This window comes from Homo sapiens, chromosome 1 (genome assembly GCF_000001405.40).
Source record: "Homo sapiens chromosome 1, GRCh38.p14 Primary Assembly".
Taxonomy (NCBI): Eukaryota; Metazoa; Chordata; class Mammalia; order Primates; family Hominidae; genus Homo; species Homo sapiens.
In genome coordinates this window covers 101,213,848-101,276,428 of record NC_000001.11, presented here as the reverse complement: position 1 = coordinate 101,276,428, position 62,581 = coordinate 101,213,848, and the positions used below count along the sequence as shown (strand labels likewise).

Here is a 62,581-nt window from a genome sequence, read left to right as displayed (position 1 = left end):
AACCAGTATAACTCCATTTCATCATTTAAATGAGTGTATTCCGGTCCATGGAGGCAGATGTACCATAATTTATTCAGCTGTCCTCAACCGATGGACATTCATTGGTCCCCACTTCTTTTGCTGTTACTAACACTGTCTCAGTAAACATTATTGTTTAAATGACCTTGCAGTCTAGTGGTTTCACCTCTATGAAGTAGATTTCTAGGAGTGAGTAGATTTTTAGGAGATTGCTAGACTAGATGACATAATTATTATTTTTTAAATAGATATAGATGAAAGATCGCTTGTTTAAAAGACTAATACTGTTTTCATTTCCTGCAGGAAGATATGTGAATGCTCATTTGCCTACATCCTTGCCACAGCAGGTCATTTTTGGATGGGTGCAAACTTATGTTACTTTTTTTATAAAAATGTTTGTATTCAGTGAAAATGTACATGTAGTAAAAATACACAGATTATAAGTATACAGTTTGAGGAGTTTTCACACGTGTTTATACCACGTTATACCATGTCACCAATACCACGATCAAGATATAGATATTTCCAGCACCCCAGATAATCTCCCTTGCAGCCAAACCCCACCCTCTGTAGGCAACCACTGTTTTGATTTCTATCAACGTAGATCAGTTTTGTGTGTAATTAAACCTCCTATAAATAAAGTCATGTAATGTTCTTTTTGGTGTCTGGCTTCTTTTGCTCAACGTAATATTTTTGAGATACATCCATGTTGTTGCACATATCAATAAGTAAACAGTAGATAATCAGGGCTGGGCATGGTGGCTTGCACCTATAATCCCAGCTACTCGAGAGGATCACTTGAGCCCAGGAGTTCGAGGTCAAAATTTAAATAGAACAAAATGTACTATTCCATATGTTCCATTGAGTTTTGACAATTGTATACACCCATTTAACCACCATGCCAAACATTTCCATAATCTCAGGTTCTCTTGGCCCTTCATGGTTAATTTCCATGCCACCTTACTCCATCCACAGTCTGTTCTAGAGCTTTATGCAAATGGAATCATAGAGTATGTACTCTCTATATCTGGTTTCTGTCACTAAACATAATACTTTTTAAAATTCATTTGTGTTGTTTCAGTTAATGGTAGTTCATTCCTTTTTATTACTGATTAGTATTTCATATAGCACAATTTGTTTCTCCATTTTCCTGTTGCTGGACATTGGTGTTGATTCTCATTTTTTAGATTTTCTGTATAAGACTGCCATAAACTTTCTTGTGCAAGTCTTTTTGTTGACATGTATTTTTATTTCTTTTGTATAAATACCTGGGATTATAATTGTTAGATTACAGCCGGATGTATAAATTTGTAAGAAAATGACAAGCAGATTTCCAAATGTAACATTTTGCACTCCTACCACAAATGTATGAGTTTTAGTTGCTCCACATCTTCCTCAACATCTGGTGAGTTATAGGATCTTTTTATATATTCTAGAAATAAGTCCTCATATTCATATATATATTCATATTAATATACATGTACATATAGAGAAAGAGAAAGAGAGAGAATTATGAGTATTTTCTCCTGGTCAGGGCTTGCTCTTCCATTTTCTTATTCACGTCTTTTAACGAAGAGAGGTTTTTCCTTTTATGCAGTGCTTTTTTCCTAAATATTTGTCTGCCCCAAGTTCACAAAGATATGCTTATTTCTATGCTTGCTATGTTTACTTATAGAAGTGTTCTACTTTTAGTTCTACATTTAGGATTTTATTCATCCTGAATTAATGTTTGTGTATGGTATAAGGTAGGAATCAAAGGTAATTTTCTCCACATTTATAGAGTTTTTACAAAATGATTTGGTGAAAACTTTTCTTTCCCAGTTAAAACTGCTGCAGTGTCTTTTATTAAAATTGAATTGAACATATATGTATGCAAATATTGCTGGATTCTCTAGTGTATTGATCCTGTTTGCCTATCCTTATGCCAGCACAATGCCACATTTATTACTGTAGCTGTGTAGTCGGTCTTAAAATCAGATAGTGTATTTGTTTTTTTTATTCTAATGAAGATTTGTTTTGGTTATCCAATATGCATTATGCATTTCCATGTAAATTTTAAAGTAAACATGTCAATTTCTACAAATAAAATCTGTTTTCATTTTGACTGGAATGACATTGAATCTATTAATCAATCTAGGTAGACTTGACATCTTGACAATATTTAGTATTCTGACCCAGTTATTTAAGTCACCTTTAATAGCTCTCAGAAATATGTAGTTTTACTGCAGAGGTTTGGCATATCTTTTGTTAAATTTATTCTCTAGTATTTTATGCTTTTTGGTACTATTGAAAATCTTTCATTTAGCAGGGTAGAAAATTAAAAAAGAAAGAAAAATGAATTTGAGTTGTTCTCTTCTGTATGCTTTCCAATTGTTTGCCGCAAGTATATAGAAATAAAGACAACATTCAAATTGTCCCTGTTTGCAGATGACATGATTGTATATCTAGAAAACCCCATCGTCTCAGCCCAAAATCTCCTTAAGCTGACAAGCAACTTCAGCAAAGTCTCAGGATACAAAATCAATGTGCAAAAATCACAAGCATTCTTATACATCAATAACAGACAAACAGAGAGCCAAATCATGAGTGAACTCTCATTCACAATTGCTTCAAAGAGAATAAAATACCTAGGAATCCAACTTACAAGGGACGTGAAGGACCTCTTGAAGGAGAACTACAAACCACTGCTCAATGAAATAAAAGAGGACACAAACAAATGGAAGAATATTCCATGCTTATGGGTAGGAAGAATCAATTTCGTGAAAATGGCCATACTGCCCAAGGTAATTTATAGATTCAATGCCATCCCCACCAAGCTACCAATGACTTTCTTCACAGAATTGGAAAAAACCACTTTAAAGTTCATATGGAACCAAAAAAGAGCCCGCATCGCCAAGTCAATCCTAAGCCAAAAGAACAAAGCTGGAGGCATCACGCTACCTGATATACTACAAGGCTACAGTAACCAAAACAGCATGGTACTGGTGCCAAAACAGAGATATAGACCAACAGAACAGAACAGAGCCCTCAGAAATAATACCACACATCTACAACCATCTGATCTTTGACAAACCTGACAAAAACAAGAAATGGGGAAAGGGTTCCCTATTTAATAAATGGTGCTGGGAAAACTGGCTAGCTATATGTAGAAAGCTGAAACTGGATCCTTTCCTTACACCTTATATAAAAATTAATTCAAGATGGATTAAAGACTTAAATGTTAGACCTAAAACCATAAACCCCCTAGAAGAAAACCTAGGCAATACCATTCAGGACATAGGCATGAGCAAGGACTTCATGTCTAAAACACCAAAAGCAATGGCAACAAAAGCCAAAATTGACAAATGGGATCTAATTAAACTAAAGAGCTTCTGCACAGCAAAAGAAACTACTATCAGAGTGAACAGGCAACCTACAGAATGGGAGAAAATTTTTGCAATCTATTCATCTGACAAAGGGCTAATATCTAGAATCTACAAAGAACTCAAACAAATTTACAAGAAAAAAACAAACAACCCCATCAACAAGTGGGTGAAAGATATGAACAGACACTCCTCAAAAGAAGACATTTATGCAGCCAACAGACACATGAAAAAATGCTCATCATCACTCGCCATCAGAGAAATGCAAATCAAAACCACAATGAGATACCATCTCACACCAGTTAGAATGGCGATCATTAAAAAGTCAGGAAACAACAGGTGCTGGAGAGGATGTGGAGAAATAGGAACACTTTACACTGTTGGTGGGACTGTAAACTAGTTCAACCATTGTGGAAGACAGTGTGGCGATTCCTCAGCGATCTAGAACTAGAAATACCATTTGACCCAGCCATCCCATTACTGGGTATATACCCAAAGGATTATAAATCATGCTGCTGTAAAGACACATGCACACATATGTTTATTGCAGCACTATTCACAATAGCAAAGGCTTGGAACCAACCTAAATGTTCAGCAATGATAGACTGGATTAAGAAAACGTGGCACATATACACCATGGAATACTATGCAGCCATAAAAAATGATGAGTTCATGTCCTTTGTAGGGACATGGATGAAGCTGGAAACCATCATTCTCAGCAAACTATCGCAAGGACAAAAAACCAAACACCACATGTTCTCACTCACAGGTGGGAATTGAACAATGAGAACACTTGGACACATGAAGGGAAACATCACACACTGGGGCCTTTTGTGGGGTAGGGGGGAGGGGGGAGGGATAACATTAGGAGATATACCTAATGTAAATGACGAATTAATGGGTGCAGGACACCAACATGGCACATGTATACACATGTAACAAACCTGCACGTTGTGCACATGTACCCTAGAACTTAAAGTATAATAAAAATATATATATATATATAAAATTTCAAAAAAAGAAATAGGGTTAATTTGTGTATTTTGACCTTGTATCCTACAATCTAACTATTCACATAGACTTTGTAGGTTTTTATAAACAAGTTTTTTTAAGGTAACAAATCATGTTGTCTCCAAGTAAATACAGTTTCATTTCTCCCTTTGCAATCACATGTATTTTATTTCTTTTTCTTGCCATATGTTATTGGCTAGTGTCTCCAGTGCAGTGTAAAATAATAAGTAATAAACACAAACTTTCTTGCATTGTTTCAAGACTTACAGTGAAAGAATTTAATATTTCTTTATTATCATTATTTCTTAAGACAGGATCTTGCTCTGTTGCCCAGGCTGGAGTGTAGTGGCACAGTCATATCTCATTGTAACATCAAACTCCTAGGCTCAAGTGATCCTCCTGCCTCAGCCTCCTGAGTAGCTTGGACTACAGGCATATGTCACCACACTTAGCTAATTTTTGCATTTTTTTGTAGAGATAGGAGTCTCCGCATGTTGCCCAGGCTGGTCTTGAATCCCTGGCCTTAAGGGATCCTCCTGTGTTGGCCTCCCAAAGTGTTGAGTTTACAAGTATTAGCCACTGTGCCCAGTTTACATTCAATATTTCATCAATAAGTATAATGTTAGCTTTGCAGACACCACCACCACCGGGAGCCCAGTACTACCCACCATGGTCAATTCCACTGTGTTCTTTGACATCGCCATCAACAGCCAGTCCTTGGGCCTCATCTTTTTCAAGCTGTTTGCAGACAAATTTCCAAAAACAACGAAAACTTTCATGCTCTGAGCACTGTAGAGAAAGGATTTGGTTATAAGGGTTCCTGCTTTCACAGAATTATTTCAGAGTTTATGTGTCAGGGTGGTGACTTCCCATGCCATAATGGCACTGATGGCAAGTTCATCTACGGGGAGAAATTTGATGATGAGAACTTCATTCTGAAGCATACAGGTCCTGGCATCTTGTCCATAGCAAATGCTAGACCCAACTCAAACGGTTCTCAGTTTTTCATCTGCACTGCCAAGACTGAGTGGTTGGATGGCAAGCATGTGGTCTTTGGCAAGGTGAAAGAAGGCATGAATATTGTGGAGGCCATGGACCGCTCTGGGTCCAGGAATGGCAAGACCAACAAGAAGATTATCATTGCTGACTGTGGGCAACTCTAATAAGCTTGACTTGTGTTTTAACTTAACCACCAGACCAATCCTTCTGTAGCTCAGGAGAGCACCCCTCCACCCCATATGCTTCAGTATCCTATAATCTTTGTACTCTCATTGCAGTTCCCTTTGTGTTCTCTCTTTTCCTTATTCCCTTTCTATGCCTAGCTGGATTGCAGAGTTAAGTTTATAACTATGAAATAAAAACTACATAACAATAAAGAGCATAACATTATCTGTAAGTTTCTCATAGATGCCCTTTATGAAATTAAAGCATTTTCTTTCTATTCTATTCTTCCTTTAGTGAAGGTTTCTAATCATGAATTGATGTTTTATTTTGTCAAATGCTTTTTCTGCATATATTGAATATAACTATCATAGTTTTCTCTTTTTCTCCTTGATGTGTGAGTTTCATTGATTGGTTTGAAGAAGACCTTGAACTAAGCTTGCATTCCTAAGATAAGCTCTACTTGGTAATAATATATTATCCGTTTTAGGCATTGCTCAATTTGATGTACTAATGTTTTGTACAGAATTTTTGCATCTGTGTTCATGAGGAATACTCATCTGTAATTTTTTATTTCTTTGTTTTATTATCTGTTTTTAAAATTTATTTGACAGGCTTTGATGTCAATATAATTCTGGCCTTGTGAAGGAAATTTGGGGCAGTTCCCTTCTCATATATTTTTTAAGAAGTTTGCAGGCTGGGCATGGTGGCTCATGCCTGTAATCCCAGTCTGAGGGAGTCTGAGGCAGGAGGATCACTTGAGTCCGGGAGCTTGAGACCAGCCTGGTCAACACAGGCAGACTGTCCCTACAAAAAAATTTGAAAATTAGCCAGACATGGTGGCATGCACCTGTAGTCCCAGCTACTCAAGAGGCTGAGGTGGAAGGATTCCTTGAGCCCAGGAGTTTGAGGGTGCAGCGAGCTATGATTGTGCCACTGCACTCCAGCCTGGGCAACAAAGCAATAACCTGTCTCAAAAGAAAGAAAAAAGTTTGTGTTAGATTTGTATTATTTCAGCTGGGCATGGTGGCTCACACCTATAATACCAGCACTTTGGGAGGCTGAGGTGGGAGGATCACTTGAGATCATGAGTTTGAGACCAGCCTGAGGAACATAGTGAGACCCTGTCTATACAAAATATTTTTTAAGGCTGGGTGTGGTGGCTTACACCTGTAATCCCAGCACTTTGGGAGGCCAAGGCAGGTGATCACTTGAGGCCAGGAGTTCAAGACCAGCCTGGCCAACATGGCAAAACCCCATATCTACAAATACAAAAATACACACAAAAAAATTAGTGAGGCATGGTGGTGCACATGTGTAATCTCAACTACTTGGGAGGCTGAGGCATGAGAATTGCTTGAACCCGGTAGGCGGGGTTGAAGTGAGCCGAGATCTCACCACTGCATCCCAACCTGGGCAACAGAGCAAGACTCTGTCTCCAAAATAATAATAATAATAATTTTTAAAAAGTTAGCATGGTGTGGTAGCACACGTCTATAGTACCAGGTACTTAGGAGGCTGAGACGGGGGATCCCTTAAGCTCAGGAGTTTGAGGCTGCAGTGAGCTATGATCAGTGCCACTGCACTCCAGCCTGGGCAACAGAGTGAGAAGTCATCTCCACTAAAAAAAAAAAAAAAAAAAAAAAAAATTTATACTATTTCTACCTTAAATATTTGATAGAATTCATCATTGAAACTATCTGGGTCTATGAGATCAGCTACTTCTGGATGATGCGGTATGAGAGAAAAAAACATATTCATGGGCTCACTCCTGTGCCTCCTTCTTTGAAGTGGGTTCCCTGCTCAAATGCTGTGTTTGTGAGAGTCCAGGCCTAGATGTCAGTAATTCTGTAAGCCCCCTAGAGAGTGGTACTAGCTGAGATTTTGCATTCCTGGAACCAGTATTTATCTCTGTGAGAATGAAATTCTGACCGTTCCAGAATTTAATAGTTGATTTGGTGGCAAATCAACTACTTGGATAGAAGGGGCCCAAAGTAGCTGACTTGCCACCAAGTTACGGGTTGTCTTCCTGGAGGATCAGTGCCATATATTGCCATATTAGTGGTAGGCACATTGGTCTACGCCACTGAAAGTTTGAATATTCAAAAGAGGCAATAGCTATATCGAACCTGGTAAAAAGTCCATGCTGTTGACCTATACGTAGCTTCCATATCTGCCACTATAGCATTTCTTGTGCTGGTTGCAGGGTGGCCAATGACAAAGACTAGCTAACATCAACTGTCCAAATAATGTTAAATAATTGGTTGCTCAGTGCCTCTTTGCTGGTGGATGTGTGCAAGTGAGGGTTAACGTGTGATACAAAAATCTTTACACTTTATGCCCACTTTCATATTTCCTCTGCCTCCATATATCTACCTGAGACTTCCTTGTCTTCAGTCTTCTAGTCCTTTTCCTTCCAGCCCCCTTAACAGACAGTTAGGCCATTTTCCACTATCTAGGATTTTTCATATATTTTTGTTTCAGGCGACTTCTTTCACAAAAAGTGGATGACTCAGTATACTTACAACAGGTCTGCCCATTGGAAATTTCACTCTCCACTTTCAAGGCCAACTCGGATTGTACCTATAATACAGTCACTGTTTATAGTCAGCTTGCACACACATACTGAGACCAATCATTGACAAACCAAGATCATGCTTTTTCCTCCTCTATCAGCTGGTCGTATGAGACCCCTTATGTGGCCATAGGTGTAAGCTGGGAAATAAACACTTGTGCAACTACGGAGAGTGATGTACTGTATACTCATGCCCTCTGGTCATACTTGGGCTTAACCTCGGAAAAACTATTATGATGAACAGCAGCTGGGCCTGCTCTAATTTGTGATTTGGTAAGTCCCACCTCTGACATTTCCAGCAAATTTGGGGTCAGTCATGGGCCCGAATGACAGAACTGCTTGCACCACAGCCTTGCTTTAGTGGACAGCTTTTTCCTGCTCTGGGCCTCACTCAAAGCTAGTGGTACTTCTAGGTGTATAGTGTGTTATCTTATACACCCACAAATGAAAGATGCCTGTCACACACTGAGCTTCCTTCTTTGTGATAAGGGATGCAAGATGTGCCTCTTAATTTGAAGGGGATAGTCCAATGTTCCCCAGACTACTAGATCCATACAAACTACATCAAAGTGAGAGGTCAATAAATCTTCATAGTGTTTATCTTGCAAGTGTCTTATGAAGTCTTCTAGAGTATTATCCAGTCGGCATAATGTCATTGATGGAATGAATCAATATGACTTGTAGCGAAATTTCAAGAAGATCCAAATATCTTCAGATTATATTGTGGTAAAAGGAAGAGGGTCAGCATAGCCCTGGATCAAAGCTGCAGTTGAATATTACTCACATCACATGAATGCAAATTATCTCTAATCTTCTTTCTAATTGGAATAGAAAAGAATCCATTTCCCAAATCAATGACCACACACCACGTACCTGAAATCTCATTAACCTATTTTATCTCATTTATCTAGCAATAAAACCACATCCAGCACAGTAGCTACAACTGGGGCTATCACTTGTTTGAGCTGTGGTTTTCTGCTGTTATTCTCCAGAATCACCCAGTTTCTGCAGGATCCAGACTGGTGCTGCTAAATGAGGATATGAGAGTGAGTAGTGACCACCATCCCTGCATTTTTAGATCTTTAATAGTAGCATTAATCTCTGCTATTCCTCTACTCCAGGGTGCAATTTTTCTCCATTTGCTGCCTTGGCTGGGGGAAGGGGTGTATGGACGGTTTCAAGAGGTTTCCACTTGGCCTTCTCCACTATGATATGGCCTTCCCCACAGGTCAATGATACAAAGTGGGGTTCCTCTGACTGCCAGTATGTCAATCCTAGTTATGCACTTAGAGATTTGAGAAAGGATCACTGGGGGTGTCTATGGACCCACCGTAGCTAGAATTTACACAGGCATTTATTTGTTACCTGGCCTCATCAAACTCCAATCTCACGGGGGCAGAAGGAGGACCATGATGACACTGTGTCTCTGGAGATGAATCAAATTAGACAATGTGTCCTTTTTTTGGGGCAGGGACTTCTGAATTAAGATGATCCTTCAGTGCTATCCCAAGTTGAGGTGAGAGAGTGGTGCCTTTGTACCCCTACTGGATCAGTCATTAGGTGTTAGCTGCCCTGAAGAGGCCTTATCTCTGAATATGTTTGCCCAAGATTCCCAGCACCATAGCTATTAACTCCTTGTTCCTGAAGGGACATTTGGGCAATGGATCACAGTATCTACTACAGGAATGTCCTTAGAAACAATGTCTGTAAGAGAGTAAAAAAGCATGATTGGGCGGAGGGAGAAGTTGAAGTGTGATGCAGTTGTAACAGAGTCCTCAGCAAATCCAGGGAGCTCTGGAACTGGCATGACCCTTCAGAGTTGTCCTGAACTCTTGTACTCTTTGTACCAGAGTTTGTACTCTTGCTTCAACCAGCATTGAATGCAGGCTGCCCATCAAAAAGGGATATAAAGCCGGTTGCCGTGGCTCATGCCTGTAATCCCAGAACATCAGGAGGCTGAAGAGAGCAGAGATCATTTAAGGCCAGGAGTTCGAGACCAGCCTGGCCAACATGGTGAAACCCCATCTCTACTAAAAATACAAAAATAATCTGGGCATGGTGACACATGCCTGTAGTCCCAGCTACTCAAAAGGCTGAGGCACCAGAATCAGTCGAACCCTGGAGGCAGAGTTTGCACAGAGCTGAGATGGCACCGCTGCACTCCAGCCTGGGTGACCCTGTCTAAAAAAGAGTGAGACCCTGTTTAAAAAAAAAAAAAAAAGGAAAGAAAGAGAGAAGTAGAAAAAGAAAAAGGGATATATAATCTTAAACCGAGGACAATGCTCAAGGAGGGAATCCTTGTGAGCTGCCAACAGTCAATACTCTCAACAGTTGGGAAAATGAATGCCTTAGTCTTAGAGGGAGTCTCTGGGTGGTGTACCACAATCTCCATAACAGGAATCAGCAGCATATAGACACTAACTCATGCCATGAATACGGATGAGATCATTAGGGAGAAAATATGGAGAGTAAAGAGAAGAGCATCCAGAACCTAGCCCTAAATCAAACCAAACCAGTAGAAGTCAGTTAGAGGACAGCTGGCAAAAAGAGATGGAGAAAGAGCAATCAGCATGCTAGGAGAAAATCCAGGAGAACAAAGTGTAACTGAAGTCAGAAAAGATAGAATTATCTACCAAGTGGAATAATACTGAAGGGCTAACAAATAAAAGACAAAAAACATGTCCATTGTTTTGTCAATATGAAGTCCACTGGTAATTTTGAGCAAAAATTATTTTAGCAAATGCAATACACAGAAGCCAGATTACAGTGTGTTGAAGGATGAAATGGAGTTCAGGCAGTGAAGACAGCATACATATTTATACAACTTTTTTAGTTTTACTGTACAAGGGAACATAAAAATGGGGGGAGGTGGTAGCTGAAGGGAAATAAGGGTTTACAGAGGATTCTAGGTCTTTTTGTTTATTTATGCTTGCTTCTTAATTTGGTATCTATTAGAGTGTGTTTGTAGTTGGGGAAAGAGACGAATGATGGTGGAGAAAAAATAAGAGAAGAAATAGGGACAATATTTGGTTGATAGAACAACTCAGTCCCAGGACAGAATTGGAGAGGATAGCCTTTGGTAAGCACAAAACTATGACAAAAGAAGATGGGGAGAGATGCAGGCAAGATTGTTGATTTGATGGTGGAGAATGAAGAAATTCCCAACTGATGCCTTTTATTTTCTCAAAGAAATATAGTAGTCTTGGGTAGGCTCTGTTTTATGCATTGCAGATCTGTCTCCATCCTAAACTATGATGGCTCAAGGCTCTGGTTCTCATCATTACACAGGAAGAGAGAAACAAGGTGTGGCTCTGAAGAGCTGACAGCCACTTGGCACATGTCACTTCAGTTTTTTGCCTTCTTTCTTTTTACTTCCATTTACAGTCATGTGTGCCAGCTTTCAGACTGGTAAACAAAGGGTGGGGCTGAAGGTCAAAAGGTGATGAGATCTCAATCTGAACTTACTGGCGTGATCAGCTGTGCTTCCTCATTATAATCAGGAAATCCTGGAATGACCCATCCAGCAAGAGCGCATCTGGAGAGAGGGGGCAGGGTGTATGGTAAGGAAGGGAGGGGCTCATCTCCCTTTTCTAGGCTCAAAATGGATGGTCATTTCTTTCATTCATATCTGTGCATATATTCCTATAAATACATGCACATTCAATCTCTGCAATATTTTGTTTGCCCTTTAAGGCTCTGTTGTTTTTATGATCTCCTTCCCCACTAGAGGAGATTTCACTGAATTTATAGATGAGGTCTGTTGATTTACAGATAGAGCAAAGATAGTCAATATTCTGTCTTATGTCATAAAAGCATACAGATATTAGTGGTAAAACAAAGAAAATAAAGCAAAATATATTTCTTTTTTGTTTTCTGTTTGTTTCTTGAGAAAGGGTCTTGCTCTGTCACCCAGGCTGGAGTACAATGGTGTGAACATGGCTTACTGCAGCCTAGGCTTCCTACGCTCAAGACAGCCTCCTGCCTCAGCCTCCTATGTACCTGGGACTACCATTCAGGCTAATTTTTTTCTTTTTTATCTTTTTTTTTTTAATTAGAGACACGATCTTACTGTGTTGCCCAGGCTGGTATTGAACCCCTGGCCTCAAGTAATTCTCTTGCATTGGCCTCCTAAAGTGCTGGGATTATAGGTGTGAACCACAGTACCCAGACACAAGATACATTTCTTGACATGAAAAAATATTCCCAATATATTGCTCAGCAAGGAAAGTAGATTTTTTAAGTGGATATAGGCTGGGTGTGGTGGTTTACACCTGTAATCCCAACACTTTAGGAGGCTGAGGGGGGAGGATAGCTTGAGGCTAGGAGTTTGTGACCAGCCTGGGTAACATAGCAAGATCCCTTCTCTACAAAAAATTTAAAAAGTATTCAGTCTTGGTGGCATGCACCTGTAGCCCCAGCTACTCAGGAGACTGAGGCAGGAAGATCATTTGAACCCAGGAGTTCAAGATTGCTATGAGCTATGATTGTGCCACCACACTCCAGCCTGGGCAACAGAGAGAGACCCTGCCTCTCAAAAAAAAAAAAACAAAAGAGGGCCTGGCACGGTGGCCCACACCTGTAATCCCAGCACTTTGGGAGGCCAAGGTGAGTGGATCACTTGAGGTCAGGAGATCAAGAACATCCTGGCCAACATGGTGAAACCTCTCTCTACTAAAAATACAAAAATTAGCTGGGTGTGGTGGCGCACACCTGTAGTCCCAGCTACTTGGGAGGCTGAGGCAGGAGAATCGCTTGAACCTGGGAGGCGGAGGTTTCAGTGAGCTGAGATCACACCACTGCACTCCAGCCTGGCAACAGATCGAGATTCTGTCTCAAAACAAACAAACAAACAAACAAAAACAGATATACATATATATACAAATATACACTTTTAAATGGCTAACATCTCTTAAGTGATTATTATGTGCCAGTTATAATGTTAACTCTGGATATTGAAAATGAAGGTTACATTTTTTAGATTTTAGCAGTAGTTATTCATTTTTCTATATGCATTGCTTATGTAAATAAAAGTTAATTTTAGAGCCAATATCAGGTTGCTGGTAGACTTTGCCATTTACATGCAGATTCCATGGTTCCTCCTCCCCATTTGCAGCCTATAATTGTATCAGACATGAGGTTTGGGAGTTCTTTGCTCTAGCCTGACTGAAGCTTTTCTCTGCTCTTTAACACTTGCCATGGTTTTGGGGCTAAGTTTGGAATGCCCTGTAGAAGCTGATAATTTCCTGAGCTCCGTAATTTGCTAACAACAAATTTCATGTGTTCAGCAACATTAGCTTAATCTAATTCCTGTTCTCTTCTAAAAGAAGCTCCCGGGCTTCAGAGAGCATATGCATGGCTTCCCATTACTTCAGGGTTTGTGGCTTTGACCTCAGAAGTCTCTTAACTGCTTGAATGCCAGAAGCAGTTCCATCCTGTGACTGCTTGCTGTCAGAAAGAAGGCAATAAATGCCTCCTCCACACTCTTAATGGTCTCGTTTTCCACTCTACAACGTCTCTGTGTACAAGAAATAAAACTTCACCTTTTCTCTCTTATCAAGTCTGAGCCCAAGAGAGATTGTAAAAGTGTGCTCAGAGGAACCAAGTATGTTTTCACAACTTGTCTATCTTATTCCAATCAGGAAGTTACCCGACAACCGAATAACTGCTTTTTTTTTTTAACCCTACCCTTTGTCTTCTATAAACTGAGTTTCTTCTTAGGGAGTTAGCCTGCCTGCTAAACTCTGAAAACCATATGATTCGTTTTTAAGCCTGCTGACAATAACAGGCATATTGTTAAAATTGTTGGAAATCTTTGTCCTGATTTCCCTCTCTTGAAGTTGAAAATGATCTGAATGTTGGCATCCCACAGTTCCTATTAAACCTCCCTGTTTCCTTTGGAGATCACAGCTGAAGGAAGAGGGCTGGCAACACATCCCTAAAGGTGATGTTTTAAAAAGAGTAATCCAGGTGAACAAAAAAGGGACAGAAACCCACTATTATCATGTTTCCTGATTCGTCAAGGAGGCTTTCTGACTACCCTATTGGCTGATCTTTTGGATATTGTGCTATTTCGCCATAGTTTCCTAGGGAGTATTTTCCTGAACAACTAGTTACGCTTGTTTTACGTAACAGGAAAAGAATACTCTTTTTAATTCTAAACTTTTTTTTAATAATTCTAAACTTTTCTTTCTGAAAGCTACTTAAACTCTTAAAATAAGACCCTAATTTGAATTAAAAAGAAAAAAAAGTAAAAGTACAAGAAGACTCAATCAGAAACTAAATTGTTGTCTTTTATTTCCTAGCTTTTTTATCTGCTCCGCATCCCTGTTCCTGATTACTGATTTTCCCTGCAGTTATTTGGATCCAATTACCTCCACCAGTTAGTTGATTTTCCTCTATTTTAATCCAAAGGGCCATTATTGACCAAGGGCAGGGCTGGACCTCAGGAATGGGAGGCACAATGGTTAAAGCTAGGCCTTGATCACAACTAGAAAAATGACTCAGAATGCACGTCCTTTTCCAAGTGGGTTGGTGACCGCTTCTTTGTCTACAAAGGTCGGCATATTCACTGCATTCTTTTTCCTTTTCTCTTTTTTTTTCTTTTTCTAGGCAACTGTGGCAGGGGGAAATGGTATTTCTTCCAAAGAGTATAAAGCAGAATACTTGGGGAAAGGACCAGAAGCAGATTTGCCTGGACATCTCACTTTTCTGCTTGGTGGATCTTGAGAGTGAATAGTCTCAGCCACCATCTGAGATCTGTGCACCACCGCCTGTCACCTCAGGCTGATATCGTGATTGCTTTAAACGCTTAAGGATCACCTGCACACGTTGTTCTTCATGGGACCCATGAGTCAAATGACATGTACAGAGATACAGAGGCTATGTGAGTCAAGGATATCCCTATGTTTATACAAACAATTTCTTAAAATTTAACAGTTAATAAATATGACATATAGAAATTGATTATTATTAATACCTTATGCCCATCAATAGCTGCAGTATTGCACACTAATCAAATGGATTAGCAAGGATCATTTCTTCAAAGTGCCTCTGATATCACCAGTGAAAAGTTTCCTGAAAGTCACAGCAGCACAAGGGCAAAAAAAAAAAAAAAAAAAAAAAAAAAAACTCTATTTCAAAATGATAGAAACTCTAGGAACTAACATTGTTCTCTTTTAAGATAAAAGGATGTATCCCCATCCTCTGAAACAGGAACCTGTGAAATCTTTCTTTATTATGAGATAGGAAGCTCTAAAAGAATCCTCTTCATTTTCCCTTAGAGACAAACCAATCAAGGAAATCACAAGGAAGAAGGATATGTCAGTGTGAGATGAAAGAGATTAAATAAGCTTTAGTTTAGTTTATATAATTCTTTGAAGACACTCCTTCTTTTATTCCTTTCTCCTCTCTAATTCTTAAAATGCCAGCCCCATAACCACTCTGAATCATCATTTTAATCTGAGAGAAAGTTCACTTTGATTCCAGAGGATGCTGAGGAGTACTTCATATCAAATACCTATACATTCTTTAGGGAGAATTCATCTCTCTACATTCTCGAAGATACCCCCCACCATACACACACAGGAAAACACACATACATGTTCATGCCCACACACTCAGTCACTCACATTTTTTTTTCTTTAGTGAGTGCTTAATCAGGTTTTTCCTTGACCCACCCATTATCATTTAGCAAAACCTCAGAGAATAAAAAAAAAACAGCAGGGCTCTGTACACCACCTCCAAATGCCACAATGGCACAACTGTGACTGATGAATGAATTGTCCATCCTTGCACAGAAGTTGAAAGCAAACTCCAAAGAATCCTAGTTGTGATGGCCAGGATTTTAGAGATTAGAATTCCAGTACATTTTATTTTCGGTAACCTAATGGGGCAGAGCACTATGAGCAAGAATGCACAAAACAAAGCCAGAGACAGAGAAAAAATATGAACAAGAAAAGGGAGAAAATAAGGATAGATGGTAGCAGATGCTTTAAAATGGAAAATTAAATATGATATTTTAAATTAAGAATAATCTAAACAGAACAGGGGAAAATAATTTAGCCTGCAAGAACAAAACAGAGGCCAGGCATAGCTCATGCCTGTAATCCCAGTGCTTTGGGAGGCTGATGCTGGAGGATCACTGGAGCCAGGAGTTTGAGACCTGCCTAGCCAACACAGCAAGACTCTGTCTCTCAAAAGACATTTTTAAAACTCAAGAATGGAGGAGGAAGTGGTGAAATTAGCCTAGGGGGAAAAAAAAGAAGCTGGAACCAAAATAATATGGAGACCTTCACTGTTAGCAATTTTAAGTGGTTAAAATCTGTATTTTTTTTTCCATTTCCTGGCATGTAAAGTTCTCTTTACCAACACCAAGATCAAAATAAGTAGTCATCAGACCATTAGTCAGCACTTCTAATAGAATTGCATCAAGCATTAATCATCTCTGAAAAGGAGTTCCCCATTCTTCCCTTCAAAGTGATAGCTTTTAGACCAGTCATCATAAACTAAGTTTTGAATTTCATGTTCAAGGTTATTATAGGATAATTCAATTTACATAAAATCTTTACTCAAAAACCTACATTTCTGTTCATAATGATTTTCTTTTGTGGAATGGTCTTTAGGGCCAATGAAACCTAGATTCAAGTCCCTGTTCTGCCAATTACTAGTTCTGTATCCTTGAACACAGTTTTTAAAAACTTCCTTGAGCCTCGGTTTCTTGCTACACACAATGGTGATTCTAAGGATTAAATGAAAGAGGCAATATAAAAGGACCTTTCTCATCACTAGTATATAACAGGTGTTCAATAAATTACAGCAATGATTATCATCATAGTAAAGAATCAATATTCACATATATAATAAATGGATGAAAGAGAAAATCCTGGAAAAAGAGCTAAAGCCACAGGGGACTGTAAATGTACATATACGAACAAAGAGGAGGTGATGATGTATGTTTTCGTGTGTATGCGTATGCCTGTATGTGTGTCCAGTGTGGGAGCAAACTGCAAGTGCAGGATAAAGAAAGAGAGAGAGAGATCTGACAGCAAAGATGGAGAAGAGGATAAGGAAAAATAAGAGGAAGGGAGAACCTTTTAGAGAAAGCGAAGGGCACATTGGGATCAAGAGGAAAGGTTTGACTTAAAGGTCTGCAACCACTGTCAATTCCAAATCAACAGACAGACAGACAAGTTCCAGGGCCGCCAACACCTGGGTGCAGTCCAGTCACCTGGATAGTCAGAGAACCATAAAGCTAATAAACAATGAGTTCCTTAAGGCACCAGCCATGCTTCTGTAACAAGTAAAATTTTGAATATTAAAATGCATTTTTTTTGCCTCCTTGAGTAGAAACCTTCACATTAGTCTGCCCTAGCCAATGACTTGCCCAGATGGAGAGTCTGAATTTATTATAGAAGAAGAACAAGAGAATGAGTAACATTCTGCTTCTGTCTTTCAGAAAGTAGGTTTATACAAGCCTCTTGAAAAGGGATTTGCTGAACTCCCTTGTGAGGCATTAGTATTTTAACAACCAAGCATGGAGATTTCAGATCAATGTGGTTTAAAAACAAAAATAAAAAGAAGGTAACCTGCTTGTCATTAAGATTAAGCTAGGAAGAGTCAGGAAGAAGATAGAATAGAAAGAAAGAAAGAAAGAAAGAAAAAGAAAGAAAGAAAGAAAGAAAGAAAGAAAGAAAGAAAGAAAGAAAGAAAGAAAGAAAGAAAGACAGACAGACTAGCCCTTTGTTAGTGTGGAGAACTGTGGAAAGCAGAGAGAGAGGGAAATGAACTGGTGAAGGTTGTCCTAATCTCCCCTCCCCCAGCTCTTCTGAGTTTGGCCCAGGTAGGGAAAGGGGCACAAGGGAAGCAAAGTTAACTCCAAAGGCAGAGTGGGGGCCACTATTAAAAAGACTCCTCATGAACTCAAAAGAGGGGGCTCTGTGTGTGGCATGCTCCCATACAAACCTAGGGACCAAGCCCACCCCTAGGTAGGTCAGACATGGTCAGTCAGAGCGAGGTAGAGAGGACTCAGAAAGAGCAAGCCTCTCTGCTTATCAGAGGCAGGTAAAGCCAGGGCTGGATGAAAGGCCAACCAAACTTCAAAGGGATCTCTAGCACCAGGGGAAACTGAAATGAGGGCAGGTCAGCCAGAGCACACAACAGGACTTTAACCAGACCCAGTGAGACCAACCACAGGTCACACCCACTCAAGCAATCACCCCAGGGCAAGCAGTACCAAATGAGAAGGAGATAATTGGCTGGAGGAGAGCCAAGGCAAGCAGGGAACTGTGGCTGAGGACACCACCTCCTCCCCACCAACATGAGGTTGCATAGACCTCAGCCCTTCCCCAGGACTCTAGGCAAGCAGAAGAGGAAGAGCCTGAGAGCCTCAGTAATTTTTTTTTTTTTTTTCAGACAGAGTTTCACTTTGCCACCCAGGTTGGAGTGCAGTGGTACAATCTAGGTTCACTGCAACCTCGACCTCCCGGATTCAAGCTATCCTCCTGCCTCAGTCCCCACAAGTAGCTGGGACTACAAGTTCACACCACCACTCCCAGCTCATTTTTGTGTTTTTTGTAGTGATGGAGTTTTGCCATGCTGCCCAGGCTGGTCTCCAATTCCTGAGCTCAAGCCATCTGCCCATCTTGGCCTCCCAGAGTGCTGGGATTTCAGGCATGAGCCACCATGCCTGGCCTAGCCTCAGCTTTTTTTTGTTTTTGTATTGTTTGGTTTTAGCCTCACCATTTTTATCCAAAGGAGGCAGAACAAGCATTCAAATGGATTAAATTACTGACTGGGACTACATTTTAAACCAGTCATTTAGTTAACGTTATTCCCCCTTCTAACTAGAACGTAAATGTCTGTGAGGGAAGACGGAATAGGATAGACTAAATAAATTCATTTTTCTGCACATCCAAGTTGCAATGTAGGTCAAATTTTGCAATTTCATCATACATTCTTTTTTTGATCTCATGCAAAAAGAGAATCTGAGCACAAAACATAGTTGTTGACTAGCAGAACTTCCAACGGAATGAATTCTTTGAAAAAGCAGGAATATTCATCTAATGCGGCCTGGCTTTAGTGGGGAGGGTCAGTGTAAAGTAGGAAAAAGAAGAGAGGGAACTGATCGTGGCAAGGGTTTTGTCTATTTTGCTCACTGCTCTAATGGCAGTACATGGAGCATAGTAGATGCTTCATAAATATGCGTTAAATGAATGAGTAAATGAACATTTGTTGACTATCATCTATCTTGGGCCAGACATTAAAAAATATAATTCTATTTATTTATTTATTTATTGAGACAGAGTCTCACTCTGTCACCCAGGCTGGAGTGCAGTGGTGCGATCTCAGCAAACTGCAACCTCCACCTCCCAGGTTCAAGCAATTCTCCTGCCTCAGCCTCCCAAGTAGCTGGGACTACAGGCGCATGCCACCATACCCGGCTAATTTTTTGGTTTTTTTTTAGTAGAGATGGGGTTTCACCGTGTTAGCCAGGATGGTCTCGATCTCCTGACCTCATGAGTCGCCTGCCTAGGCCTCCCAAAGTGCTGGGATTACAGGCATGAGCCACTGCACCTGGCCAAATATAATCCTATTTAAATCACACAACAGTCTTTGAAGTTAGTTATTATCATTATTTTATTTTTTTAACAACTTGTAATCAATTTATTAAAATGGCTTACTTAAGCATCTGCAATGGTGCCTTCCACCTCAACTCCTGGCTCAATACTGATGGAAGTAACCTGCTTAACAATCTCAGAAGGACTGTGCCAGTCAATAAGTCGCTTGTGGATTCTCATCCCGAAACAATCCCATGTCTTAGAACATTCACAAGGGGTTTTTCTTGTAGTGATTCTCAAAGTCTTGGTAGGCATTCGAACTGGTCCTTTCACTTTGAGATTCTTTTCCTTTGCTCCTCTGATCAAGTCAGCACACACCTTCTCCAGGGATTTTACTTTGCGGCTTGTTACAGTGATTCGAATTCGGTGAATTGCCACCTCTGGCTCCACGAGTGTGTTTCCGGAATTCTTTTTTTTTTTTTTTTTTTTTTTTTGAGATGGAGTCTCGCTCTGTCCCCCAGGCTGGAATGCAGTGGCGTGATCTCGGCTCACTGCGAGCTCCGCCCCCCGGGTTCACGCCATTCTCCTGCCTCAGCCTCCTGCGTAGCTGGGACTACAAGAACCTGCCACACCATGCCCGGCTAATTTTTTTTTTTTTTTTTTTTTTTTTTTTTTTTTTTTTTTTAGTAGAGACGGGGTTTCACCGTGTTAGCCAGGATGGTCTCGATCTCCTGACCTTGTGATCCGTCCACCTCGGCCTCCCAAAGTGCCCGGTATTCTTAAAAGCCATGGCTGCTGCGCGGCTTCCTGACCAACTGTTCCTCACAAGAGCGAACAGTGGTGAGTCAGGAGCAGGAGCTGGCAGATCAGCGATTCTTTTTTTTTTTTTTTTTTTGAGACTGAGTCTCACTCTATCACCCAGGCTGGAGTGCAGTGGCGTGATCACGGCTCACTGCAACCTCTGCCTCCCAGGTTCAAGCTATTCTCCTGCCTCAGCCTCCCAAATAGCTGGGATTACAGGCATATGCCACCACACCCGACTAATTTTTTGTATTTTTAGTAGAGACAGAGTTTCACCATGTTGGCCAGGCTGGTCTCGAACTCCTGACCTTAAGGGATCTGCCCGCCTCGGCCTCCCAAAGTGCTAGGATTACAGGTGTGAGCCACCAAGCCAGCCTATCACTATTTTACAAAGAAATGAACTGCATTTCAGCTAGGTTGAATAACTTCTCCAGGGCCACATACCTAGTGTGCGGTAGAGACAGAATTCAAACACAGGCCAAACTGACTACTCTGACTTAATATATTTCCTCGTATGCAGGGAAAAATCTTCATATACTAGAAATTCCATTGATATTTCTCCATTCTGCTTTATATTACAAGAAAGATCCTGATGTTCGTTGGGTGACCAGAGTCCCACTGCAAAAACGATTCTTCCTGGCTGGGTGCTGTGGCTCACACTTGTAATCCTAGCACTTTGGGAGACAGGCAGATCATTTGAGCTCAAAATTTCAAGACCAGCATGGACAACATGGCAAGACCACATCGCTACAAAAAAAAAAAAAAAATTAGCGGGGCATGGTGGTGCCCACTAAGCCCCAGCTACCTGGGAGACTGAGATGGGAAGATCGCTTCAGCCCAGGAGGCAGAGTTGCAGTGAGCCAAGATCACACTACTGCACTCCAGCCTGGGTGACAGAGCCAGACCCGGTCTCAAAAACAACAACAACAACAACAACAACAACAACAACAACAAAAAACTCCATGATTCTTCTTGTGCATCACACCACGAAGGCAGCACTGATATTACAGCATTTGTTATATATCTATGTGGAAATGCTAATAATTTTCTGGCTAGAAAGAAATCACAGGAAAGTAGAAAGAAGTGTGTAGGAGACCACAGTGCAATCCCAGAAAAAGGAAAAGAAATTTTTAAAAGGGAAATTGTAACCCTAATCTGGACTTTAGCTGAAATAAGCATTTTTAATGTCAAAAGAGCCCTTGAGCTTGGTGTAATCAAAATAAACAACAACATGGGCCAAATTGCGCAAAATAAGTTCTTTCTTGGGTTTCCAGTGACGTTACCGACCACACAAAACTCCACCGTCTACTGAAATTATAGCCTGTGATTTTATCCTCTGGTGGGTTGTATTTGGTCAAACACCACCATTTTCATTAACATTTGCTACGCCCTTCTGCTTGGATCTGCCACTCCCCCTAAATTCAACAGACATTCACACTGCTGCAGAAGCAAAATCATTGTAATTTCAAAGACTTGCATTCCATTTATCTCAGTTTATAAAAGTTAGCAAGGGCCAGTAGCCTAAGGGTCTAAAGACAATCTGGCTGGATCTAGGAGAAATAAATCTGGAGACGTAAGAATACAATAAAACCAGCAACACAAACCTTTCACTTTTCAACATTGCCTTACTAGCACAACTATGATTTCAAACTAGACAAGGACAAGAGAAACGAGTAGGAGTCAAGAGCGAGTCACTTATCTCTGAAATGAGACAGTTGGGCAGGTTAATCTCTAAGGTTCCTTCCAACTCAGTGAGTCTATGATCATAAATCTGGGGAAGCCTGAGGAAGTTTTCCAGGCTTTACTGTGTAATGGAAAAGCAAAGCCAACTTCACTGGTGACTCGTTATGTGGGGAATTCGTTAACCTCCCATTTGCCTCAGATGCGCTGCATCCTCTGGGCACTGATAGTAATACACACTTCACAGTATTGTTGTGTATAGCTAATTGAAAAGGACGAAAGTCAGACTTGCCAATACATTTATAAGCTTTTATATATACATATAATCTTTTATATATATAAGCTTTTTTAAAATATATTTATATATATATTTATATATATAGTTATATATATTTATATATATATTTATATATAGTTATATATATTTATATATATAGTTATATATATTTATATATATATTTATATATATAGTTATATATATTTATATATATAGTTATATATATAGTTATATATATTTATATATATATTTATATATAGTTATATATATTTATATATAGTTATATATATTTATATTTATCTATATTTATAGATATTATATATATTTATATTTATCTATATTTATAGATATTATATATATTTATATTTATATATATTTATAGATATTATATATATTTATATATATTTATAGATATTTATATATTTATATAATTATTATTTTATTATATATTATATTAATAAATTTATATAAATAATACAATAAATATATTATATATATTTATTATTTATTATATATTTATTTATATAATAAATAAATATTATATAAATATATATAAATATATGTTTATATATAAATATAAATAAATATATTTATATATGTATCTATAAGCATAAATAAATATATTTATATATATTTATACATAAGCTTTTATATATAAGCTTCTTATATATATAAGCTTTCTATATATATATAAGCTTTCTATATATATATAAGCTTATATATATATATATAAGCTTATATATATATATAAGCTTATATATATATATATATATATATATATATATATATATACACATATATATATACATTAAATAGATACCCCGCTGGGTGGGGGGGGTCTCACTATGTCATCTAAGCTTTTTTTTTTTTTTTTTCAAGACAGGATCTTGCTCTGTTGCTCAGGCTAGAGTGCAGTGGCTCAATCATAGCTCACTGAAGCCTCAAACTTCTGGGCTCAAATGAATCTTCCCGCTTTGACCTCCTGAGTAGCTGGAACTACCACGCCTGGCTAATTTTTTTTTTTTTTTTTTTTTTTTTTGGTAGAGACAAGGTCTCTACCAAACTCTCAAACTCCTGGCCTCAAGTGATCCTCTAGAGTAACCAGGATTACAAGCACATGCCACTGCACCCACCTGAAGCTTTTAATTTTTGAAGAAATTTTAGAATGGGAAGATGAAGATGGAACCAGCATTTGGAAAGGGTCTGGTATGTAGCATATGATGTGCCTGTCTGAATTTCCCATTATGCTACTACAGTGTACAAGATGTCACCTTTTAGAAAGGTTGAAATGTTGGGAGGCCAAGGCGGGTGGATCACGAGGTCAGGAGATGGAGACTATTCTGGCTAACACGGTGAAACCCCGTCTCTACTAAAAATACGAAAAAATTAGCCAGGCATGGTGGCGGGCACCTGTAGTCCCAGCTACTCGGGAGGCTGAGGCAGGAGAACGGCGTGAACCCGGGAGGCGGAGCTTGCAGTGAGCCGAGATAGCGCCACTGCACTCCAGCCTGGGCGACAGAGCCAGACTCCGTCTCAAAAACAAAAAAAGGAAGGTTGAGATGCCACTGTTTCTGTGCCCATCACCATACATTCCATTCACCATACAATGGAAATCAGGAGCTGAAGATGTTTCAGCCAGATATGAAGTAGCCGCAGATGATCAGATATGCCAACTAAGACATCTCCCCATAGTCCTAAAACCTGAGCTAGCCTGTTCCCCATCTCCACCCATGCTTGTCACACTCCAGGCCACCAGACAGAAACTGCTCCAGTGGGGAATTGACTTAGTACCCATAGTGGACCTTCAGGTGAATAAGCTCAGCTCTGAGAGCTCAGTTGTTTCAATTTATATTAGATGCCAAAGAGGAGCCCTGGGGTCAGGTGTGGATACCATTGTGTCATATTTTGCCTGTATAGGAATTGTTTTTAATCAAATTAGCATCATTTAAAAATTGGGAGATTATACATCAAAGCCCATATGTTCCGCACGCTTTGGAACACTGACAACACTGGGCCAACATCTCAGCTAGCAACAAAGAGCTGGAGTGGGATAAAGACTTCTCCACTGAGATGGACATTCACTCTCAAGCTCATCAGTTTCTCCCCAGGCCACTTGACTCCAGTAAGTCCTCTGCCTGGTTCCTGCAGGTATTTGAGAGCAATCACTGATTCAGAATATCTGAATATCTAAGCAGACAAGAAAAACTACATCTGAGTATACCAGGAAAGCTTCTCAAGTCTCCTCAACTGCCTAGATGATGCAATGGCCTCAGGATTTAAGTGGCTACCCTCACCTAGTCTTGAAGCTGAGATCTATCCTAGGGACTCCTGAAAACCAAATGATAGAGGTACACTGGCTAGCTCAGTGCTGTGGCAAACAGGCTGAAGATCATTACAACACTCTAACAAAGAGATCAGGGCCAGGCCAGAAGTTCTGTTTTAATATTACAATTGCTTGTCAACTGCTTTGCCATGCATGGTATATAAAATGCCATTTTATGAGATATGTTAATTAACAAACAATTATATGGAGACATTTCAATCATATAAAGAGCTATTTCAGTCTACTTAAAGCTGAATTCAAATAGTGCTTCACTTAAAGTCAATGCTTTCTAGATCCTATGATTCTCTTCAATAAAAATATACCGTTTCATGGAAAGCACTGTAAATCAAAGATCCTGATCTTAGCAAAGCTAACAGATCCTTATTTTCCCAAAGCCCATAACTTGGCTCATTTTAGGGAAATTACTTTCGTTTCTATTACAGTTTCTTGTATATGGTGGTTGTCAGCCTGAATGCCAGTCCCTGAGTCAGGTCCTACTTGTGGGAAAGAGCTCCAGATACTTAGACTTTTACGTTAGTTCATCCCATTAAGGGGCTTATGCTTTGTTATCCTTTTCTGAACCTTGGCAGGGTCTCTTCATTATCTTACAAGTTAAGTGAAAAGCAAAACTCTGCACTGAGCTGTTAATGATTCCTAGTGAGAGCCATGAAATGTGAATGGTGTCTGTCCTAAGGGATTGTTCAAGTAGGCAGCCACAAATCCCAGGGACACCCTGCCAGTTCAAAACTACGGGAAACAAAGTTGCACCCTCAATTTGTGCTCCTTCTTAAACTTAACCAAAAAAGGAATTCGGGAAGAGGAAATGATGCTGCCAACTTCAATAGCTTTAGCCAGGATGTCACAGCCTCTGATATAGAGTGAATACTATGGATTTCCTCCAAATTAAATAAAAGTTCATGGAGTGACATAAAGAATGGAGATCGTTTATAACACAGAGAAACTATAGTAAGCCCCAATGTCTAAAACTTCTTTTGTATGGAAGACAAAATCCTCTTTTTTCCTTTAGATAGATTTAAATGAAAGTAGGGAAGAAGCAAAAGTACTTTAACAATAAGAAAATGTTCCGATTACTATGCTTCAAATAGAAGTTTCCTGCCAGTTACCAGTGCATTCTTGATAATGAAATGCAAAGACTAATGTGAACTTACTATGGTAACACAGACATTTAATTCCATATAAGTCAAAATTCAGCAAACCACCGGTAACATCAGCTGGCAGTGCCAGAACTCAACCGTGACATGACCAGAGGCAGGTGTGGTAGACTGAAAACTGCCCTCACCAGGGAAGAAATCACACCATTTGATGACAGCATGACTTTACAATAAAAGTCATCCCTTGTGTGCTTTTATATCTTCAATGTTTATTTAATTCCTCCAAATACCCCACAAGTTTTTCTATCCATTAGCAAAAATTATATAGAAAGAACTGTGTTTTACAAGAGACTCTGAGCCCTAGAGAATTAGAAAATCATAGATTGCTTTCCAAAAGCCACCTATCTGAAGAGCGTGTTGTATTTTATTTATTTATTTTTACTTCCATCTCCCTTTCCTGGTACATGTTGTATTTTAAAACACAAAGAAAAATAACTGTCCATTCTTCAAGTAAAAATGTTTAGATTCAAGTGTGTGAAAGGTAAAAAAGGAAAAGAAAAAAATAAAATTATAAAAATACTTTAGATTTTTCAAACAATGTTGAACATTGCATTGAATTAATACATTTATTCTAAACTGTTACTTTGGGGGCAGAACTAGTTCATTAATTGATTCCTTTTTGGAGAAGACAAACAAAAGATTGATGAAAAATCCGATGTATATTTAGGTATCCTAAGTGTTCAGAGCAGCTAACTACTGGCAGCTAACTAGTGACACTAGTAGTTTGTTGCCCCGAACACATAGGTGTTAACACACAAACTTCAAATATATACTCTAGTGCCTTGATTAGCGTTTAACCTAGACTTTGTCAGAATGCCCAACACTGGCCTTTTTATAAATCTAAGAGAAAACCCAGATGAGTGTAGAAAGATGCCAAATAATTCTAGGAATCAAACGCTTCTCCATCTCTGAAGACCACATAAATCTCGGCACAACTCTTGTGCCTACAGTACCCCTTTAAGGAAAGAACACTGCAATCCAGATATTCTTCACGCTGGTATGAAGTTCAGCAACAATACTGGCTTGCATCAAATTTCTTAGAAAATGAACTGAGAGTAGAGGCTGGTCATGGTGGCTCATGCCTGTAATCCTAGCACTTGGGATGCCTAGGCAGGAGTATTGCTTGAGCTCAGGAGTTCGAGACCAGCCTGAAAAACATAGTGAGACCCTGTCTGTATTAAAAATAAAATAATAAAAGTTAAAAAAAAAGAACTGAGAGCAGACTCCATTTGATACAAAATCCCTTACAGATGTTTATATTATTTTAATACATTTCAATTTTCGCTAATTAGGCCCACAATTCAAAATCACTATTTTTTGAAAAAACAACATAAAACACTAAACGAGCATAGTTTTTTTAACAGAAAAATTAATACAGTGGATATATAAAGTGAGATGATGTATATTATGTATATATTATGGTGTATATTATGTATATTATATGGGCCTTTTTGCTTCTTTACAATTAGAAGGTCCAAGGCTGGGCACGGTGGCTCATGCCTGTAATCCCAGCATTTTAGGCGGCGAGGCAGGAGGATCGCTTGAAGCCAGCAGTTCAAGACCAGTCTGGACAACAAGGTGAGACCCCTGTCCCCAAAACCATCTCTACTGGAAAAAAAAAAAAAAAGTAGCCAACATGGCATGCACCTTATAGTCCCAGCTACACAGGAGACTGAGGCCAGAGGATCGCTTAGTTTGAGGCTGCAGTGAGCTAGGATCACGACACTGTACTCCAGACTGGGTGACAGAGCAAGACCCTGTCTCCTTAATAAATACATGAAAGAAAGCTCTTGTGGTTGTGTCTTCTAAATTTCTTTTTTTTTTTTTTTTTTTTGAGATGGAGTCTTGCTCTGTCGCCCAGGCTGGCGTGCAGTGGCACAATCTCGGCTCACTGCAACCTCCACCTCCCGGGTTCAAGTGATTCTCTTGCCTCAGCCTCCCAAGTAGCTGGGATTTCAGGCACATACCACCACCCCTGGCTAATTTTTGTATTTTTAGTAAAGATGAGTTTTCACCAAGTTGGTCAGGCTAGTCTCGAACCGCTGACCTCGTGATCTGCTCATCTCGGCCTCCCAAAGTGCTGGGATTACAGGTGTGAGCCACTGCACCCGGCCCTAAATTTCTTATGATTCTGCAACTCCTACTTTTATAGTATAAATAGTATATATAGTAAAAATAGGTTCCTATTATAGTATAAATATGTAGCTGGAAAAAGTGTTGATATAAAATATTCAGTCAATTGAGGCAAAGCATTTTACAGATTGAATAATCTAGGTAATTCTTTGGTACCCTAATTCACTTTGCACGTGTGAATGGGAATATGAAAATCTGTGTTTTTCTAAACGCTGCCTTGACCAGCATCTAGACAAGGAAGAGAAACCAAGAACTATTTCTGCAGGTGGCCACATGAAGCTCGCTGAAGCAGAACAGCATGTGAGAACTAACCACTATTTCTGGTACCTCAAAAGATCTGCAGAAGCTTGGTGAGAGAAGACTTTTCAGGCAGATGATAGTTAATGTCTTTACAAGTGATTTAGCACAAGTCTTCTCTTATTATAGAACATAACTTTACTGGTGACCTGAATTTGTTTTTCTCTGAAGTGTCTAGACAGGAGCAAGAGAAACTCTGAAATTAGAAATAAATATACTCTCCTTTGTACAAAACACTGAAGCTACTCATCCTCCCACCAGCAGACATTATGCTTTGAGGGGTAGATCTGGTAATGGCGAGCAGGTATCTGAGCTATTGGCATTCTCAAGAGACTTCCTGATAGAAATGGCACACAAATGTGAGCAGGTCAACTTGGATTCAGTAGAGCTGGTGTATAAGATGAGTGCAGAGTTCTTGGGCTGCACAAGGAGTTATCCCCAGCTCCCTGGCCTCAAGCAATCACTGAACATACAGCACACAAACGACCTACCTAGGCTGCTCTCTCAAGTCCTCTACATGACTTTCAATGGCTCACTAGTAGATAAGTCTGCTTATCCTCTTGAGTTGTGAATTTTTCTCTCCTTTCCTTTTCATCCAAGTTGAATAAGGACACCACCTATGACTTATTCAAACGTACACTTCATCTGCACATTATAAACCAAGCAGCTCCACCTAGCACAGTTCACAATAGGGATCTAGGAAGAAAAACACAAACTAAGGAGAGATAGAAACTGAAGACAATGTTGAATGCTTTTATTTTACGGAGTTGCTTCTTGATCACATGGGGACTAGATGCTGAAAAATAGAATACAAATACTGATATTTACAACACCACCCAATAACACAAGGAACTTCTCTCCATTCCAAATATGAGTTTATTCTTCATTATTTAATTTTAAGTAATTTAGAGATATAAATTAAATAAAAGCCAATGATGAAAAGCTGCCAATATTAATTGTATTTGTTAAATGAAATTATTTTAGACTGCTAAAGAACTCAATATATTAGAGGAAGTGTACAACAATGAACAAACTCATGGGAAAAAAAGAACTGTTTCTTGGCTGGGTGCCGTGATGCACGTCTATAATCCCAGCACTTTGAGAGGCCGAGGCAGGTGGGTCGCTTGAGCCCAGGAGTTCGAGACCAGCCTGGCCAACGTGGTGAAACCCCGTCTCTACTAAAAACAGAAAAATTAGCCTGGCGTAGTGGCACACGCCTGTAATCTCAGCTACTCATGAGGCTGAGGCAGGAAAATCGCTTGAACCTGAGAGGCAGAAGTTGCAGTGAGCCGAGATCGCATCACTGCACTCCAGCCTGAGCGACAGAGTGAGACTCCGTCTCAAAAAAGGAAAAAAAAGAAAGAATTTTGTCTTGCCATATCAAGGTCCCTGGACCCCAAAGAGAGGGAGCCACAGGAGTGCCAGAGCTGAAGGAATGAATCCTGTGAGCTCTAGGAAGGCAGAACCTCTGTTTATATTTGCCCCTAGATCCACAGCACAGAGCACAGGGCAAGCATTCTTGTTGAGTGGATGAGTGGGTAAGTTTGCCGACCTATCAAGAGGAATGGGAGTAGGAAGCATGACCCACACCAGTAACTTTTTCCAAGGTTTTTCTTTCTGCCCTGGTATCAACAAAGCAGCAGAAAAGTGGAGTAATAATAGTAGTAGAGCTCTGGGGAAATGGATAAACAATTTCCTACGTCTCCCTGCTCCTTGTTAGCTGAGGTAACCATGCCCCCTCTTCCCTGTTTCTATTTCTGCTTTGTATCTAATCAGTCTGTCCAAGGAGCAGTGCAGCACCTGAGGCATTTCTTCTCTGTCCAGTTACTCCCAGAGATGGCTGAAAGAAAGACCCCTCAGACAGGGGAATGCAGGTAACAATGTGTCTGGCTGCAAGCTTATAAAACTCACAGGATGGGTACACGTGGACATAGAGATGGAAACAGGCTGGTCATGATGGCTCACGCCTGTAATTCTAGCACTTTGGAAAACCAAGGTGGAAAGATTGCTTGAGGTAAGGAGTGTGGCAACAGCCTAGGCAATAAAGTGAGACCCTGTCTCTACAAAAATAAATAATTAGCCAGGTGTGGTGGCACACACCTATAGTCCCAGCTACTCTGGAAGCTGAGACGGGAGGATTGCTTGAGCCTAGAAGTTCCAGGTTGCAGTGAGCTATGGTCACACCACTCCCCTCCAGCATGGGCAACAGAGTGAGACCCTCCAAAATAAATAAATAAGGGAACAATAGACACCGGTGTCTACTAGAAGGGAGAGAGAGGGAGGGGGACAATGGCTAATAAACTAGTTGTTGGGTACTATGCTCACTACCACAGTGATGGGATCATTCACACCCCAAACCTCAACATCACAGCAATATGCCTATGTAACAAACCTGCACATGTTCCCCTTGAATCTAATATAAAAGCTGAAATTATTAAAAAATAGATCCACAGGAACATAAGCTTGTCTTCCATATCCTTTGTGCTCTGCTATCTCTTCTAACAATGCAGTGCTTACACCCAGGGCGAGTGTTATTATCTGAATGAATGCCTTTTATAGGTTTGGTCAGGTGGCCATGATAAGAAATTGGCACACTCCAATTTGTATGTCTCCAGTACTAATATGTTTACATATCCTTGCAATGTATACAAGGTCCATTCTTCATAAGGCTATTTACAACCCATCATATATTCCTAAAACTGAAATCCAAATGTCAATAAACTTTTATTGTGACAGTTTCATTACATCTCTAGACTCTTTCAAGACACAGAAATTCTTCAGGGATTACAAATACCAATACTAAGCCAAATTCTCATCCTATGGAAGCAAAGAGTATCATCATGTCACAATTATTTAGCATTCTAAAGTTTTATTTCTGGGTCATGGGATAATACTTAAAAAGCGTATTTCCCTTTTATGAAACACTTTGGAACCTTTTCCACATTCTTTTTTTTTTTTTTTTTTTTTTTTTTGAGACAGGATCTCACTCTGTCACCCAGGCTGGAGTTGGAATGCAGTGGCCGGATCTCGGCTCACTGCAACCTCCACTTCCTGGACTCAAGTGATTCTCCAGACTTAGCCATCCAAATAGCTGGGGCTACAGGTGTGAGCCATCATGCTCAGCTAATTTTTTTTGTATTTTTTGTAGAAACGGGTGTTGCCATGTTGCCCAGGCTGATCTTGAACTCCTGAGCTCAAAGCTATCCTCCTGCTTCGGCCTCCCAAAGTGCTGGGACTACAGGCGTGAGCCACTGTGCACGGCTGCCACTTTCTACTGAACTTCATGGAACCTTCCCACAATTTCACAGAGAAAGTCTCATATAGTCCTTATACTCAGAAGTGAAAGTCTAGCATATTGATATTTTTAAATTTCACTGGTCTTAAGAATATGATTACATAAGTTTAGACAAATATACACATCTGAGTGAACAAGGTCCTAAAAATTAAGATAAAGAGCTTTGCTAACAACCTAGAAAGTTCCCTCGTGTTCCTTTCCAGTTTATCCTCTTACCCCAGGCAACCACTGTGCAGATTTATACCTCCATATATTAGTTTTGCCTATTCTGGAACTTTTACATAAAGGAAATCATGACGTATGTTCTCTTTTGTGGTTGCATAAGAGGTTTAAAATTCATGAAAACGGTTGCAAGATTAGTAGTAGGTCCTTTTTTGTTGCTGAATAATATTCCATTGTATTAATTTACCATGGTGTATTTATCCATTACTGATATGGAAGCTTCTGGTTGGATATATGAAGATACTTCATATATCAAGGTTGGATTACATAAAATGTAGCAATTCCTGTTCACTCAAGTCCACAGTCCACACTTGGCTCTTGCTAATGACTATAACCAGAGCTAAGTCTAATTTTTTAATCCTTTAGTCCTCAAAGGGATAAAAAAGAGAGCACGGGAAAAACAGAAATTACTTGAGAGTCTGAATCCAAGAAGAAAGTGTAGGGAACAAGAGATCGGATGTATTAGGAGAGATATATTCAACATGAACCCAAACTACTCTGGGTCCTGGTTCTTGTCAAAGATTGTGAAAGACTGAAATAAATGCAGGTCTAACCCCTCACTATGCTCTTCCTCCTATCTCTCCCAGCTTTTTAAACCACCGGTTTAAAATCCTCTTTATAGATAATCCATATAAGGCCTTTAGTTATTCAAGTAAACCTTGCTTGCTTGAATGTTCTGAGAGACAACTCTAGTTCCACTTAGTATTGCAGTGAAGGCAATGGTGTATGTTAAAAAGTATTTTGAGTCCCTTTTCTTGGACCACGTGAAGTACACATCAAAAGAGCAGGAAGGAAGGTTGGAGAAAATGTTGTAGTTTATTATGATTTCTCATCATCATACATTTACTGTGTCCACAAGGAAATAATACTCTGATAGTCTCTACAAAAGTTTCTTTTAGTTATTTGTGATTCCTCCCTCAAGGTATTTATAACCTATTTAGAGAAAACACAGACAAATCTATGGGAGGATCACTTGAGCCCAGGAATTAAAGACCAGCCTGCGCAACATACTGAGATCCTGTCTCTACAAAACATTAAAAAAAAAAAAAAATCAGCCAGGCATGGTGGCACGTGCCTGTGGTCCCAGCTACTTGGGAGGCTTGGGGCAGGAAGATCACTTGAGCCCAAGAATTCAAGGCTGCAGTGAGCTATGATTGTGCCACTGCATACTAGCCTGGGCAAGAAGGCAACACCTCATTTCTGAAAAATAAATAGAACATTTTTAAAACAATTGAATGTTTCTCCTTCTAAGGAGATGTAAAAGCAAGAATAATAATTTGTCTTATATAACATTTTGATTTGAATATTCTGTAAAATTGTAATCACATTTAATATTGTTGGGGATAAAGTATTATATGATGTTACTTCATAACTTTCCTGACTATTTTGAGTCAATTGAACTTTTTACAAGAATATGTCAAGTATTGTCCAGGATCTGTTTCACTCCTCTTGAAAAACACTACAATTTTAAAATCAAAGCCTTATATGTGTATTTTTTAGTACAAACATATAATTACTAAGATTTTTTTCTCATTCTTACTTCTGAGAATACACTGAATTAAAACCAGATATTCATGTTGGGAGACAACCAAGGATTCCTTCTTCTTATGTCTTTGCTTCTTGGTCTGATCTGGGGCTCTACCACACATGTGCCCAGGAAAACCACAGTCCATGACTACCCAGCTTTCTTGGAATGAAATGCACAGTCTGGAGTTTCCAGGAAGAAAGTACATCTAATCACTGGATAATGTGGTCACAGGGGGAAAAGTGTCACCAAAGAGCTCCCCATCTCCCAAAGCCAGCCACCTTATCCCATCTTTCCCCATATCATGAATCACTACTGTGCTTATGAAGATAAGTCGGAGAATATGAACATTTTATCTTCCACAGAAACACAAAATGGACATACTTTTCCATTATGCTTGACTCTGTAATGAAAGTCTAGGAAGTGAATGTAACATGAAATCATTCCTTCCGCCTTAGCAGACAGATGGAGAGAGACATTCCAGTTTGTTTCCAGCCTTTTGTCTTTGGAGCATTTTTGGCATTTCCTTCAGGAAACTGGAGGTTGTGACCTAAGGTTTCCTTAGTGAACACATTTCTGTTTCCCACAGTTAACCTTACCCAGAAATGACATCTACTCTATTAGGTGAGGTTTATCTTCATGTCCCAACTGTGTCCTGTGCATATACAATGACACTTGAAAGCACAAATTCTGAAAGTAGCGAAAAGATTAGAGAGCCCAACATGCCAAAACACTTTAATCCCCCAAAAGATGACAATAATCAAAAACAAGAATTAACTATTACAATAAGTCTGTGATGCTTGCAAAGTGCCTTCATTTTGTAGTTGGAAAAATTAATGACTGAGAATATTAATGCTTTCAGATACTATGAATTGAAGGTTTTCAGATAAAAGTGTTATGCTACTCAGCCCACATTTTACAGCTAGCTGCTTCACTGATACTGTATACTTCTATGTGGTTCAGAAGATAGGCTGGGAGAAGCCAAGACAGTGTCCTGAAAAAAAAAAAAAAAAAACACATGATTTAATACCCATATCCATATCCCCACTTCCCCAACATGTTGGTGAAAGGCCAAGAATGTATGCTTTTTTGATGGGTTTTGAATGATGATTGAGTCTCATCATTTAAACTAGATTTACAACCACATTTTTGTGTATAATTTCTTTAAAAGCCCATATTTGATGACAGAATTATTGCATTTAATTTATTTGGCTTAAATGCAGTTTAAAACTCAAACAATTCTACTTACTAGCCAATGTGGTATTCAGAAGGTTGGTGGTTTTTATCTCATTCTTTACTACTCTTCAGTGTTAACTTATTGAAGTTTCTCTTCCTGAAAAAGATAGAGTGGTTTCTAAACAAACCACACTTTTTTCACACCCTAGTTAAGGTAAAAATCCTTTAAAGAATAATAGAAATTTGTCCTTCACTTTGATTCCAAAGAGCTACACAATCCAGTAGATGACTCAATAATTATTTTTAAGAATGCTCTTCACAAAGGGATCTTTAAAAAAATCAGTTTATTAATGTTTAAAAGTTGATAAAGCTATGTGCAAAATGATCCACAAAAGTCAGAAACCTATTAAATACTATTCTTTTTAAAAAAACAAGACATCTCTCGGTTTAATTGCACTGAAAACCATACTAAAGAGACAGTAATATATTTTTATTCTTTGTAATATTTATACATATCTTCAATTACTATCTAATGAATAGCTGGACTGAAAAGTTTCTGGCGTTCCCTACCAGTTAAAGTAATGCTTTTAAGGGCACAAGAGGGTGGTATTTTCTTAAGAAATACACATTCAATGGTGTTAACACGGGTTAGAAAAATCCAATAAAATGACTTCTGCTGAAACAAATACATTCAAAAATCAAGAAAAGTACTTTTAACACAACAAAATACAACCATGTTGTTGCTTGAAATGAATCACACAACATTCTGAAATAAACATCAACAAAAGTGCCAAAGACAGATGTCATATTTGTTAGACTCATTTGCTAAGAAATCTCCCTTGGTTTGCAAAAGTTAATCCATTCGGTTTTCACTTTGTTTTGCTTGTCTGTTTCTCCTAGGACACCAAGGATCCTGGCTAATATCATTTAGATAAAGTGGGCTTCCTTATGCAGATTTCGGCTTCAATGGATATGAAATGGTAACACATTTCATTGAAAAGATGTTTTTTAAAGAAATCAAAGTGACTTCAACCAAATTCCAAAAAACGGATCCCGCTTACATGGAAACTTTGGCCTCAGCGAAGGACATTGTTTTACACCTCCAAACCATCTTCATCTTCCCACAGCCTACGTACTCAACATAGCCTATTTGCTATAGATGATCGATCATTCCACAACCCCAGCTCTGATAACTCTCAGGTAGTTAAAGTATAAAGTAAAAGAACGTTGAGGAGGGGTATGAAGGGAAGGGAGGGTGGGGTGTGGGATGTACAGGGCATCCCTAAAGAAGCAGAAGTGCACACACTCACTTGGGTTTGAAACTAAAGTGAAGGAAAACATCTCCTCAAAGCTCCAGACAAAGAGACGCTTTCACATGGGGACATTAGTCTTTGAGGAGGGGCCAAATGAACCCTTTAGGAGCTTGACAATGCTAGACCTTTGGCTCAGTGCAAAATCAAAGCTCCAGGGGGGTAGAAAATATATTCCAGGCCGGGACCTGATCTCCACCCTTCCCAGTGCATTGTTCACAGGAACTAACTCTACCCACCAACACCCGACACCACCAGGCTGTTCGTATTCTCCCCCTTCCTCCCTCTGGCTTGCAGCAGCTCCTCCCTGGCAGCAGTCGAAGCCCAGAGATTTTTTTCCAAACACTGGGGTGGCCAGCGACCAAGTAAAGAGCGCTTCCGGTGGGTGGACAGCTTCCAGTTCTAGGAAGAAGAGTTGACGTTTCCAGAAGACATAATGGTCTCTGGGTTGTCCCCTTCGTCTTTCTGGGGGTGGGAGGAATTGTCCGATTTGCTGCGGCTGAATTCCATGCCGGCGATGATGGGTCGCTTGAATTTGCCAGCAGAGTCTCCGCTCGGGCACTTGCAGCAGGACATGATCCGGATGAAGGCCCGACGCATCTCCTTGTTGGTCAGAGTGTAAATGATGGGGTTGGTGCCGGAGTTGAGCACAGCTAACACCAGGAAGTACTCCGCTCTGAAGAGGATGTCACAGGTCTTCACCTTGCAGCCCACATCCAGCAGGAGCAGGATGAAGAGCGGTGCCCAGCAGGCGATGAAGACGCTCAGGACGATAATTACGGTCTTGAGCAGCGCCAGCGACTTCTCAGAGCTGCGGCTGGCCTTGGAAATGTTCTTGCGGAACGTCAGGCGGCGGCTCCGAGTCCTGACCAAGGAGTAGATTCTGCAGTACAGAATGACGATGGAGAGCAGAAGCAGAGTGAAGACCGTGGTGCAGAAGAGGATATAGTGCTTGTGGTAGAGCGGCAGCACGGTGGAGCAGCTGGACAGCGCACTGATGCAGTTCCAGCCCATGATAGGCAGGCCACCCAGGATGAGGGAGATGACCCAGCAGGCGCTGATTAGCAGGAAGAGGCGGAAGTTATTGCTCCCGTTGTGGAGTTTCATTTTCAGCATTGTGATATAGCGCTCAATGGCGATGGCGAGGAGACTGAACACGGAGGCTGACAGGGCCACAAACATACTCCCTTCCCGCAGAAACCACTGGGCGGGAGTGAGCTTGTAGGTGGTGGCCCCAGACAAGAGCAGGTTAGCTGTGTAGGCTACTCCTGCCAACAGGTCTGAGAGGGCCAGATTGCCAATAAAATAGTACATGGGTCGGTGGAATTTCTTGGTTTTCCAAATGGTCAGCAAGACAAAGATGTTCTCCAGGATGATAAAGCAGCAGATGAGAATGAACACCACCGAGGTCAGTTTAATGCTGTTCTCCTTGTCCGCGCTGATATTCAGCTTTCCCGTGTAGTTGTAATGCCGGACGATGATATCATAGTTGACGTAGTCAGAGACCGAGCTGCGGTGGGCCTTGACCAGCGGGACGCTGGTGGGCCCCATGGTGCCAACCCTGTGTCCCCAGGAAGCCGGGGTGGCGCTACTCCAGACGAACGCTAGAGGGCGAGGCGAGAGAGCCTTCACTGGCTTCAGGGGTGGTTCGATGAGTGATCCAGGCTTTTTGTGTAGCTTTTCCTTGGCTGGAGAGGGCCTCGGAAACCGCAGCCTTAAACAAGTCAGAGGAGAGAGTCAGGGAAAGAGCCACAGCATACTGGCATAATTCATTCTAGCTAAGGCACTGCTCCAATTGTGTTGTTGTTGATTTGTTTTAAAGAAACTTGGGGAGAGCTCAGGGAGAGAGATTTTTTTTAAAAATCAAATTATCTTTTTTCTTCCTTTTTTTTCTTTTTTCAAAAAAGGAAGAGGGGGAAGAAAAAGAGAGGGAGAAACTCTATGGCCACATTCACTCAAAGGGAAATGGGAATTACGATGTTGGCTGTGGGTTGACAAAAAAAAAAAGATGATGAAAAGGAAAACAAGGAGTGGGAGGAATGGGAAACCTAGAGAACTACACCCCATTTTAACTCCACTCCTGCCCTCTCACCACCCCACACCCCCTCACCCCCGGATTTCCAGCCATGAGATTCTCTGAAGCAGTCACCAGCTTAGCTGCACGCTCAATACCAGCCCACGTCTCTCCTCGGAAAAGACTCAACTGCCAGTCTGAGGGCGAAGACACACACCTCTGTCCCCCATGCCCACCCCCAGCCCCCCAGTTCAAAGATACTAGCACCACCTCCTAATTGCCATGTGCCATGCAAGAAATCAGATTTGCAGGAAAATCATTTGAAAGCGTAAGCCATTTGGGGGCTCTATTAATAACTCTCTAGGAGCAGGTGTGCTTAGGGTCCGAGGGCGCAGTGAGGTGTGGGCAGCCAGGCCCGCCCCGCCTTGCTGTAAACAGGAAAGCTTAGCGCCTCCGTGAAGCGACTGCCTTTTCTTTCTTCTTCTTATTCTCCCCGCCTCCCCCCGCGCCCCCCCACCCCACCCCCCACCCCAAGCCAGGGCAAGTAAATTTAAAGGTATTCAGTTAAAACCATTCATAACAGATTGCAGCAAATCCCAGAAGTTTCGTACATTAGTTGATTGCATAAATATTTTTTGCTTTGTTTAGTTTAGCCAAAACATACACAAAAGAGAGAAATCAAACTACTCATGACAGCCATAATACATGCTACCACATTTCTAATTTCGATTGCAAAACTACTCTTCAGAAACTCACATTAAACTGCTCCCTGGTGCATTGCTAAATTTGCGTGGGCAGTTTTATTTACTGCAGTCCCCCAACACGTTGACTCCTCTCCTAGGACTAGAAAGTTACAAAGAAACTTTCTAAGACGGCACTGGTCAGCAGAAGTCTACTTCTAAGTTGCTTAAATATTTCAAGGTAATGCAGCAATGCAATAAAATGAGGTAATAGAGATGAGAACAATCCCAGCAACTCCGCGAACAGCAGAGGCTGCTCAAGCCAAGAAGCTCCGCATTTTCCCCCAACTAATTTTATACCCTGCTCCTGGGCAGTACTAATTTAAGCCATTACCCACGCTCCACACCACCCACCATATTCTTTGTCTATAGGATTTCCAAAATTTAACGCCTTCCCTCCTATTCCTCCGACCAACTGCAATTTTCACTGCCCCTACACCCGTAGGTTCCACAGTTGGGAATTAACCTTTTTTCTGAACTCCATAAATCACAAGTGCCCAAGAACAATCTGATCGAGATGGGCTCCTTAGTAGCCCAGAGATGCAAATTTTCAGCGCCCGGAGATGCATGTTTTCTAAGTTTTTGTTTGCCTCGTTCGACTTAAAAATTCGTTTCTGACACCTAAGCCCTACCACAACCGGGCTCCCCGCGCCCGCGACCCCCGCCATTCGCCGCCCCCTACCTCGCTCAAGCAGGGCGAAGTTGCGTTCGGAGAGCCCGGGATCTGTACGGCTCGCTTCGCATCTTGCTGCTGCCCCCGACTGACTGCGTAGTGCTCTCGCAAACTTACTCGAGTCGGGGTCCCCTCCCTCCGCAGCGGAGCACTCCAATGGCCAGTCCCGCTCGCCGCGGCCAGTTCCCTGCCTGCTACGCGAAGTCACCCAGCGCCGCGCCAAGGCTGGGTGGTTTCTTCAGGAAGAGGCTGGGAGGGGTTAATGCCTTAACCCCCCACGCCCTCTGTCAGCTGGGGGCCCCCGGATCTGAACTGCTGAGACGCACTGTCCAGGAAAGATCTGGGGCAGAAGCAAAAAAAAAAAAAAAAAAAAAAAAAAGAACCCCTCCTCCCCAAACAACAAATGAAAGAAAAAAAGAGAGAGAGAGAAGGGGCGGAGCCCGGTAACCCCTGGATTCTACTGTATAAATCACTGCCCTCGCCCAGATAGACGCTGATCCCTGGCTGTGGAGAGGATTCTCCCGAGCCCCTGAAAAAAAAAAAAGGTGGAGAGACTTTGAAAACTTTTCTCTCGAAAAGTCTGAGGAGGCAGAGGACGGCCCGGAGTCTCGTAGCGCACCGCCCTGGTCCCACACCCCCCGCAGCCCTAGGAGGATCGGTGTGCTGAGCTTGTGGCCAGGAGCTCCCCGAGCCACTTTCGCGCGAGCAGCAGAAAACCTGAGCCGCGGCCCGGCGAGTGTCGGCGGCGCTCTGGGGAGGAGAGGCTGGGAAGGGGCTGCGAGAGGTACGGAGGAGACAAGCAGCCCGGGAGGGAGAATGAACCGGGAGGTTCCTGTACTCCCCCCGCCACCCCAGATCCTCGTGCTACTCGCAACTGCGGTCTGAGGGGCAGTGGCTTTCCCAGAGTGCACAGAGAAATGAACCAGCGCCGGTTTTGGTGTTGGGCGAGGGGTTTCCCTCAGCTGAGCACAAAGTCAGGCTGTGTGTCCCAGATTCTGGCCAATGGAGAGGTCGTTGAGGGGGTGGGCTGCTGCTGAGTCCTGAGAGATTCAAAACGCCTGGGCAGCTCAGGAATTTCCAAAGGGGGAGATTCTCGGCCAGGAGCTGCGGAGCAACTGCAGCTGCCCAGCAGGAGCCGGCACCCTTCTCTCACATTCTGCTTGGGAGTCGACTCAGAGGCCTCAAATCTCATTACTAGCACTTTGCCCACCCTTTTCTTTTGCTTAGATGCTACTTAAGAACGTGAGGCTGAGAGGCGGACTTGGTCAGATCTGCCTGCGTGACAAGCTCAGGACAGGACGCTTCTGCCCTTGCATTACTGTTGTAAAAGTTTCCACCCAGTCCCTGGTCGCACTGCGTTCCCATCCCGGCAGATGTGAACTCAAAAACTTCCTCCGCTGTGCAGTTTCAATTGGCAGACACACCCTGTACCTGAATGACTCAGAAGGAGGCAGAATGAACAAACAACAGACCCCTGACTTCTGGGATTTTGTGAGTTTGCCAAAAAAAAAAAAAAAAGAAGTGACAGTTAATTCACAGCTGTTTTAAAGCATTCATCGACAGCGACGCACCCAATACATACCCACAGCTTCAACAACAGTACAGTGCATATAATGTGGAAACCAAGATAACGGTCCTCTAAGACTCCAGAGTAGATCCTAATTGGATTTGAAGACTTATTTCACTTAAAGGGGAAGAGGTATATTGTGTCTACCCAGCACAACAAAACGGGGGACTTGGCATTCCCCCCCTTCTCCCGCCTCCACCCACACTAATTTATGCATTCTTTAAAGCCAAAGGAATCAAAGTGAAATTTCACACCTAGTCTGTATCAAGCATGTGCTAGGTTAATTTAACCTTACTGCTCTGTGAAGTAAGTAAGCATTGCTGGCCATTTTATTGTTGAGAGAAGTGTCATTCAGACAACTAAGGTGACTTGTAGATTTCCCAGCTAGTGAGTGGCAGAGCTGGGTTCCAAAACCTAAATATTGCAAATGCCTTGCCTTGTGGCTCAAACGCTATCAGTCAATAAATAGTTAAGGAATTGAAATATATGTTCCTAGAGGGAAACAGACTTCTAGATTTAAAGTTTTACATTTGCTGCATTTCTGACTGTACAAGTCTACAAAATGCATATAAAAGTATGCTAATGAATGTCCTTTTAAAACCACTCATTTTCTACGTAAGCATACAAAGTGTATACATATGCATATTAATGAATGTTTTCTGAAACTTCTCATTGTCTGCCTATGATATCTCATGTAACATTGTACTTTTAGTATTTGCACATAGTGTTACACATATTAATCCATTTAATCTGACAAGTTAGGCACTATAATTATTCTAATTTTACAAACAAGGAAATTGACTCCCAGACATATTAAGCAGCTTGCTTAATGTGGGACAGGCTGCAGACTCTTAACCACTACTCCAGACCACCATGATAAACCTCAAACAGGTTCAAGAATTTCCTTGGGGATATCAGTTGTTTTCTTGTGAATACCACTGGTTTTTAACATTCAATATTGATAAAGTGTTTTACAGAGTCCAAAAACCTTTCAGATTGTTATTTAATAATATTCATCTTTAGTACACACCTATGAGATGTAATTGTAGATGATCAACTTAGGTAAAATTAGATAGTAGGCAAATGTTTCCAGCAATGGCGTCCTGGCCAATTCCAAGTCTCTAGTTCCCATATAAGTCTCTTCCCATTGCTCTCCAAGGAGGCCCTAAAAATTGCATTCTCAAGCTATCTCCTGACTGCCAGTACAACTCCCTGTCTGCTGCTGCCTAGAAGTCAAGCCCAACATTCCTACCTTAAGTTTGCTCCATTTCCAATTTTTGATTTCAAAGTGGCTTTGTTGTTCTTTACACATGCTTTAGTGTTTCTCTTTAAAAGTTTACAGATAAAATACCACACAATCTTTGGAGCATACACTAAACAAAAATTTGTCATAAATGTGCCATTCAAATGTAACTGTGTGAGCTATCTTTTTTTTTTTTTTTTTTTTTTGAGACAGAATCTCACTCTATTGCCCAGGCTGGAGTCCAGTGGCGTGATCTCAGCTCACCGCAACCTCCGCCTCCCAGGTTCAAGCAATTCTCCTACCTCAGCCTCCTGAATAGCTGGGATTACAGGCATGCACCACCACACCCAGCTAGTTTTGTATTTTTAGTAGAGATGGGGTTTCACCATGTTGTCCAGGCTGGTCTCGAACTCCTGACTTCAGGCGATCCACCTGCCTTGGCCTCCCAAGGTGCTGGGATTACAAGCATGAGCCACCGAGCCCAGCCATGAGCTATATTTTTTATCTGCTAAATATTGCAACTCTACTCTTTTCCCTTTCCTTTTTTTTTTTCTTTTTTTCAACTGAGACAGGGTCTGGCTCTGCTCTGTCATCCAGGCTGGAGTGCAGTGGCGAAATCATAGCTCACTGCAGCCTTGATCTCCCGCCCTCAAAGGATCCGCCTACTTCAGCCTCCCAAGCAGCTGGGACTACAGGCACCAGTCACCATGTCCTGATAATTATTATTTTTATTTTTTGTATAGACAGGAGTCTCACTTTGTTGCCCAGGGTGATCTTGAACTCCTGCGCTCAAGCAGTCCTCCCACCTTGGACTCTCAAAGTGCTGGGATTACAAGCCTGAGCCTTACTCTCTTTCCTAATTGCTCCAGTCACTTTCCAACTCCCTTTTCTCCCCTCTTCCCTCCCCTGACCCAGTCACTGGTAAAAATCCAGGCTTTCCCTTACTTGTCTATTCACAGGAGAATAACTAGCCTCTTATTTCAAGGAGGAAATAGTATGACCATCTCAATTTCCCTCCTCTCCAAGCTCCAGCTTAATAGCAACTTTACCCACCCTTACCTCCTTCCCACCTGTTTCAGAAATAAAAGCAACTTTACTCCTTTCCAAGGCAAACTCTTGCCCAGGTCAGCATGCTGCTTCCTCCAAACTTTCTGAGACTTGGCTCAATTATTCTTATTCTCCCTTGTACTTTCAGTTCTTAGCTTCTGAGGACTCTTTACTTTCAACTTACATAAATGTTTATGTGTTTTCTCTACCAAAAACTCTTTCTTCCCTTCATCCTAGGTCCCAATATCTCTCTCTCCTCGTTTGCCAACATTCAAAATTAGTGGAACATGACTGAGCCTTGGAACAGACACTTAGGTTCAGCCTTGATATTGCCAGTTCTAAGCTATGTGACTTTAGGCAAGTTCTTTTAACTTCCTTGAACCTCAGTGTCCTCATCTGTAAAATGAAATAATGATATTTGCCTCTTTCATTGTGAGGATTAAGGAGCTACATACCTGTGAGAATTCCCTACACTACAGAGAAAATGCTTCACCCATCCACCACCTCCATCTTTTATTATTATTATTATTATTATTATTATTATTTTACTTTAAGTTCTGGGGCACATGTGCAGAATGTGCAGGTTTGTTACATAGGTATACACGTGCCATGGTGGTTTGCTGCACCCGTCAATCCGTCACCTACATTAGGTATTTCTCCTAATGCTATCTCTCCCCTAGCCCCCCACCCCCAACAGGCTCCAGTGTGTGATGTTCCCCTCCCTGTGTCCATGTGTTCTCATTGTTCAATACCCACTTATGAGTGAGAACATGCAGTGTTTGGTTTTCTGTTGTTGTGTTAGTTTGCTGAGAATGATGATTTCCAGCTTCATCCATGTCCCTGCAAAGGACATGAACTCATCCTTTATTATGCCTGCATAGTATTCCATGGTGTATATGTGCCACAGTTTCCTTTTCCAGTCCATCATTGGTGGACATTTGGGTTGGTTCCAAGTCTTTGCTATTGTGAATAGTGCCACAATAAACATATGTGTGCATGTGTCTTTATAGTAGAATGATTTATAATCCTTTGGGTATATACCCAGTAAGGGAATTGCTGGGTCAAATGGTATTTCTAGTTCTAGATCCTTGAGGAATCGCCACACTGTCTTCCACAATGTTGAACTAATTTATACTCCCACCAACAGTGTAAAAGCGTTCCTATTTCTCCACATCCTCTTCAGCATCTGTTGTTTCCTGACTTTTTAATGATCACCATTCTAACTGGCATGAGATGGTATCTCATTGCGGTTTTGATTTGCATTTCTCTAATGACCAGTGATTATGAGGTTTTTTCATATGTTTGTTGGCTGCATGAATGTTGTCTTTTGAGAAGTGTCTGTTCATATCCTTTGCCCACTTTTTGATAGGGTTGTTTGGTTTTTTCTTGTAAATTTGTTTAAGTTCTTTATAGATTCTGGATATTAACCCTTTGTCAGATGCATAGATTGCAAAATTTTTCTCCCCTTATATAGGTTGCCTGTTCACTCTGATGATAGTTTCTTTTGCTATGCAGAAGCTCTTTAGTTTAATTAGATCCCATTTGTCAATTTTGGCTTTTGTTGCCATTGCTTTTGGTGTTTTAGACATGAAGCATTTGCCCATGACTATGTCCTGAATGGTATTGCCTAGGTTTTCTTCTAGGATTTTTCTTGTTTTAGGTCTTACGTTTAGGTCTTTAATCCATCTTGAGTTAATTTTTGTATAAGGTGTAAGGAAGGGGTCCAGTTTCAGTGTTCTGCATATGGCTAGCCAGTTTTCCCAGCACCATTTATTAAATAGGGAATCCTTTCTCCCTTTCTTGTTTTTATCAGGTTTGTCAAAGATCAGATGGCTGTAGATGTGTGGTGTTATTTCTGAGGCCTCTGTTCTGTTGCGTTGGTCTATATATCTGTTTTGGTACCAGTACTATACTGTTTTGGTTACTGTAGCCTTGTAGTATAGTTTGAAGTCAGGTAGCATGATGCCTCCAGCTTTGTTCTTTTTGCTTAGGATTGTCTTGGCTATGTGGGCTCTTTTTTGATTCCATATGAAATTTAAAGTAGTTTTTCGCAATTCTGTGAAGAAAGTCAATGATAGCTTGATGGGGATAGCATTGAATCTACAAATTACTTTGGGCAGTATGGCTATTTTCATGATATTGATTCTTCCTATCCATGAGCATGGAATGCTTTTCCATTTGTTTGTGTCTTCTTTTATTTCCTTGAGCAGTGGTTTGTAGTTCTCCTTGAAGAGGTCCTTCACATCCCTTGTAAGCTGTATTCCTATATATTTTATTCTCTTTGTAGCAATTGTGAATGGGAGTTCACTCATGATTTGTCTCTCTGTCTGTTATTGGTGTATAGGAATGCTTGTGATTTTTGCACATTGATTTTGTATCCTGAGACTTTGCTGAAGTTGCTTATCAGCTTAAGGAGATTTTGGGCTGAGATGGTGGGATTTTCTAAATATACAATCATGTTATCTGCAAACAGAGACAATTTGATTTCCTCTTTTCCTGTTTGAATACCCTTTATTTCTTTCTCTTGCCTGACTGCCCTGGCCAGAACTTCTAATACTATGTTGAATAGGAGTGGTGAGAGAGGGCATCCTTGTCTTGTGCTGGTTTTCAAAGGGAATGCTTCCAGCTTTTGCCCATTTAGTATGATATTGGCTGTGGGTTTGTCACAAATATCTCTTATTAGTTTGAGATACATTCCATCAAAACCTAGTTTATTGAGAGTTTTCAGCATGAAGAGGTGTTGAATTTTGTTGAAGGCCTTCTCTGCATCAATTGAGATAATCATGTGGTTTTTGTCATTGGTTCTGTCTATGTGATGGATTACGTTTATCTATTTGCATATGCTGAACCAGCCTTGCATCCCAGGTATGAAGCTGACTTGACCGCACCACATTTGTCTTTAACTGTCTTTAAGTGCAATCATTGCTTTCACCATCCCACTTTCCATTTTTTTATTCACTTTGCTTTTTAATTTTCCAATAAAATTTTAAAGTCAAAATAATATGTGCATATCATTTTAAAGAGATCAAATGGTACAAAACTTGAAAAGAAGAGCATTAGTCCTCCGAGGTTCCCTGGTTCACCAATTTTTCCAGTCACTGTGAAGTCTTGTTGATTTTCTTCTGGTAGCCATTTGCAAATCTTGAAATCCCATGTTTTATACCTCCATTTCTTCATTATCAATCTTATAACAATATCTATAGGTTTTCTGCCATGTTGAAGGAGTATTAATTAACTTGAAGAAGGATGCTTATATTATAAACTTTCTGAATTCTTGCATGTCTGACATTTTAAATATTCTATTATTTACTTGAATAATATTTTGACTAGGTATCAAGTTAAAAGTTGTAAGTCATTTCCCCTGAGAATTTTGAAAGCATTACTCTTTTGTCTTTTAATTTCTAGGGCTACTGATAAAGAGCATAAAGCTATTCTGATTTCAAAACTTCACAGCTGACTATTTTTTGTCTCTGGATGTTTTTAGAAACTTCTCTGTCTCTTCAGTATTCCAGAGTGACATGATGATATACCTTGATTTTCTAAGTCCTTTGCAGTTCTGAAAATTATCTGAAATTATTTCTTTAATGACTTCATCTTCTCTCCAGTTTTTCTATTTTCCCTTTTTGCAAATCCCACTATTCAGATTGTGGACCATCTATCTAGCCTGATTTTTAAATTTCCTCCTATTTTATTTTCCTTTTTGTACTTTCAATCCTTCAGTTAATAGCTCTCTTTTCACTCTCATACTTTAATTTCCAAGGGCTCTCTTTTTCTTTTCTGAATGTTACATTTTTACAGAACTCTGTTCTTATGTTAGGGATACCACATCTTTACTTATCTCTGAGGATATCAGAGTGTTGTTGTTGTTTTTGTTGTTGACATTTTCTCCTATTTTCTTTGTTGTCACACTTTCCTATTTGTTTTGCTCTCAGTTCTTTGTGCCATTGGCTTTCCCAATTGTCAGATGATCTCTGGCCGTCCATTTATATTTCAAACAGAGGCTAAAATAGAGGCAAATCAGAAAGCTAATTTAAAACTTTGTGTGGGGGCTTGTCAATGGAGGGGTGGTAAATGATCAGGATAAACACTTTCGTTGAGTATGCCAAATGTCAATATCTGGAGTTCTCAAGTTTTGGGCAGGTCAGTTTTGCCAGACAGAAATTCTAAAATCTCTTGTCTGACTTCTAGCATTTTCCGGAGTGAACCAAGAAAGAAAAGTGGGAGAGTGAAGGAGGGAACACCTCACCATTTGATATTTAGATTTGAACTGAATCACCATGATGGGAACCCCCTCTACACACTCAGCTCCATCAGGTGTCTCTGACTCCAGTGACCCTCTGATTTAACCCATTCAGAGAAGAAACCTCCAGTCTTCTCCTGGAATGAGCGTACCGACACTTATCCTATTGTACAGGTTGGAGATGAAGGGCTGGATATTTGGCAGCTTATTTTAATTAAAACAATTTTATTTAAAAATCAAAAAGGAATCCTTTTGTAGTTCATAAGCGTGATCACTGGGTGTTTACGCACGTGTGAGATATGCCATCCTTGAACCTTGTTATGATGTCAGCACATTACCCATCTGACATAAAGAAAAAAAATCAAACAGGAAAATAAACAGAAAGTAAAATAATGAAGGCAATGACTACAACAGGGCTAGAGAGAAGTGGTTGGGTGAGTGTGAAATATTTTCTCACTGCTATAGTGGATACCCTATAATCAGGCTTCTTGTTTTCAGATAAGCATTTATTGCCATTTTCATAAATACCTGGAGCTTCTAAGTCCTCTTATTTGAGGATCTGTAGTGGGAATTTGGTTTGCTTCTACAATCCTCCTGCTATGGGCTTAGGTCTCAACTTTCTCTGGTTTGTCAAGCCACTTACACACAGTTTGTTTTCTAAAACTTTATTGCTATTGTTAGAGGCAAAATTAACTTTGAAACCAATGTAGCTTAAACTTGAGTCCTACACTTCCAAATCCTGGAAGGAACCCAGCAATATGTCCCCAAGATTATATGTTTTTGTAAAATATTAAAAGCATGGTATTTTAACCAAAATTGGCTATGACTGACACAGATCACTGTCTTCTTCCATTAGGACGTTCCCTCTGTCTCATTTTCTCTTGTGTAGGAGTGATTTTGGAGTTGTTGAAGGTATTTTTGGTTTATAGGACTATTTCAACTACCCTCTATGGCTGCCATGATACAAAAGTACAGGGCTGGTGTCACGTGACTGAGCCAGGAGCTAGTCTGGGGGAAATTCATCCAAAATACCATATGCAAATTATAATTTGAGGATTTGATTCTCATTGACACCTAATTAAAACAAAAGTTCTATTCTTCTCAGAATATATTTACTAACTCAGTATATATAATTATAAACACATCACACTTGTTTTTCCATCTTCTTCTTTTTTTTTTTTTTGACACAGAGTCTCACTCTGTTGCCCAGGCTGGAGTGCAGTGGCATGATCTCGGCTCACTGCAACCTCCGCCTCCCAGGTTTAAGCAATTCTCCTGCCTCAGCCTCCCAAGTAGCTGGGACTACAGGTGCACATCATCACACCTGGTTAATTTTTATATTTTTAGTAGAGACGGGGTTTCATCATGTTGCCCAGGCTGGTCTCAAAATCCTGACCTCAAGTGATTCACCCGCCTCAGCCTCCCAAAGTGCTGGGATTACAGGCACTCACTACCAGCTGGAATTTTTGTATTTTCAGTAGAGACAAGGTTTTACTATGTTGGTCAGGCTGGTCTCAAACTCCTGACGTCAAGTGATTTGCCCACCTCAGCCTCCCAAAGTGTTGGAATTACAGGCGTGAGCCACCACACTTGGCCTTTTTTTCCATTTTTAATAAGAATCACATAAAAAAAGATTAATCAAAATTTTCATATATTCGTATGCTATAGCTATTATAATTTGGTTATAAATTTAGGATTATTTCAATGAAATATATGAGAAATTACAGACTGGCCTTATATAAAGAATATTTTGTTATCTATAAATTTATTAAAGGATTGAGAGAAAATTTATATTAAAAATGCATAAAATATGAAACAAAAACAATAAAAATGAGCAATTGAATAAATAAAAATCATTCTGACTTTAGATCATATTGAGAGCATGTTACATTATTAAAAGGAAGATGCATGTTTTGAACAGAAACAGCAAACATATGTTATTTGATTGTTCATAACCTATATAATGAAGAACAATTAATCATGAGAACTAGAAAAAGGTAAATTTCCTGCTGATTTGACACACAAAAAAAATCCCTGACATGAACAAAGACACTGTAAAGGTCAAAATATGTCAGTATGACATAAAGACATCAATAACAGATAGGTTAATAATTATCTCAATCTAAGTGTATTTATGATTAGAGCACAAGAAAACTTGAAATGCTTTGAAATTTCACTATTTATCCATGAAAAACAAGTTATAGGCATTTTCCAAAATTCAGCAACAGTCCTAAAAACTTACCATGATGCTATCAATAATGAATTTTGAAGCTGAAAGAAACTTTTCTAAGCCATCAATTTAAAAAAAATTTTTAATCAAACCTGACAGAAAGAAGACTAAATTACCTTTCATTTCTCTCTAAAGAAAATTATATTTTAACATTTTATTTTCTGAACGGAAGACTGAAGGATATGTAGCCAAGGATGTAAGGAAAAAAAGTCATAAAATGTTTAAGGCAGTTAGTTAATTAAAATATTGTTATTTGTATGATTCATGATGTTTGTTCACTTTTTTTTTTTTTTTTTTTTTTTTTGAGATGGAGTCTCACTCTGTCACCCAGGCTGGAATGCAGTGGCACGATCTCAGCTCACTGCAACCTCCGCCTACCCAGGTTCAAGCGATTCGTCTGCCTCAGCCTCCCGAGTAGCTGGGACTACAGGCGCACACCACCATGCCCAGCTAATCTTTGTATTTTTAGTGGAGACGGGGTTTCACCATATTGGCCAGGCTGGTCTTGAACTCCTGACCTCGTGATTCGCCCGCCTCAGCCTCCCAAAGTGTTGGGATTACAGGCATGAGCCACCGCACCCGGCCACTTTTTTAAATTAGTAATTTGTTGTGATATCTTTTCTTATTCTAACTATATTTACTTTCATACCTAATTTTGTAGTCTTTTTCTAAACAAAGGTTCTCTATCACTAACAGTATAAACTTCTCCCTAGCTCTTGTTTCTTCTTTCATTCTCTTTGTCCTTTTAAGTTTATTTGCTGTAACCAGTAGGACCGAGAAGGGGAAAAGACATGGGTGCAAACCTCCATATTTTAGCAGAAATATCCATTCATAATTTCCTAAAATAGTAATAATTTTTATTTTAATCAAATGTATACACGATTTTAAATGAGATATTTTTGTAAAACTTATTAAAGAATGATTCCTGCCCCACGGTTTTTGCTCCCCAATGGTAACTACTTTTACCTCTTTCACTTTTCCTTTGTGTATTTTCCTCTTATTTCCTAATTATGTTGACACTTTTTTTTTTTTTTGAGATGGAGTCTCGCTCTGTCGCCCAGGCTAGAGTGCATTGGCAAGATCTCAGCTCACTGCAAGCTCCACCTCCAGGGTTCACGCCATTCTCCTGCCTCAGCCTCCCGAGTAGCTGGGACTGCAGGCGCCCGCCACCACACTCGGCTAATTTTTTGTCTTTTTAGTAGAGATGGGGTTTCACCGTGTTAGCCAGGATGGTCTCCATCTCCTGACCTCGTGATCCGCCCACCTCGGCCTCCCAAAGTGTTGGGATTACGGGCGTGAGCCACTGCGCCCAGCTGACACTTTTTTTATTTTTTCAGTTTTAGATATTATGTGTTGACTTTGTCCTGTGAATATTAGGATTTAGCTCTCTTAAACACACTGCTTCTTTCCTGTAGGAGATAAAGAAAAAACCAACCAAACAAACAAAAAACAAAAAAAAACACACTTCTGCCCCTTCCCCCCCACATACATAATTTTCCACTCTTTATAGGTTAAATATTAACATATATTCTTATGACTATGCAGATTTTACTTACAGTTTGGCCATGCATGTACTATGATATATTTGTGTATATATAATGTATGTACATGTATATCACATGTATATATTACATGTATGTACATGTATATTACATATATTACATGTATATACATGTATATTACATATATTACATGTATATACATGTATATTACATATATTATACATAATATTCATGTATATACATGTATATTACATATATTACAAATATTCATGTATACTTTTTGGTTTTTTTTTTTCTTTACTCAGTTTTCTATGTACTTACTGCAATTTATCCACACATTCTTGGAGCATTAAAACACATGAGAAAATATATCAAATTCATGGATACATCACTCCTGAGTTTTCTGTCTTCCTCTCCAGTCCTAGGTGCTGCATAATTTTCATCCTGGGGGTTGCTTTCACCAGTCTCCTGGTTGGAGTTTCATTTCCTGAATCTCCTTCATTCTTTGGTTAAGCCTTTCTATTGATGGAGCTCAGCTTCCAGAAATTTCCTGGTTGATATAATATGGAAAATAAATTCCCTGAGAAGTTGAATGTATAAAAATGTATTTATTCTGCCTTCATTCTTTACTCATAGTTTGACTGAATACAGAATTTTAGGTTAGAAGTTATTTCCCTTGAGGATTTAAAAGGCATTTTTCCATTGTCTTCTGGTATCCAGTGTTGCTATTAAGAACTTTGATGCCATTCTGATTCCCTGTTCTTTCATGTAGGCTGTTTTAATTGCTTTTTTCCCTTTCTACATGCTCTTCTTACAATATAACATTTATACTCCTCCATCAAAGCTGGAATGTATGTTGCCTCTACTTGAACCTGGTGGACCTTTGTAACCAGAATGAGATATTAATGATGCTACCTGACTTCCAAGGCTAGATAATAATAATAATAATAATAAATGGCTAATGTGGTCTCTCTCTCTCTCTCTCTCATGCCTGTGCATGTGTGAGCACCTTGTGAGCTCACATCATGATTGTCTTAGTCCATTCCTGCTGCTACAATAAAATATCTCAGACTGGTTATTTATAAACAACAGAAATGTATTGCTTACAGTTCTGGAGACTGAGAAATCCAAGATCAAGGTGTTGGCAGATTTAGTGTCTGGCGAAGGCTGCTCTCTGCTTCCAAGATGGGTATCTCAATCTAAGTGTATTTACAAGATGGTATCTTTTTGCTATGTCTTCACATGGTGGAAGGGGAGAACACTGTGTCCTCACATGGCAGGAGAGATGGAAAGGCCAGGCAGTTCTCTGGGGCCTCTTTTATAAGGATGCTAATCCCTTCTTGAGGACTCCATCCTCAATCACTTCCCAAAGACCTCACCTCTTAATACCATCAGCTTGGGGTTTAAATTCCAATATACAACATATGAACTTTAAATGAACACATACATTCAAACCATAACAATGATATAGATACCACATGAGAGGAGGAGGAGGAGGAGGAGGAGGAGAGGAGAGAGAGAGAGAGAGAGAGAGAGAGAGAGAGAGAGGGAGAGGGAGAGAGAGAGAGAGAGAGAGAGAGAGAGAGAGAGAGAGAGAGAGAGAGAGAAATGTGAATGGTACCTCAGCTATCTCAGCCCTAGCTGGTCAAGTCTTCCCAGATATATGAGGGAAGGCTTTGAAATGTTCAAGCCCAAGCCACAGACTAAAACCTCTTGAGACACTGAGCCAGAACAACCCAGCTGAGCCACTCTGCATTCTTGTCTCTCAGGAATCGTGAGAGATAGTAAGTATGTTATGGTTTTAAGCCACTAAATTTTAGAGCAATTTGTTGTTACACAGCCACAGTAAATAGGACAATTTATCACTCCACTTCCCACTTCCATCTACGCTTTTAAGATTCTCTCTTTGTCTTGAGTTTTCTGAAAGTTCACAGTGATCTGTCCGAGCATGGCTCTTTGACTCTTTTTCCATACATTTTCTTAGGCACCCATTGAAAAATTCAACTTAGAAACTGCCTTCAGTTAAGATGAGTTATTTAAATTAATTAAATCTTCAAATTATTTTTTGTTAATTTCACTTTCCCTATTTTCTTTATTCTTTTACTAAAAAATTTATATTATTTTGATGATAAAACTCCTGAATCAATCACATAGGTCACTTTTCTAACTTCATGTGGGAGTTTCTTGACTGCACTTCGCAAGCCTTTATCTCTCACTCAACAAATATTTACTAAGACCCTACTCTGTGCTAAGATGCAGCAATACAAAATAAGTTAACTGAGATTTTAATTTCTACTATCAAATATTTAATTTTAAGAACTTATTTTTGTTTTCTGAGTGTTACATGTTGTTTTCTCCTTTTTTGTTCTAGGTTTTCTTCATCCTCATTATCGCATTTTTTGTTTTTTTTTTAGTCTCTAACTTTCATGTTAGCAGCTTAGCTAACATCACTGATGATTCTTGGATGTCATTTGTTAATATTTTAGACGCACACACAACTATGGGAGCACTATATGTTGTTAACAGGTAGACATTGCTGCAAGATTATCTGGCTGAGCCATTTTACTGGGAGACTCCTGATTCTGGGATATTCATTTATTTAAAGAAAAATCTTTCACTCTTCTTTCTAGAAGATATAAACCGATTCCAGCATTCCTGGAAGAGTGGGTGAATGTAGCTGGGCTATCTCATCACTCAGCATATAGACTTCAGCTTAACCCTCCCGTTTCTACTGTGGCCTTCCACAGAGTCATTCCGTTCACTCTCTCTATCCCGTCTTCTGCCCCAATATGGAAAAAACAGTCCTGGCTCTGCTGGGTTGGGGATGAATCTTGGTGGGACAGGATGAAGGAGAGAGGACGGTCTAACTACTTCTTAAGCAGACTTTCAGTTTTCATCTTAAGTCTCACCCCTACTTTCAGAGGTACCTACAACCCCTAATTTGGAGGTACCTACAACCCCTAATTTGGAGGCCTTCCTTGGGTTCTATTGAGCAACTCAGCTTCCTTCTGTGCTTCCTTCATTACAGCTCTAGTTTTCTATTTTCTCAGTTGCACTCAGCAAATTAACACTCATCTACCTGCTTTTCAGTTTCCAAAATTTGGTTGTTGTCATCTGTCTTTTCCTTTTCTTTGTTTATGAAAAAAAAATCCCTTTACTATTGTATCAGTGAAGTTTTAAGACTGGAGGGAAGTGAAAGTGTTCAATTCACCATCTCTGAACAGAGGTCATTTTCATTTTCTCTTCAACCCATCCATACAGCTCTCTTGACCTTACTCTTTCTGAGGACACAAATGACTCCCTAATCATCACAGCCAAGGACCCCTACTGACTTCTCATTCTAAAGGATCCCCCTGTGCCGTTTGACACTGTTGACCACCTCCTCGTTCAAACTCTTCCCTCTGTTTTCTGTGACACTGCTCTGTCTCATTCTCTTCTGACTCAGATCACTCTTTCCCAGTATTCTTACTTGGCTTCTTTTTCTATATTACCTTAAATATCCTTACTCCTGGGAAAATAATGATATAATCTGGATTATGTGCCAGGCACTGTACTAAATAGGCACTTTGTGTGTAATACATTTATCTTCTCAACAACTCAGGTAGGTATTATTAAGTAACCCATTTCACAGGTGAAGAGATCAAGGGCACAAGAAACTTAAGTAATTTGTCCAAAGTCTCGCAGCTTTTTACCACTGTACCTATTACCTCTACAAATGCTACATTTTTTAGTTTTCCCTCTTATTTGTTTGCAGTTTGCTGGACTTTCTCATCTACTTCCAGAACTTAATCTCTCACATATACCTATATTCAGACAACTCTGAACTGTCCGTTTTCAGTCCTACCTTTCTTCTAAGCTCCAAAACTCAATGTCCAAATATTTATTGGAAACTTCCATCTGCATGTCCCACAAACACCTCAAAATCAAAATATCTGAGGTCCAAACATGTCATTTTCACAACTCTTTCTTCTCAAAAGAACTCAACTTGTTTGGTTTTTATATATATCAGTTAATGGCATCAGCATTTACCTCCACGGGAAAGTTAGAACACTCAACGTTTGTTCCGACTGCTCACTCTCTCACCTTCTGTGTGAAATTTGCTGCTAAGACTGTTGTTCTCTGAAGGGCCTTCTGATTTCATTGCATTTCCTCATCATCCTCCCACTATCCTTGTCAGGCCCTTACGTGCTCTTGATAACAGCTTCCTCCTAACTAGTCTCAGCTCTAATCTGCCACATCACCATCAGAGCTATCTTTCTAAATACTTTTTTAAGATCTGTTCATTCTACTTATTTAGGGTTGACAGGTGATTGACTCTAAACAACCAAGTCTTGGGAAAGAAGGGGCTCCTCACATACAAAAAAATAGCAAGGTACCTTAAAAAACATCTCATGTATACGTTTACAGATTAATACACATATACCAGGAAAAAATAAAAGCTGTAATGTTCCAAAGCATCGGTGATTAAGGACCAATGAGAAACTAAGATAAAGCAATTCTGAACTTATACTGATGAGCTGGACATTCATTTATTTATTAACAATTATTTATTGAGCACCTACTGTGAACCAGCAGGCATTCTTCTAGGAACTGGGACTGCTGCCATGAAAAAGACAGATAAGGTTCCTGATACCATGCAGTTTATATTCCTGTAAAGAAGACAAATGAATAAGCAAATAAATATGTAAGAAAATATCGGATGACAAGGAGTACAATGCTGAGAGCTAGGACAGGATGACTGCCTTAAGTCGTTCTTCTGGGTGGCCAGGGTTGGCCTCTCTGAGTGGGTGGCATTGAATACTGATGTGCCATGACAGGCTCAGGCCTCCTGAGCATCAGGGAGGCCTGAGAAAAACTCTGCCCTGTCCTGAGAGGCAGCAGGCCTAGTGAGGGGAATTTTGAGGCAAGCACCCTGAGGCCTATCTGGGGACTCATTTAGTGGCCTAGGGCAAGTCTCCCCCTCTCTGGGCCACTGAAGTCCTTTCCGCCCCTAGCACACTGTTACTTGCCTTCCTGGGCCCTGCTTCCCTCAATTCTCCCCAATTTATGATTCTTTCAACTGCAGAGCCTGAAATAAAAAGGCCTGGCTGGGCCTCTATTCTGTCAATCATGGAGCGTTGCTTGGCCAGTGCGGCGGGAGCTCCAGGCAGCCAGAGCATGGGGTGGCAGATGCCAGGAGCTGCTCCAGGCAAACACGTGGCTGTGGCTCCCTCACCTGCCAGCCACACCTGCCAGGCAGTGGAACCCCGGGGGCAGCCCTAACATTCAATTTCACCTTCTCGTCAGGCAAATTTTGGAAGTAATCTCTGCCCAATTGTGGAATTACGTTTACATGTCTGTAAACTAACATGTTGGCGAAACCTAAGTATTCATGATCGAACTTTTAAAAATAGAGGATGAGGGAAAACAACAAAAATTACTCCGTCTACACACACACACACACACACACACACACACACACACAAATTCAGTGAATACAAATACCAGAAGAAACTTTGGTATATATACAAAGTAAATCAAATTTGTCAGCTTTGAAAATCTGCTCAATAGATGACTTTTCTAAGGAATCACTTCTCTAGCTATTTTGGAAACAGTTTGGAGACAGATTCTCCAACAGGTTTTATGTTCTATAGACTCCCTCTTTCTAAAGTTTCCAAACTAGTCTTACGGGCCTGAAATTTTGTGTCTTTTACATTTGTATTCTCTCTCGTTATGTCATTCTCACAAGTCTCTAAAACGATCCAATTCTTCATGCTAATTGCTAATGTAATTAAGGGCCCTTTGGGACTATCAGCATAAAGAGAGCCTCTCATTCTGCATCATCCAGCAATCCAGGCCATGTGGAAGAAAGAACAGTGATTGCTCTCACATTTACATGTTTAAAGAGATTGACTGAGGCCGGGTGTCATGGCTTATGCCTGTAATCCCAGCATTTTGGAGGCTGAGGCGGGCGGATCACTTGAGGTCAGGAGTTCAAGACCAGTCTGGCTAACATGGTGAAACCTTGTCTCTACTAAAGATACAAAAATTAGCTGGGCGTAGTGGCACATGCCTGTAATCCCAGCTACTTGGGAGACTGAGCCAGGAGAATTGCTTGAATCCAGGTGGCAAAGGTTGCAGTGAGTCGAGATTGCGCCACTGCACTCCAGCCTGGGTGACAGGGCGACACTTTGTCTCACAAATAAATAAATAAATAAACTGAATTGTGCCTACATAAAAAAGAAGTACTTTTAATTGGTAAGAAATATAAAGGCATTTTAATATCACAACTCTGGTTGGCAAATAGAAGGGATTACTCTGCTTTTAAGCAAGTTCACAGCTTTGAATTTATTTGTTCCCTGTGTTTTACCAGAAATACCCCTAAGATGGTAAGTGAGTTGCTAGAGGTCACTTAGTGAATCTATAGCTGGGCAAGATAACAAATTGTAGGCTCCTGGCTTCTCACCACACTCAAAAAGCAGTTCAAATTAAAAATGTGGAAGGAAGGGAAGGAGGAAGGGAAGAAGGGAGGAAGAGAGAGAGGGAGGGAGGGAGGAAGGAGTGGAGGAAAATAAGAAAGGCATGAAGGAAGTAAAAGAGGGATGGAGGAATACCCAACAGTATTCATTCTTCTGTAATCGTTATCTATTTGTTTATTGTCTGACCCTCCCACTAGAATGTAAGTTCCATAAAGGCTGACATTTTGTCTATCTCTTACTACTGTATGCTATACATATATTAGCACTTAGTGCAGTCCCTGGTACATAGATATTAATTAATAAATAAATAAATGTCTTTCATACTCATCCTGAAGTATGTCAAATGGAGTGGACCATTTGAAAGCAGCTAGAATAAATCACAGTGTCCTGCTTTTTTATTGAATTTCAAATAACAGAGGCACCATTTGTTGCCTCAAGTCTATAGTTTTTTCTCTTGTAGCCAGAAGTTTTATCCCTCCTTGTCCCATTGTTTCAGTTGTACTGAAAGATGCTTATCCAGTCTTTCTGGGGCCCTTCAGGTCCTTCTATTTATTTTAAGTCAGACCATCTTAATTTTATCCTCCCAGTTTGAAAAAAATTGGCCAGCAAATTCCGCATGATGAAGTAATAAAAAATTTTATTTACATAAATTATAAATATTATGGTCCCTGAAAATTTAATTGTTAAAATCAACATCGCAAAATCACATTAAACCTTATTACCTGGAAAAGACCAAATTAAATAAGTGAGACATCTCAATTAGAAAGAATTTAAAAAGTAAAATTGACCTAATTTCTTTACAATCCCCCGGATTACAAGAATGAGTGTAATCAAGGATTGTTGAGGAGATAGCCTTTACCAAATGAAAGAAATGGGTCAAAACCAGCTCTCATAAACTTGAAATAAACCAATGCTTCTCAAGTGCTTAAGGGATCTTAACATGTTTACTCAGAGCCCTTTAAGTCTTTTAAGTATCATTTAAGTATTGTTTAGACTCAATTGGCTTACTAAATTTTGTCTTCACATGTTATTCTGCCCCCATGTTCATCCTAACTCTTACATATTCCATTGTCTGCAATTTTTAAATCTGTCCTCTGTGGCAGGAGGGGCACTGACAATTGAAGAGAAAAACCAGAGATAAACAGGTGAAGTACTTTGTGTACGTTCCCACAATTCAGACAAGGATATGCAATTGCTGGAGTTTTATCTCTGCCACTAAATGTGAAGTGCTAAACACTGAGGAATTTCAGAAGGTTGTATGGTAATCACTCTCTTGATGTCCTGCTTATTCAAAATGCAAGTGTCTGCCTTAAATAATAAAAGGGAAAATAATTGAAGCTCGTGGATTTAAATACACTAAAAAATAATTGTGTGCCAGTCTTGGATGAGGCCTTTGCACTTGCTATTCTCTCTGCCTGGAATGTTCTTATTCTCAAATAGCTCACACCCTCACTTCACGCAGGTCTCAGATCAAATGTCATCTGAGAGAGGCCAGCCCTGACTCCTAGCTAAAAATGCACACATCCCCTCTACACTCCATCTCCTCAGGCATACTTTATTTTTCTTTAGCACACTTAAATTATCACCCAACAAATGATTTGTTTGAAATTTATTTGTCGACAATTTCCCACCAGAGTGCAAATTCTAGCAGATAATTGCTTTGTTGGTGACCAGAGGAGTCCAGTAACTCAAATATTTGTTGACTGAATGATTTAAAATCACAAAAATCAGTGATATTTCTTTCTCCTTAATTGGCATTCTTTTTAATTTAGAAAGTGAAAATTCTCTGCTTTGAAAAAAAACCTCTCAGTAAAAGCCAGAAAGAAAGCATCAAAACCTCTAAATCACCAATGTAAAATCTAGAGCTTTCATAAAAGTATTTATGGATATACTTAATGTACACCTAATACTGATACTGTATGAGCCTTAGTTAAATTACTACCAGGTTCTTAAATTCAGTTAATTCAGTGCAAGAAAGCAGTCAAACTGGTTGTTTGCCATTGCATAGAGAAATCAACTCGTTGCTTGGTTACGTTTTTTCAACAATGACTTGGCTTCAGGTAAGACAGCATTGGACCTCTAACTGAAAACCCAGTGGCTCAAAGTTGGCTTTCTTCTTGGACTTCCCAGTTCCCTGTCACATTTAAATTTTTGCACTTCACTAATGAGTTTTATGACATCAAAAAACATATACCTTTATAATAATCCAATTCACAAATATCTAGCACTGCATATATGCTACTACTAAAGATATAAAATTCCCATTCCTAACATGTTTACAGTGTAGTAGAGATGCTTGAGAAAGAAATATATATGCACCATCCAGCATAAAGTTCCGCACTCCCAGCTGAGCGTGCAGTCTTAGGCACGCAGGCTCTGAGGGTGTTCTTACAGAGGCTACTAGAGGGAGACTTTCTTACCTGAGGCTGAGCTGTCCGAAAGTTGACTTCGAAATTATTGAAACCTCAGTGGGAATAGCAATGGAGCTGGAAAAATTCATTTCAAAACTGCAAGCAGTTTTCTGGAGAATTTGACACTTGGATACTCTTAGAGTCAGATTATTCTTTTATTTTTGAAAAACTATCTAAATGGGCCCTTCAGTTATACAAATGAAAAATTTTAAATCCAAATCAAGAAAGGTCACTTTTGAGAAGTTGGTAGCTTTAGGGAGTTAAATTGCTATTGCTACAAAGTTAAAACAGACAAACAAAAATAATCTACTTGATATCTCCCCTTGACATCTCAGACAACTCAAACTCAACAACAGAACTTATGATTTCCCCTTCCAAAAAACCCTGTACTTCACAGTCACCCACCACTCACTCCCATCTTCTGGTTCTCAATCAAAGGTACTTCTAGTCATTATTGATTGTCTTTTGCCTGTTCTGGCAGATCTGATCCTTCGGCAATTTTCGTCAATTCTGTCACCAAAACACATCTCACATCTGTCCACTTGTCTCTTTTTCTACTGCCACCCTGGGTCCAGGCCATCATCACCTCTCACTGAATTACTACAGTGGCCTCCTCACCTTCCACTCCTGCTCATCTCCACTGAGTGGTTCATTCTCCACTTTAGTCAGAAAAGAGCTTTCAAAAAATTCTTTAACTTAGTAATCCCATTTTTAAAAAAATTAATAAACCTCATTTTTTTAGAGCAGTTTTACAGTCATAGCAAGATTGAGTGAAAAGTACACAGAATCCCTATATACCCCATTACCCCCAACCATGCATAGCCTTTCTCATTACTGACATCCCACACCAGAGTGGCACACTTGTTACAAATGACGGACCTATGCTGACATGTCACCCAAAGTCCATAGCTTGCTTTAGGGTTCATTCTTGGTGTTGTGCATTCTATGGGTTTGGATGAATGTATAATGACTTATATCTAACAATTAGTGTTTCACACCTGTAATCCCAGTACTTTGGGAGGCCGAGGCAGGCGGATCACGAGGTCAGGAGATCAAGACCATCCTGGCTAACACAGTGAAACCACGTCTCTACTAAAAATACAAAAAATTAGCTGGTTGTGGTGACGGGCGCCTGTGGTCCCAGCTACTCAGGAGGCTGAGGCAAGAGAATGGCGTGAACCCAGGAGGCGGAGCTTGCAGTGAGCCAAGATCATGCCACTGCACTCCAGCCTGGGCGACAGAGCAAAACTCCGTCTCAAAAAAAAAATTACTTTTGTACAGAATAGTTTCACTGCCTTAAAAATCCTCTATGCTCTGCCTATTCATCCTCTCTGTCCTCTAACCCCTTTCAACCACTTGTCTTTTTACTATCTCCATAATTTTGCTTTTGCCAGAATGTCATATAGTAGGAATCAGACAGTATGTTAACTTTTCAGATTGGCTTCTTTCACTTGGTAATATGCATTTAAGTTTCCTCTATGTCTTTTCATGGCCTGATAGCTCTTTTCTTTTTATCATTGAATAATATTCCATTGTCTGGAGATCACCCAGTTTATTTATTCATTCGCCCACTGAAGGACATCTTGGTTGCTTCCAAGCTTTGGCAATTATAAATAAAGCTGCTATCAATATCCACGTACTGGTTTTTGTATGGATGTAAGTTTTCAGTTCATTTGGGTAAATACCAAACAGCGTGATTGCTGGATTACATGATAAGAGTGTATTTAGTTTTGTAAGAAACTGCCAAATTATCCTCCAAAGTAGCTGTATCATTTTGCATCCCCACCAGCAATGAATGAGGGTCCCTGTTGCTTCATATCTTTGCCAACATTTGACATTGTGAGTCTTCTGGATTTTGGCCATTTTAATAGGTGTGGAGTGGTATTTCATTGTTGTTTTAATTTACAACTTTCTAATGACAGATGATGTTGGATACCTTTCCATATGCTCACTTGCATTCTGTATATCTGCTTTGGTGAGGCGTCTGTGAAGCTCCTTTAACCCATTTTAAAATTACCTTGTTTGTTTTCTTAATGTTGAGTTTTAAGAGGTCTATGTGTATTTCAGAGAATAGTTCTTTATCGGACGTGTCTTCCAAAAATACTTTCTCCCAGTCTATGTCCTGTCTTCTCATTCTATTGACATTGTCTTTTCCATAGTAGAGGCTTTTAATTTTTAAAAGTCCAGTTTATCAAGTATTTCTTTCATAAATTGTACCTTTGATGTTGCATCTGAAAAGTCATTGTCATAACCAAGGTCACCTAGATTTTGTCCTCTGTTATCTTCTAGGAATTTTAGAGTTCTATGTTTTATATTTCAGCCTATAATTCACTTTGAATTAACTTTTCTGAATGATATAAGTTTTGTGTCTAGATTCATACTTTTGCATGTGGATGTGCAGATGTTACAGCACCATTTGGTGAAAGGAATATCTTTGCCCCATTGTATTTCCTTTGCTCCTTTGTCAAAGATCAGTTGACTATGTTTATGTGGGTCTATTTCTGGGCTCTCTGTCCAGTTCCATTGATTTATTTTTCTATTCTTTCACCAATATTACTATCCC

The 62,581-nt window shown here is 40.0% G+C and overlaps 1 protein-coding gene, 1 long non-coding RNA gene, 1 other non-coding gene and 2 pseudogenes across 11 annotated transcripts, besides 5 other annotated features; 3 read left to right on the top strand and 2 right to left on the bottom strand.

Annotated features, from left to right (window-relative positions):
* On the top strand, positions 5,019-5,764 carry PPIAP7 (peptidylprolyl isomerase A pseudogene 7; annotated as a pseudogene).
* Positions 15,871-17,070: an enhancer, noted in NCBI's record as "P300/CBP strongly-dependent group 1 enhancer chr1:101724915-101726114 (GRCh37/hg19 assembly coordinates)". NCBI's record gives its function as "activates an origin of replication core promoter dependent on BRD2, BRD4, P300/CBP, MED14 and CDK7 cofactors, with strong dependence on P300/CBP, by STARR-seq in HCT116 cells {active_cell/tissue: HCT116}" and the evidence as "EXISTENCE:reporter gene assay evidence [ECO:0000049][PMID:35650434]".
* RPS20P6 (ribosomal protein S20 pseudogene 6) lies at positions 19,770-20,153 on the bottom strand (annotated as a pseudogene).
* Positions 28,439-28,658: an enhancer, noted in NCBI's record as "active region_1397". NCBI's record gives its function as "activates an Ori minimal core promoter by ATAC-STARR-seq in GM12878 lymphoblastoid cells {active_cell/tissue: GM12878}" and the evidence as "EXISTENCE:reporter gene assay evidence [ECO:0000049][PMID:35858748]".
* Positions 30,830-31,030: a silencer, noted in NCBI's record as "peak339 fragment used in MPRA reporter construct". NCBI's record gives its function as "represses an SCP1 promoter by STARR-seq MPRAs in K562 erythroleukemia cells {active_cell/tissue: K562}" and the evidence as "EXISTENCE:reporter gene assay evidence [ECO:0000049][PMID:32103011]".
* S1PR1 (sphingosine-1-phosphate receptor 1) lies at positions 34,116-39,530 on the bottom strand. Of its 9 annotated transcripts, none has more exons than NR_174350.1 (3): positions 39,438-39,530; positions 35,894-37,607; positions 34,116-34,401 (listed from the first exon to the last, which is right to left on the bottom strand). NR_174350.1 is itself a non-coding variant. In NM_001320730.2 (2 exons), exon 2 carries the CDS (start codon positions 37,442-37,444, stop codon positions 36,296-36,298), a length of 1,149 nt encoding a protein of 382 aa, NP_001307659.1. In that variant the 5' UTR covers positions 37,445-37,607; positions 39,438-39,530; the 3' UTR covers positions 34,911-36,295. The 9 variants fall into 9 exon arrangements, 2 of the variants coding, with proteins under 2 accessions (NP_001307659.1, NP_001391.2); NR_174348.1 differs by lacking the exon at positions 35,894-37,607 and adding an exon at positions 34,657-34,740; XR_007095678.1 differs by lacking the exon at positions 39,438-39,530 and adding an exon at positions 39,330-39,410 and having other exon boundaries at positions 34,657-37,607.
* Positions 37,548-37,597: an enhancer, noted in NCBI's record as "active region_1396". NCBI's record gives its function as "activates an Ori minimal core promoter by ATAC-STARR-seq in GM12878 lymphoblastoid cells {active_cell/tissue: GM12878}" and the evidence as "EXISTENCE:reporter gene assay evidence [ECO:0000049][PMID:35858748]".
* S1PR1-DT (S1PR1 divergent transcript) lies at positions 39,901-41,556 on the top strand. The gene is made up of 2 exons (NR_104626.1): positions 39,901-40,104; positions 40,548-41,556. It is a non-coding gene; the product is annotated as a S1PR1 divergent transcript (long non-coding RNA).
* Positions 40,231-40,320: an enhancer, noted in NCBI's record as "active region_1395". NCBI's record gives its function as "activates an Ori minimal core promoter by ATAC-STARR-seq in GM12878 lymphoblastoid cells {active_cell/tissue: GM12878}" and the evidence as "EXISTENCE:reporter gene assay evidence [ECO:0000049][PMID:35858748]".
* On the top strand, positions 47,664-47,765 carry LOC124904817 (small nucleolar RNA U13). The gene has a single exon (XR_007067413.1). It is a non-coding gene; the product is annotated as a small nucleolar RNA U13 (small nucleolar RNA).
* The last annotated feature ends 14,816 nt before the right edge of the window (positions 47,766-62,581 follow it).

What these genes read in the sequence shown, in the direction of transcription:
- S1PR1 (NM_001320730.2), bottom strand. Translation starts at nt 37,444, where the DNA reads ATGGGGCCCACCAGCGTCCCGCTGGTCAAGGCCCACCGCAGCTCGGTC.